The sequence below is a fragment of the Lactuca virosa genome, chromosome 2 (assembly GCF_052849685.1).
Source record: "Lactuca virosa cultivar CGN04683 chromosome 2, Lactuca_virosa_CGN04683_v6, whole genome shotgun sequence".
In the NCBI taxonomy this organism is placed as follows: Eukaryota; Viridiplantae; Streptophyta; class Magnoliopsida; order Asterales; family Asteraceae; genus Lactuca; species Lactuca virosa.
Genome location: NC_136427.1, coordinates 248,094,487 through 248,166,575, shown reverse-complemented (window position 1 = coordinate 248,166,575; position 72,089 = coordinate 248,094,487). Strand labels below are relative to the sequence as shown.

General features: G+C 37.1%; 3 protein-coding genes across 3 annotated transcripts; 1 reads left to right on the top strand and 2 right to left on the bottom strand.

Moving 5' to 3' along the window:
* Nucleotides 1-42,673: 42,673 nt before the first annotated feature.
* Nucleotides 42,674-46,336, top strand: LOC145160715 (P-loop NTPase domain-containing protein LPA1 homolog 2-like). Its single transcript, XM_079080005.1, has 8 exons — nt 42,674-43,011; nt 43,120-43,301; nt 43,712-44,046; nt 44,143-44,224; nt 44,304-44,735; nt 44,818-45,588; nt 45,669-45,779; nt 45,860-46,336. Exons 2-8 carry the CDS (start codon nt 43,146-43,148, stop codon nt 46,226-46,228), a joined length of 2,256 nt encoding a protein of 751 aa, XP_078936131.1. The 5' UTR covers nt 42,674-43,011; nt 43,120-43,145; the 3' UTR covers nt 46,229-46,336.
* Nucleotides 46,337-48,885: 2,549 nt separating this feature from the next.
* LOC145160714 (uncharacterized) lies at nt 48,886-52,058 on the bottom strand. Its single transcript, XM_079080004.1, has one exon. It carries the CDS (start codon nt 52,034-52,036, stop codon nt 49,307-49,309), a length of 2,730 nt encoding a protein of 909 aa, XP_078936130.1. The 5' UTR covers nt 52,037-52,058; the 3' UTR covers nt 48,886-49,306.
* Nucleotides 52,059-52,396: 338 nt separating this feature from the next.
* LOC145160713 (cell division cycle protein 48 homolog) lies at nt 52,397-56,403 on the bottom strand. The gene is made up of 9 exons (XM_079080003.1): nt 56,197-56,403; nt 55,901-56,075; nt 55,018-55,246; nt 54,172-54,938; nt 53,874-54,095; nt 53,722-53,793; nt 53,353-53,634; nt 52,902-53,261; nt 52,397-52,816 (listed from the first exon to the last, which is right to left on the bottom strand). Exons 1-9 carry the CDS (start codon nt 56,229-56,231, stop codon nt 52,526-52,528), a joined length of 2,433 nt encoding a protein of 810 aa, XP_078936129.1. The 5' UTR covers nt 56,232-56,403; the 3' UTR covers nt 52,397-52,525.
* Between the last annotated feature and the right edge of the window lie 15,686 nt (nt 56,404-72,089).

Here is a 72,089-nt window from a genome sequence, read left to right as displayed (position 1 = left end):
GTTCTGGATCCAAAGTGCTTCAAGCTTCCAAGATGTTTTCCTTTCCTTCTCCTTCCTCTAAGAACACCAAAACACACACTAATGGCTCAAAATGCTCACAAAATGGATTAGGGTTTGCAAGGTACGAAATGGGGCTGGAGGCTGATGAGGGAAGGAGTCTTGGGGAGTTAATGATGCTTAAATAGGGTCCAAATCCTAAAAATTAGGGTTTGGCCTTCGACCACGTACACCCAACGTACAAAGAGTACGTTACAAAGAGTACGCCCAACGTACAAGGCAAAGGCGTTTTTCCCACTTCAGGTTCCTTAGGGCCAAATTTGCTAACAAGTCCATATTAAGGGTCCAAATTATAAATACCTGAAAATCGAGGTGTTACAAGAAGGGTCATGTTTTGCTATTTACAAGCAAAATTTCACATCTCACTTTCACTTTTCTTCTGATCATTAACACTTTTCTCGAGTCTCATAATGAATCAATATTACTTATGAGGAATTTATAATGCAGAAGATCACACACAATGAGGATAGAAACACATACATTATCCTTAGCTATCTATACTTAGTCATAACTCTTCTATCACTTTCATTTTATTTACTACAAGTACTATTCACTTACTAATTTAAAATTGGCTATTTCCATTAGCCCTTCAGAACTATCACCTAGTACTCGACTTACAACGCATCCTCAAGTCACGATTATATCACCAACATCAATAAACAGACACCCATAATCACTTAATTAGGTATATCAATCACATTTTACTTACAATTATTAATTATCACCAATACCATTTTGGTGCATACAACATTCCCACATCTCATTACTTACATGAATTCATCACATCAAAATTCTTGAATTCGCCACATCCACTATGGTTTTCAACACCAATAATGTGGACTAGATACACAATAAATTCACCCATATAGGTATCATCTAATCATTCAATAGGTCAATCAAACACCTATTTTTGAATAACTTCACACCATGATATACCCCATTCTGGGAATATTTTCACATTACCCTAATTTTACACCTTGGTGTAATAAATTCTACACACACACTACTCAATACATGTGACATCCCCAATTTCTCGGCCAGAAAACACCGATTTAGTTTATGCTTTTAAAATAAAATCAGAGTAATCTCTCCAATAAAATATGAGGAATTTGTCCCAAAACAAAATATGATAAAAAAAATATTTATCAAAGCATTTCTTAAAGAAATGTATTTTCATTTCATTACAAAACTCGGTACGTCCACATCGATATACACCAAAAGTATAAACAGTACATTATAGGCATTACAACAGTTATTTACATCTACTAGCCTATAATCCAAAAATCCCTTGTCATCATCCAACTATGCTCTGCGTCCACTACCTGTAATATAGAAAGCTGGGTGGGTCAAACTTGGCAGCCTGGTGAGCATATAGGGTTTTCAACCCACAAATAATAATAAATTTATTAATTTTATCAACCAATAATAAATTTATTAATTTCATCAACCAACAATAACCCTGATTACCCGTTCCCGTTATCCTCACTTTATGTCCCTAAACACCTATCATAAGGGACCTAGTCTAAGGATTTTCATCGGGGTGACAACACTGCTTTAGGGATTCCTCAACAATTTATGTCAAATAAGGCAACCATGAGGGGGATGGAGTACACCAGCGAACATATAGTTCACCAACACCTACAGGTTGCGAGCCTACTAGCGTTCCACTGGACTGTCTAGAAAGGTCCGTGGTCGTCATCTATACTCCGCTAGATGACTACAACAACAACAACAACAACAACATAGAGGCCTCTCATCATTTTATCACACATCAACTATTTCATCTACCGATATTTTACCCAACATATTTGTAGATAAAAATACATATACAGTTTAAAACTTGTATAAAACATCTATTCAACACCCATCTCAAATAAACAAACAATATAATTACACATAGCACGTATTTTATAATAAATACTTCATATCTATGTGTAAGATGAAAATGACTATACACTCACTTGATAGGACGGCGGTTGGACAACACTTCGTCCCTTAAAACAATCTTTTTCGATGAAACGGGGATGTTTTCTTAAAAACCGGGCTTCACGCGGGCAGAGTTTCGTCTCGAAAAACTCTTTTCTCGGGATCTTCGGTGCGCCAGGACTTGCTTCGGGTGTTGGGGTAGTTACCTAGGCTTTAAGGGGTGTTAGGGTAGCTTGAAAGGAAGTAGATGGTGTGAAAAGGTAAAATTTTCTAAACAAAACCGGGCAGCCTTGCATCCTATTTATAGGGGACCGAAGCTCCTCATTACGCTGGGCGTAATTCTTCGGTACGCGGGGCGTACTGTCTCGGAAGGCTATTTGTTGGGCATAACTTCGTACGTTGGGCGTACGAAGTGGATCAGCTCGGACGCGTCAAGGCTATGACACGTGTCCCTCATGCGAAGGAGCAGGGAGGGTGACAGACTTCGGATCACTTACACGAGTACGATGGGCGTACTCCTTCGGTCCAGCCTCGAAGTTTGTGCCCAGAACTTCCAAAATTCGTAACTTTCACATACGAACTCCGTTTTTGACGTTCTTTATATCCACGCGTAGGTGAAATTATGCTCTCCAACTTTAGTTTAGACTATGTTGGCTAGTTTTGACTTTATTTTTAAATTTATATTTTTAATAGGCCGGAACAGGAAAAGTTCGTTAAAAATTCATAACTTCTTCATCCGACGTCCGTTTTCGTCTGTCTTTTTACCGTTGAACTACTATCGACGAGATCTTCGATTCTCGTTTAGGTTGTTTCGGCTAAAAATCACTCGATCTAAAATTCGAGTTTTGGGTTGCATACTGTTATGCCAAATCTTAGAAAATTCATAACTTCCTCATACAAAGTCAAATTTGGACATTCTTTTTATGCACGCTCTCAGTTTAACGTATACTACGACTTTCATTTAGATCGCTAAAGCTAAAAAAGCACTTTATCGTAAATTCACTTTCTACGTCACATAGCGTCATGTCAGTTCTGTTGCGAAACATCGACAAGTCATAACTTCTTCGTTATAACTCGGATTTCGGTATTCTTTATATCTCCGGAATCCTTGTTTCAACCACTACAACTTTCTTCATAGATATTGGGTTTATCTAACATTTATTTTCGATGCTTATTTTTATCCTTAACTTATTAAAGCATAATAATTAAGTACAAAACACAAAATACTCAAATAATACATCTTATTATTTCAAAACAAATTACAAAGGTTGGCTTAGACTATTACATCATTTTTAATGCCTAGTCTAGAAATACGGGCGTTAGAATTCTCTCCCCCTTTCGATGATTTTGTTCCCGAAATCATACATCAGCAAACAAATGCGGATAGTAACTCATCATGTCACTCTCCGTTTCGCAGGTGAGATTTGGCCCATTCGTATGTTTCCATCGCACAAGCACTAAATTGACCATCTTGCGTCGCAACTTCTTAGTCTTACGGTCAATGATTGCCTCCGATTCTTCAATTAACCTCTTGCGTTCATCCAACCTTAATTCAGAAAGTGGAATTATATCGGGAACTTCTCCCGTGAACTTCCTCAAATAACACACGTGGAAAGTGTTATGAATACCATCTAGTTCTTCTGGTAGTTCTATCTTGTAAGCTTGGTACCCAATCCTCTGAATAACTTTAAACCGTCCAATAAACCTTGGACTCAACATTCCTCTTTTACCAAATATTATAAGTCCCTTCCACGGCGAGATTTTAAATAAAACCAAATCTCCAACTTCGAATGTTATCGGTTGTCTTTTCTTGTCAGCATAGCTCTTTTGACGATCCTGAGCTGCTAACATCCTTTCCCTAATCACTTTCAGTTTTTCAGCAGTCTGATGAACTATCTCGGGTCCCATAAACTACTTTTCTCCAGCTTCAAGCCAACATGACGGCATTCGACACTTTTGTCCATACAAAGCTTGATAAGATGCCATCTTGATGCTCGAGTGGAAACTATTATTGTAGGAAAATTCTACCAAAGGTAAATGTTCATCCCAGTTACCTTGGAATTGATGGGTTTTTAGCATTCTAACACTCCTATGGTGTACATGCAACCCTAGAAACCTTGGATTTATGTTTTACTAAGATACATGCAAATTTGTTTTTCCAAGGTTCTTAACCTAACTAGCATGGCATGGGGAACTTTAAAACACAATAAGCTAGTAGAGTTACATACCTTTTAGTAGTGGTTGATTACTTGGAGTTTGAGAGCCTAGCACCAATAATGTGGATGCCTCAAATGGAAGTCACAAATCACCATAAACCTTGGATACTTGAGAGAATAGTTAGAACACTTCTAGAAATTGCCACTCTTAGTTCTCACACACAACTAGTGCAAAATCAAGTGCCAAGGACTCCTTTATATAGTGTGGTGGATTAGGGTTACATCCATGTAAACCCTAATACCCATGACTTTTCATTTCCATGAGATCCATGGGTTAAAGCTCCATGGACTATCCACGGACTTATCATGCAAGCCTAGCCCATTCTAAATAAGCATTAGCCCACACTATATAAATACAAGAGTCCATATTTAATTAGTCACACTTTTGATCACCAAATTAATTCTAAATTAATTTTAGATCAGTACTAATTAAATAATATGATTTCATATTAATATATTAGAACTTATAATATATTAATAAATTATAACTTATACTATTCTCAAAAGATTATCCATATAAATTGTTCGGGTGAAGTGCAACCCAAATGGACCATGTCGGGTCGGGTCAAGTACATCTCAAATATAGTTATGGACTTAGACACCTTATCCAACAGGAATTCCAGGGTACATGCTCATAACATATCCTCCAATGTTTGAATCGTTCGTTCGCTCTGACCATCGGTTTGCCGATGGTAAGCTGTACTTAGACACAATTTCGTACCCAATTCCTCTTGTAGACTTCTCCAAAACCTCGACGTGAAACGACTATCATGATCTGATACAATCGTTAAAGGAACACCGTGAAGTCTCACTATCTCCTTCACATAGGCATTTGCAAGTTTATCCATGGACCATTTTTCATTGGCTGCTATGAAGTGTGCACTTTTAGTAAAACGATCAACGACCACCCAAATCATGTCGTGACCGTTCTTCATTCTGAGCAGTTTAGTCACAAAATCCATGGTGACGTCTTCCCATTTACCCATGGGTATAGGTAAAGGTTCTAAACTCCCATACGGTTTCTGATGTTGTTCCTTAACCCTCGCACATGTCACACACTTGGCCACATACTTCGCAACATCGAGCTTCATCGTCAGCCACCAGTAGTAGGGTTTTAGATCCCTATACATTTTTGTGCTGACGGGATGAATCGAGTACATGGTCTTGTGAGCTTCTTCCATCAGACGATCTCTTATTCCTCCCGTCTTAGGTACCCAAATCCTATCTTGGAATACTTTCAGTCCTTGACCGTTTGTATCGAACACTAACGTTTTTCCCAAACGTTCTTCCTTTCGGACATTTTTCTCTAAAGCTTCTTTCTGAGCTTTCTTGATACTTTCTACAGTCGTTGAGACAACTTTGATTCTTAATACCCTTGGCCTTTTCTTTTTAAGACTCACTTTTCGGCTTAAAGCATCAGCTACAACATTTGCTTTACCAGGGTGGTAAAGGATTTCACAATCGTAATCCTTAAGCAACTCTAGCCAGCGTCGTTGTCTCATGTTCAATTCCTTCTGATTAAAGAGATACTGAAGACTCTTATGATCAGTGAAAAGTTTGCATTTTTTGCCATAAAGATAATGCCTCCATATCTTTAGGGCAAATACTATCGCTGCCAACTCCAGATCATGAGTGGGGTAGTTCATTTCAGATTGTTTCAATTGTCTCGATGCATATACTATCACCTTATCCCTTTGGGTCAGAACACAACCTAACCCAACTCCAGATGCATCGCTATAAACTACAAAGTCTTCAACTCCTTCAGGTAAAGAAAGAATCGATGCTTCACACAATTTCTTCTTTAACTTCTCAAATGCTTCCTTATGCCTCTCACTCCAAGTATAAGTAGCTCCTTTGTGGGTCAAAGCTGTCAATGGAGCAGCTATCGAAGAAAAGCCTTGGATAAATCTTCGGTAATATCCGACTAATCCCAGAAAGCTTTGGATCTCCGTGGGACTTTTCGGTTGTTCCCACTTCATCACAGCTTCAATCTTTGTTGGGTCAACCATGATCCCTTCTTGGTTAACTACATGACCCAAAAATTGGACTTCTTGAATCCAAAAATCACATTTGGAAAACTTTGCATACAACTTCTCATTCACTTATCGCAGATGCTTGTCATGCTCCTGCTTGCTTTTTGAATAAATCAAACTATCATCTATGAACACTATCACAGATTTATCGAGGAATGGTTTACAAACTCTGTTCATCAAATCCATGAATGTTGCTGGAGCATTGGTTAGTCCAAATGACATAACCAAGAACTCATAGTGTCCATATCTTGTTCTGAATGCAGTCTTCTCAATATTCTGCTCTCTCACCTTTAGTTGATGATATCCTGACCTAAGATCGATCTTCGATAAATAGCTCGAACCTTGCAGCTGATCGAACAGGTCATCAATCCTTGGCAACGGGTACTTATTCTTTATTGTTGCCTTGTTCAGTTCTCTGTAATCTATGCACATTCTCATGCTCCCATCTTTCTTCTTTACGAATAACACCGTAGCTCCCCAGGGTGATGAACTAGGTCTAATGAAACCGTTGTCCAACAACTCCTGAAGTTGCGTTATAAGCTCATTCATCTCTGTCGGTGCTAATCAATATGGTGCTTTTGCTATTGGTGTTGTTCCTGGTAACAAGTCTATTCTAAACTCCACTTTTCTATCAGGAGGCAATCCAGGAAGATTTTTGGGAAAAACTTATGGATAGTCACACACCATTGGTATACTTTGCATATTCTTTTTCTCCTTCTTAGCATCAATTACGAATGCCAAGTATGAGGCGGATCCTTTAAACAAACATTTTCTGGCTTTCATTAGGGAAATGATTCCAGAATTCACTCCGCGCTTGTCTCCATATACCATAAATGTCTCTTTTCCAGACGGGTTTACCCTCACTATCTTTTTCTTGCACAGTATCTCGGCATCATTGGCGCTAAGCCAATCCATCCCCAGAACGATGTCGAAACCATTCAACTCAATGGGTAACAACTCCTCGAGGAATTCGTTTCCGTTCAGGTCGATGACAATATTTTTAATGCAATCGCTAACAGGTATGAAGTTGCCACTAGCAATTTGTACAATTAGGGCATTATCAAGTTTTTCTATAGGCAATGCTAGTCTTTCACCAAATTTATGTGATATAAAGGAGTAATTCGCTCCGGAACCAAACAATAAATTGGCAGGCAATCTATTTACAAGAAAGGTACCTGAAGTGACATCCGCTGCATCCTTTGCGGCTTCCAATGTCATCTGGAAAGGTCTGGCTTCTGGATTTGGTGGGAGATTGGGCTTCGCTGCCTCTTTCTTCTTCGGGCAGTCCTTCAAAATGTACCCCTCTTCATTGCACCCATAACAGACTTTCTTATTGTAGGTGCATTCATTGGCATAATGCCCAGGCTTTCCATATTTATAACAAGTGACCTCCTCGCCACATTTCCCAACATGTTTCTTCTTACACTTTTCACACAACTTCACTTCGGCTCCTCCTCCGAATTTCCTCGAACCAGACTTCGAGAACTTACTCTTCTTGTTGGAACCTGAAGTTCCTTCAAACTTTCTCTTTTCGCCAACTTCAACCTTGCTGGTGGCTCTTCCTTTAATCATATCTTCAATAGACTTGGCAGCCCAGATAGCTGCCTCCAGAGTAAGTGCCTGACGCACTGGCACTGCATACTCCCATGGAAGTCCCTTTGCGTACCTATTGATTTTTGTCAGCTTGTCTGGGACAATACGTAAAGCGAACTCCATTTTATCTGTGAAGTTATTAGTGTATTCATCGATAGACATGTTTCCCTTCTTCAACGTTAGAAATTGGTTCTCTACCTCAAGCAGATTTTGGGCCGAGCAGTACTTGCGCTTGAAATGCACCAAGAACTCTGCCCAAGTCAGTTGCAGTGGCTCATTAGGGCTTAGGGTCTTCCCCAGAGTGTTCCACCAGCGAACAGCACCACTTCTGAACTGACGTACTACAAATATAGTTTGTAACTTGCCTTGGCAACCACATGTCATGAAGGCTAATTCCATTTCTGAGATCCAATCCATTACTCCAACGGGATCTTCCTTTCCAGTGAAAGTTGACGGCTTGCAAGTCATAAAGCCTTTGTACTTGCAACCATTTCTCTCGACTCCATCCTCTTGGTTATTCCCCCTAACCACAAGCGGTTCAGTTTGACCAACAGATCTACTGTAATTCCCTTTCTCTGACTGACTTTCATTTAGTTCAAGTTGTTCAACAGGCATTGAAGGTTCATTCCTGTTGTTCAGAAATAGTTGTCTCATTTCCTCCCTTTGTTCAGCCATTATTGTCTGAATCATGGCTTGTACTCCAGCCATTGTGATGGGTTCTGGTGCAGCTTCTACTATAGGCACCTGTTCCATCACTTGGGGTTGAGGTTGCTGATTTCTATTTGCATTTCCAGCTCCACTTCGGGTTCTTGCCATTTTGATCTATACACCAAATAAGGCGAATTTAGATCTTTATTCACGATAGATTTTTAAATTCTCCTTATCACTCCGAAATGTTACATGTTAGTTCTAATATTGTAGTCGTACGCTTAGAATCCTAAACACATAAGGTTTCCAGATCTGGTCGGCAACAGACCATAGATCCGAATAAATAACATCATATATGTCAAACATATAGCATTTAGCACATAAAAGTATTTTAGGCATTTTTCCTAAAATATACTAGTGCTCGTGTCTAAAATATGATAGACACTCATCTCACGATCATCACTTAGCATTCTAAGTTTAAGTTTAAAATCCTACAAATTCCTAGTTCGCTTAAACTAATGCTCTGATACCAACTGTGACATCCCTAATTTCTTGGCCAGAAAACACTGATTTAGTTTATGCTTTTAAAATAAAATCAGAGTAATCTCTCCAATAAAATATGAGGAATTTGTCCCAAAACAAAATATGATAAAAAAAAATATTTATCAAAGCATTTCTTAAAGAAATGTATTTTCATTTCATTACAAAACTCGGGACGTCCACATCGATATAGACCAAAAGCATAAACAGTACATTATAGGCATTACAACAGTTATTTACATCTACTAGCCTATAATCCAAAAATCCCTCGTCATCATCCAACTATGCTCTGGGTCCACTACCTATAATATAGAAAGGTGCGTGGGTCAGACTTGGGAGCCTGGTGAGCATATAGAGTTTTCAACCTACAAATAATAATAAATTTATTAATTTCATCAACCAATAATAAATTTATTAATTTCATCAACCACCAATAACCCTGATTACCCGTTCCCGTTATCCTCACTTTACGTCCCTAAACACCTATCATAAGGGACCTAGTCTAAGGATTTTCATCGAGGTGACAGCACTGCTTTAGGGATTCCTCAGCAATTTATATCAAATAAGACAACCATGAGGGGGATGGAGTACACCAGCGAACATATAGTTCACCAACACCTACAGGTTGCGAGCCTGCTAGCGTTCCACTGGACTGTCTAGAAAGGTATGTGGTCGTCATATGTACTCCGCTAGATGAAAACAACAACAACAACATCGAGGCCTCTCATCATTTTATCACACATCAACTATTTCATCTACCCATGTTTTACCTAACATATTTGTAGATAAAAATACATATACAGTTTAAAACTTGTATAAAACATCTATTCAACACTCATCTCAAATAAACAAACAATATAATTACACATAGCATGTATTTTATAGAAAACACTTCATATCTATGTGTAAGATAAAAGTGACTATACACTCACTTGATAAGACAACGGTTGGACAGCACTTCGTCCCTTAAAACAATCTTTTTCGATAAAACCGTGATGTTTTCTTAAAAACCGGGCTTCACGCGGGCAGAGATTCGTCTCGAAAAACTCTTTTCTCGGGATCTTCGGTGCCCCGGGACTTGCTTCGGGTGTTGGGGTAGTTCCCTAGGCTTCGGGGGTGTTAGGGTAGCTTGAAAGGAAGTAGATGGTGTGAAAAGGTAAAATTTTCTAAACAAAACCGGGCAGCCTTGCATCCTATTTATAGGAGACCGAAGCTCCTCATTACGTTGGGCGTAGTTCTTCGGTACGCGGGGAGTACTGCCTCGGAAGGCTCTTCGCTGGGCGTAACTTCGTACATTGGGCGTACGAAGTGGATCAGCTCGGACGCGTCAAGGCTATGACAAGTTTCCCCCATGCGAAGGAGTAGGGAGGGTGACGGACTCCGGATCACTTACACGAGTACGTTGGGCGTACTCCTTCGGTCCAACCTCGAAGTTTGTGCCCAGAACTTCAAAAATTCGTAACTTTCGCATACGAACTCCGTTTTTGAAGTTCTTTATATCCACGCATAGGTGAAATTATGCTCTACAACTTTCATTTAGACTTGGTCGGCTAATTTTGACTTTATTTTTGAAGTTATATTTTTAATAGGCAGGGACAGGAAAAGTCCGTTAAAAATTCATAACTTCTTCATCTGACGTCCGTTTTCGTCTGTCTTTTTACCGTTGAACTACTATCGACGAGATATTCGATTCTCGTTTAGGCTGTTTCGGCTAAAAATCACTCGATCTAAAATTCGAGTTTCGGGCTGCATACTGTTATGCCAAATCTTAGAAAATTCATAACTTCCTCATACAAAGTCAAATTTGGACATTCTTTTTATGCACGCTCTCGGTTTAATGTATACTACGACTTTCATTTAGATCGCTAAGGCTAAAAAAGCACTTTATCGTAAATTCACTTTTTACGTCACACATCGTAATGTCGGTTCTGTCGCGAAACATCGACAGGTCATAACTTCTTCGTTATAACTCGGATTTCGGTATTCTTTATATCTCCGGAATCCTTGTTTCAACCACTACAACTTTCTTCATAGATATTGGGTTTATCTAACATTTATTTTCGATGCTTATTTTTATCCTTAACTTATTAAATCATAATAATGAAGTATAAAACACATAATACTCAAATAATTCATCTTATTATTTCAAAACAAATTACAAAGGTTGGCCTAGACTATTACATCATTTTTAATGCTTAGCCTAGAAACACGGGCGTTGCAATACAACACCTTATCGTTGCCCAATAATCAATATAAGGATGTCATTTCATTCTCTTCCATTTGACCTTTCAAAGTGTATTATATCCATCTAGCTTATGTCATGACACCAACCCACAACATATTATGCCAATCCAGGGCATTATTAGTTCATTCTTATTCTCGTGGTATCTCTATTACGAAGGTTACCATACACATACTATATATATATATATATATATATATATATATATATATATATATATATATCATTCTCGTGGTATCTCCAATCCGAGATTACCACCATATCGTTTCATTCTTGTGGTATCTCCAATCTGATACTACCACTATATCATTTTATTCCTATGGTATCTCCAATTCGAGACTACAACCATATCATTTCATTCTTGTGGTATCTCTAATCCAATACTACCACTATATCATTTCATTCACGTAGTATCTCCAATCCGATACAACCACTATATCATTTCATTCATGTCGTATCTCCAATCTGAGACTACCACCATATCATTTCATGTACATTCATTTGGTATCTCCAATATGATGTTACCACCATATATATATATATATATATATATATATATATATATATATATATATATATATATATATATATATATTCATTTTTGTGGTATCTCCAATCCGAGATTACCACTATAATTTCCTTCAAACCACATGATAACTCCAATATTGAGTTTATCATTGTATTTATTTCCGCATTTTTCATGACATTTCTGATACCACCAACTTTATCATATCATTGATACTTGGATATAATCTATAACAAGTACACGAATCTAGTTTTGTAAGTAAAACAAAGTTTACTCACATTCACTATTTACCCCAAAAGTATTACTTGCAACCACAATCAATATCTGAAATATCAGTTTCTCATGTTAGGGATCATACCCTTCCTGAAACTTTTCTCCTCACATCTCCCGAAATCGTCACAACCAATATCAAGTATCTTGCTTTCAACCTATATTGTGAAAAATTCCATCACATCAGGGTGACTTAAAACATATTATAGATACAACGTGCTACAGCCACGTTGTGGCCCCAATCTGCATCACAAATGCAATCAGCAGTTGTTAGTTCACACAGTTGAAAGATAGATACTAAACATCGATCAATCGTACAAGGTAACCCTATAGTCTATTTTCCAAAACTAACCATTTAACTGAAAGTCAACCCTGGTCAACATTAATTCTAGTTGACCTTCACGTTATGGTTAATCCAGGATCATTTCGTAACCATCATAATTCGTCACCTCGTGATCTCCTTCCTGTCACGTCGTGGTCTTACATCTGTCACGTCGTGATATGCATAGCACTCTACCTAATGACCACACCATGATCACACTATGTTCACGTCGTGATATCAAAGTATATTGTTATTCCTCAATCTAACTATATCGTGTATCTCTAATCACTGCGTCATATACCTCTAGTCGTCGTGCTTCGAATTCAGCTGTGAATTCTCGCAATAATACACTACAATGCACCATGTACACCGTGTCGTCCGTTGCACTACTGCCTATCTTTGCGTTCATGGTATCATTGATGGGATTTAGGTAAACAAACAAAAATAAAACCCTTAAGTTTGCATGCAACCTAAATAGGATCTATGTTTTCACTATTGAACTTATAACTAAGAACATCAAAAAGAACCCTAGAAACCCTAGGATATTTTCAAAAATGGAGGAGAGAATTTTTAGGGTTACATACCTTTTAGTTGTTATAGCAAACAACTAGAAATTCCCTTTGAACATCTCTTGGAAGCTAGCACCACAAATGTCATGCCTATAATGGAATTACACCCAAGCTAACAAGAGGATAACTTAAGAGATAGGAGAAGGGAGAAGAAATTTTCGTCCAAGGCTTATAGAGGGGAGGAGTGGACGAAATCAAGGGGCTAGGGGTTCCTTATATAGTTGAAGATACTTGGGGTTAAAGCTAGGGGTTTAAGGGATAAGCCCTAGATTCCCTTGATTGGTGACCAAGCAGCCCAATCCCTTTATCCAATGGGCATTGGATGAAATCTTCTAGGCATTACCCTAGATGATTTTTTTCCTATCTCATTCTGTGAGGTTATAGAGCCTTCCTTCCACAACTATCAATAATTAACCAAACAGTCCTTGTACTTTTAATTAATCCAATTACTCCCAAAATTAATTCCAATTAATTTATGATTAATTATTAATTAAATAATATGATTTCTAATTAATATATTATTTTCATAATACATTAATAAACTATTTTTTTAATTTATTATTCACAAAATAAATTAATCTCTCTCTCTCTCTCTCTCTCTCTCTGAAAGTCATCCTGTCGAATTGCTAGGTTCGAGGACAACCCAAAAATATTGTGCTACTATCAATTCAAGTATATACCAATTTTAGTTATGTGCTTAGACACCTAATCTGTGACATCCCCAAATTCATCGTCATTTTAAAAATGTTATTTATATTTATTTAAAAATCAGAGTATCCTTTTTGAAAAGTAGTATTGTGGAATTTGTTCCCAGAAAACATGATAATGATGTTATCAAATCATTTCCGAAGAAATGTACTGTTATTTAAAACATCGGGATGTCATCGTCAATACAGAAACATAAGAATAAATAGACCTTACATTCATTTACACTAATGATTTACATCTCCTTTAATCTCTCAGTGTAATGTATCTTCGCATCGATACATGTGATTCAAATAAATTGAGTGGGTCAAGTTGGGAAACCTGGTGAGTACATAGGGATTTCAATCCCACAATGTTATCACAATATATACAATTTCACCTCATATAAGCAATTTTACCCCACCCCGTCGAGCCTCACAACGACACGATCCATACTTCGGATCTAAAATTAACAGCTTTACCTAATCCATACTCCCGGATCGCGTGTGTCTAATCCATGCTCTCGGATTAATGACAAATGACTATGCCCACTCCATACTCTCGAACAAGGGACGAATGACTATGTCTAATCCATGCTCTCGGATCAATGACAATTTTAAAGTTCGACCCTCCGTGTATATCTCACTTGTACTCATAAGGAGATACTACCCAATATTCATCTCAATAATTTAGGTTTATACTGTACCCTAAATTATCATATATTATCAGATATGCTCTTAACACGTATTTCAGGCAATAACAAATATTTCACTCACAAACATATATTTAATACTTTAATCAATACTTGTATTAAAATCATCTTCATGAAAGGGACTATGCACTCATTTGTTAAAGTGATGACTCCAAACTCGGGCAGTGCTTCGCTTCTAACAATTTTATTTTCCTTCGACGAAACCTAGTATCATTACCACTAGATTTTAGTCTAATATTTATTGCGACTGATTATTAGTCTAGATTTACGAACGATATTGTTTTATAAGTGTTAAATAATACTTTTCAACTACTATGTACAGACAGAGTCCAGACATGAAACACCGGAGGGCAGGATCATTTTGGCATTTAAGCTGTTCTGAAATCCAACAACCCTATGCGGCCCTTCAAACCAGATTCCCCGTACCCTGAGCAGTTAAAAGGTATTATAACAACACTTTGTATAATTTATAATGCTTAGCACATATATTGTTTATATGTTCATAATAACAATAATGAACTTAAACATAAGTTATACTTAAAGTAGGGTAAGCATAACTTACTTACAAGGGGGTTTTAGCTAGGATCCGGGCTCTGCAGGGGCAGAACTTCGTCTCTGAATCTTTCTAAGAAAGATTCTTGCAGCGCTTCAACGCTCACCCTACTATACTAAAACTACAAAAAGAAAAGTCGAACCACGAGGGACCGAAATGTTGGGGGATAAGAAGAGAAAGACTCTTGAATCAAGAGAATGGTGCAAGAAATATGAGAGCCTAGAGGCTCTTATTTATAGTAACTGAATTCTCAAAAACTATCCTCTATAGTTACTTAATGACCTTATAGTTATTTAAACGACTAAACACCCCTTTATAATACTATTTTAAATAGATTTAACGATATTTGTACTAAACTAATGTCGAAAGTATTCAACACTAGTCTTATAACGACCGCATCGTCAATACCTTTCTAATGATATATACATATGTGTGTGTGTGTATATATATATATATATATATATATATATATATATATATATATGTATACGTATATATGATTTATACTTTATTTTAATATGAAAAAATGCTATTATAAATTATAACTCGTTCATACGAACTCTGTTTTTGACGTTCTTTATATCCACGCGTAGCTATCGACGAGATCTACAACTTTCGTTTAGACTCCATGGGATAATTTTGACTTTATTTTTTTGTCCATATTTTTATAAAATTAAATGATTTTGCTAAAATCATAACTCTCACGTACGGACTCCATTTTGACATTCTTTTTCTCAAAATGATTATTTTAAAGAGTACTACGATTTTATTTTCGGTGGCTTTAGCTAAGAGTCAATCATTACCTTCGTAGCTTTTTACGTCAAACATTCGTTGTGCGCGGCTGACTTTTATATCTTATAAAAATCATATCTAATTCATACGGAGTCGAATTTCTACGAAATTTATATTTTCGGGATCGCGAAGACGTATACTTTCTAAATATAACACACACACACACACACACACACACATACATATATATATATATATATATATATATATATATATATATATATGCTTTGGCGCATTTATTTTTACGATTTACGGATGATTCGGCTGATTTTTCCTATTTTATTATATCATAATAATCATGAAACACATAATATTTATATAATTCTTCTTTATTAAGTCAAATAGGTTACAATTGTTGACCCTAACTATTACTTTGGTTAAGATTATTTATCCTAGATAATCTTCTATAAAAAAATCATTTTTTAACGTTTGTTATATCATAATTGACTAGCCCGAATCTGCTGGTGTTACATAATCCAACAGTCTCCCACTTGGATAAGTCTATAACTATAATTGTCAGTATAACTTCTGAATCGATCAGCAAATTATAGCTTCCAAAAGTCGCTGTCGAACTCTGACCCAGTCAGTTACGTGTCCTAAGATAAGTGATCATATAATCCTCCATTCTGCAAGATATCATTCGAACACGAGACATGTAATAGAATCAATCTCATTGTCCAAGACTTTGTTTCCCGATTTTTGATTTGTAATGACATAGAACTTCTAATTGAACACATCAATTTAGTCCTGGTCGGGCCCGACATTATAAGTCAATACCAAATCACCGAGGGCCCAAAGATATCTCTTTTCCCGTTATGGAAAAAGGAACGAATAAACTTTGACTTATATGCTTTCACCATTTACTCATCAAATCATGCATGACAATACGATTTATAACATCAAGTTACTGATGCTTTTACGTATTATCAATGCACAACCGACTTGTAAACTACAACTCATATATATCCATTTTAATATTATAAGATATTATCTTCTCAAAATTACTCGTGATAAATTCGATGAAGTAATTCTATGAGTGTGGTTTTATCCAATACTTAATTCTCCATTTCTAAGTACTCATGAACATTGTAGCAATGCTATTTCTATGTCTAAAACTCTTTAGACAATCTACAATTCAATTCATGACAGTCTTGATTCACTACTTACTTCCAAAAGTACGAACGACTGTGGAGTTTGAATAATCAAATTATTTGAGAAGTAAAACATGCAAATTGAAACACATAAATAAATAATTGACAAAGAAGTAAACAAACTCATAAATAATTCTCTATTATTTAATCACCAAAATCAATTACATTTAATCTCTTTCAAGTTTCAAACAAAAATTAACTAACTACTAAAACTAATATCATCTCTCAGACATATGTTGTTGGCATGCTGAATGTGTTTAGCCCTACTCAGACCCTTTGTGAGTGGATCTGCAGGATTCTCTTCAGATGATATTCTCTTCACAATGAGGTAACCTTCTTCTACTCTATGTCTGATGAAATGTTACTTTCTATCGATATGTATTTTTCTTCCATGATCTCTTGGTTCCGTTGTTGAGGCAACCACTCCTTCATTATCATAGAAAAGTTCCATCGAGTCCTTAATGGTTGGAACAACTCCAAGATCTTCGATGAAGTTCTTCAACCAAATTGATTCCTTCAATGTTCACTTGCCGTTATGTACTCTGATTCTAAGGTAGAATCAGCCTATGTCTCTTGCTTGGAACTTTTCCAAGTAACTGCTCCTCCATTTAAAGTAAACACCCAGCCAAATTGAGAACGGAAGTTGTCTCTATCTGTTTGAAAGTTGGCGTCACTATACCCAGTTTCTCTCAATGTATCACTCCCACCAAGTACTAGGACCCAATCCTTAGTCCTTCACAGATACTGGAGAATATTCTTAATGGCTATCCAATGATCTTTACCTGGATTTCCCAGATAACGACTGACCATGCTCAAAGCAAAGGACACGTCAGGGCGATTACATGTCATAGAATACACGATTGATCCAATAGCGGAAGCGTATGGAATCCGACTCATTTCTGCTATCTTTGCATCGGTACTCAGACTCTGAGTCTTACTCAGTTTGGTATTACTCTGGATGTGCAGTTCTCCTTTCTTGGAATTTTCCATACTAAAATGTTTTAGCACCTTTTCCAAGTATGTACTTTGACTAATTCCAGTTAGTCTTTTACTCTTATCCCTTAGAACTCTTATCCTCAGAATATAGGCAGCCTCACCTAGGTCCTTCATAGTGAAACACTTTCCAAGCCAAGATTTAACCTCTTGCAAAGTTGGAATGTCGTTTCCTATAAGAAGTATGTCATCAACATACAATACCAGTAAGGTTACTATACTCCCACTAGCTTTGACATATGCACAAGACTCATATTCACTTCTAGAGAAACCAAACTCCTTGACTTTCTCGTCGAAGCAAAGATTCCATCTGCGAGATGCTTGTTTCAATCCAGAGATTGATTTCTCAAGCTTACACACTCTATTAGGAAAATTTGCATCAACAAAACCCTCCGACTGACTCATGTAAACATCCTAAGCAAACTTCCCACTAAGGAAAGCGGTTTGACATCCATCTGTCAAATTTCATAGTCATAAAATGCAGCTATGGCTAGCATTATCCTAATAGATTTTATCTTATCCACCGGTGATAAGGTCTCATCATAGTCAACCCCTGGATTTGAGTAAATACATTTGCAACCAGTCGTGCTTTGAATGTGTACACATTACCATCCTGATGGTTTGTGAGCATACAAACAATCCTATGTGTGCATGCAACCCTATATAATTGGATCTAGGTTTTCTCGATTAGACATACAAGCATTGAACACAAAAACTAGAAACCCTATGAGGCATGTACAATTTTTTGAAATTAACATAGAATTAGGGATTAGATACATACATTTATTGTTATGTAGTAATAACAATAATTCATTTGAAGATCTTGACTTTGAGAACAAGTGCCTCAAATGTAACACCTTTAATGGCTCACAAGCACACCAAGGCAAGAGGATGATTATGAGAGCGAGAGAGAGGAGAAAGGAGCGAGTTGCTCAAAATTTTGGCTCTTCTTGGGTTTCCTAGGATAGCCGAAATTCTAAAGGGGTGATGCTCCTTTTATAGTCTAGGTTGCTTAGTCCCAAAGCTAGGGTTTTCAGGTGTAAACCCTAATCTCCAGGTTAAGGCCTAAGCAGCCCATGGATCCCCTTCCAAAGGCCATGGACGAAAATCTTTAGGGCCTCCCTAATATTTTCAGCCAACCCTCCTTAGGGTGATCCAAGATCCCAAACCATAACTATTAATTAATTACAAAACAGCCCCTAAACATTTAATTAATTCCTTTAATCCCAAAATTAATTCCAAATTAATTTCTAATTAAATATTAACTAATAATACGACTTCTAATTAATATATTATTTCCATAATATATTAATAAATCATTTATTTCAATTTATTAATCAAATTAATAAATTCTTCCTCTTCCTCAATTAATCATCCAACAGTCTCCCACTTGGATAAGTCCAATATCTATAACTGCAAGTATAACTTCAAAATTGACCAGCAAATTGTAGCTCTCAAAGCTGTTGTCGAACTCTGACCTAGACAGTTACGTGTCCTAAGATAAGGGATCATATAATCCTCCGTTATGCAAGATATCATGTGTAAAAATGACATGGAACAAAATCATTCTCATTGTCCAACAGTTTGTTTCCCGATTTCTGATTTGTAATGACAAATAACTACAATTGAACACATCAATTCAGTCCTGACTGGGCCCGGCACACAAGTCAACACCAAATCATCGAGGGGCCCAAGATATCGCTTTTCCCGTTAGGGAAAAGGAACAAATAAACTTTGACTTATATGCTTGCACTATTTACTCATCAAATCACGCACAACAATACGTTTTATAACACCAAGCTACTGATGCGTTTACGCATTACCAATGCACAACCAACTCGTAAACAATAACTCATATATCTTCATATAAAGATTATACGGTATTATCGTCTCAGAATTACTCGTGATAAATTTCATGAAGTAATTCACTGAGCATGGGTTTAATCCAATACTTAAATCCCTATTTCAAAAGTACTCATAATATTGCAGCAAACCTTTGATATGTCTAATCCAATTCATGACAGTCTTAATTCACTACTTACTTCCAAAGTCTGATCGACTGTGGATATTAGAATAATCTAATTAATCGGGAAGTAAAACATGCAAAATGAAACACAATGATCAACAATTGACAAAAGATAGTAAACGATACTCATAGATAAATCTCCATTATTTAATCATCAAATTTCAATTACATTTATTTGTTACAAGTTTCTAAATATCTATCTAATCACTAAAACTAATATCATCCTTCAGACCAATGCTCCTTTCATGCTGAACGTGCTTAACCCTACTCAGACCCTTTGTGGGGGGATCTGTTGGATTCTCTTCAGATGATACCCTCTTTACGACAAGGTGTCCTTCTTCTACTCGATGTCTGATAAAGTGATATTTTCTATCGATATGCCTAGATATCCCATGACCTCTTGGTTCCTTGGTCCAGGAAACCGCTCCTTCATTATCGCAGAAAATATCCATCGGATCCTTAATGGATGGCACAACTCCAAGGTTTCCAATGAATTTCTTCAACCTTATAGCCTCCTTTGATGCTCCGCTCGCAACTATATACTCTCATTCACATGTAGAATCAGCTACGGTCTCCTGCTTGGAACTTTTCCAAGTCACAACTCCTCCATTAAGGGTAAACACCCAGCCTGACTGCGAACGGAAGTTGTCTCTGTCTGTCTGAAAGCTGGCGTCGCTATACCCAGTTACTCTCAAGTCATCACTGCCACCAAGCACAAGGATCCAGTCCTTAGTTCTTCATAGATACTTAAGAATGTTCTTTACCGCTATCCAAGGAGCTTTACCCGGATTTCCCTGATATCGACTAACCATGCTTAAAGCAAAAGACACGTCAGGGCGAGTACATGTCATAACATACATGATCAATCCAAAGGCAGACGCATATGGAACTCGACTCATTTCCGCTATCTCTGCATCGGTACTCGGACTCTGAGTCTTACTCAGCTTGGTATTACTATGGATAGGCAACTCTCCTTTCTTTGAATTTTCCATGCTAAAACGCTTTAACACCTTATCCAAATACGTACTCTGACTAAGTTCAATTAGTCTTCTACTCCTATTTCCGAAAATCCTTATTCCCAGAATATAAGCATCCTCTCCCAGATCCTTCACAGCGAAACACTTTCCAAGCCAAGACTTAACCTCTTGCAAAGTTGGAACATTGTTTCCTATGAGTAGTATGTCATCAACATACAATACCATAAAGGTGACTATACTCCCACTAGCTTTGACATATACACAAGATTCATCCTCACTTCGAGAGAAGCCAAACTCTTTAACCTTCTTGTCAAATCAAAGATTCCATATGCGAGAAGCTTGTTTCAATCCATACATTGATTTCTCAAGATTACACACTCTATTGGGGTACTTAGCATCCACAAAACCTTCTGGCTGACTCATGTAAACATCCTCAGCCAGCTTTCCATTAAAGAAAGCGGTTTTGACATCCATCTGCCAGATTTCATGATCATAAAACGCAGCTATGGCTAGCATAACCCTAATAGATTTAATCTTAGCCACTAGCGAGAAGGTCTCATCATAGTCAACGCCTGGGGTTTAAGTAAAGCCCTTTACAACCAGTCGTGCCTTGAAAGTGTGTACCTTTCCGTCCATGTCGGTCTTCTTCTTGAAGATCCATTTGCACCCAACTGTCTTACGACCTGGTACATTGTCAACAAAATTCCAAACTTGGTTGTCATACATGGACTTGATCTCACTGTCCATTGCCTCTTTCCACTTGGCAGACTCAGGGCCCGCCATGGCTTCCTTGTAGTTAGAAGGCTCATCCAAATTTATCAGTGTATTATCACTGATAAACGTATTACCATCTGTAGTAATATGGAATCCATAAAACTCTGGTGTCATTCTAACTCTATTGGAACGTCTAAGAGTTAACGACTCGTCAATTGGTTCAACAAGAATTTGTTCCTCGGGTTGAGTGCTAGTGTTAGAGGTTCCTTGATCGCTTGACTCTTGAATTTCTTCAAGATCAATTGTGCTCCCACTGTCCTCTTTGCATATGAGCTCTCTCTCGCGAAAGACTCCCCGTCATGTTACGAAGACCACGTTTTCACTAGGTCTGTAGAACAAATATCCAAAGGACTTTTGTGGGTAGCCGATGAAAATACATCGCTCAATTCAAGGTTCAATCTTGTCGTGAGTCTCTCGTCTAACGAAAGCTTCACAACCCCAAACCTTGATATGTGCCAACGAGGGAACCTTCCTTGTCCACATCTCGTGAGGTGTTTTGTCAACCTTCTTTGTTGGGACTAGATTAAGAATATGTGCGGCAGTCTCCAAGGCATACCCCTAGAATGAGATTGGAAGTGAAGCTCGACTCATCATGAAACGAACCATGTCCAACAAGGTTCGATTACGCCTCTCAGCCACACCATTAAGTTGTGGTGTCCTAGGAGGTGTCAATTGTGAAACAATTCCACATTCCTTAAGATAGTCGTGGAAATCAATACTAAGATACTCACCACCTCTATCAGATCTGAGCATCTTGATCTTCCTACCCAATTGATTCTCGACTTCATGTTTGAATTCTTTGAACTTTTCAAAGGTTTATGATTATGCTTGATTAAGTAGATATATCCATATATGCTATAATCATCAGAAAAGGTCACATAGAATCAATTTGCATCCCTTGTAGTGGATCTGAAGGGCCCACACACATCCGTGTGTATGAGATCCAACAATCCTTCACCTCTTTCACTAGAACCAGTGAATGGTTATTTAGTCATCTTTCCAAGCAATCAAGATTTTCATGTATCATTTGACCTTAAGTCAAATGATTCCAACACTCTATCCTTTTGGAGTTGCGCAATGTGTTTCTTGTTGACATGTCCAAGACGACAACGCCACAAGCATGCTTTTTCTAAACCATTAGACGAATCAATATGCAAAACACTATTACCTAAATTGTCTATAACCATCACGGTTTCATACACGCCATCACAAGGTAATGCTTCAAAATAAAATACACCATTATAATAAGCATAAATAGAACCATTCTCATTATTAAAAGAATATCTAAAACCTTATCTGTACAAACCATGAAAATAAATAATATTCCTCGTCATTTCTGACGAATAGCAATAATTGTTTAAATCTAAACTCAAACCACTATTAAGCACTAAAGAATAAACACCTATCTTGGTAACAGGCGACGATTTCCTATTGCCCATAATCAAGTTCATCTTCCATGCTCCACATCCTCACTTCTTCTTAGACATTTCAAGTCAGAACAAATGTGAAAACCACATCATGTATCAAAGACCTAAGAATTCGAATGTGATGAGTTTTTAGATAGAATAGTGTAAATACCTGTCGAGGTTGGCTTAACCTTGCCATCCTTTATATCTTGCAAGTACTTGGGGCAACTTCGTTTCCAATTCCCCTTGTCACGGCAGTAAAAACAATTAGCCTCTTTGGCGTCAGAGGCGGGAGGAGCTTCAGAACTAGACTTGCCTTTAGGGCCATTACTTGATGGCCCGACTTGAGACTTTCCCTTCCAGTTTTGTTTTGAGGGAGCTTTCATCTTCTTGCCCTTTCCTTGCCCAATGGCCAAGACGGGAGCAGTAGCATTAGGAGTAAAGGCAATAATCTTTCCCTTCATTCCACTTTTGGCGGTTCTCAGCAAGCGTTGGAGTTGACTCAATGTGGTTTCCTCCTTGTTCAGATGATAAGTAATAACGAACCGATCACAAAAGCTAGGCAATGAGTGCAAGACTATGTCAATAGCCAATTCCTCATCAAATTTCACATTGAGCTTCAACAAATGATTCATATAACGTTGCATGCGTTGCAAGTGGGTCGTGACATACTCTTCGTCCTTCATCTTGCTAGTTATGAGGGACTTGACTATCTCGTATCTTTCTTGACGATCTCGTTGATGGTACTTTTCCATCAAGTCCTTGTTCATATCATACGACCAATAGTCCTCATAGAACTGTTGTAGCTCAGGAGTCATAGTGGCAACCATGGTGCATGACATTTTGGTCGCATCGTTGCACTTTCGCCTATACTCAGTTATTTCTTCAGGAGTAGCTTTAGTTTCATCGATCTCGTTTAACTCTTTTTCGAGAACATATTCCTTGTCCTCGAATATCAAAGCCATCTTGATGTTGCATATCTAATTATTATAATTGGTACCATCGAAAGTGACTTTTGAGCAGATGCTCAAGAACCATAAGTGGTTGGAGTTGTCGTTGGAGGAACCAGAAGCGTTGTTAGAAGTTGACATCCACAAAGGAAGAAAGACAAGTTTTGATTAGATAATAAACAATGCTCTGATACCAATCTGTCACACCCCCAAACCAGAACGGCGGAAACGTCCGGGGGCAGATGATGTCATGTACAGTATCATAACAATGCACAATAGTAAAACAAGCAACAACATCCATTGCATTAATAATATAGTTAATACATGTGTGTTCTTTGTATACTTGTATGACACCAAAAATGTATAGCAAAATAAAAGACGAGTCTTGAACATGCTCCGTCTTCTCAAAATCTATGCTAGTGTACCTGTCTACTGGTTTCCTGAGAATACAAGTTATTTTGAAAGAGAGTATCAAAATTTAAGTTGGTGAGTTCATAAGTATTTAGTGTCAAATGTTTGTGTTTGTTTCATGAAAATGTTAGTATACTTCCAGAAAATCCTATATTTTCTACTTAAAATGAAAAGTAGCCTTTTACCTAAGACCCAACTGTTTGTATGTTTTGTTCTCTTGAAATAGTGTAAAATGTATGTTTGTACTTGAAATAGTATAAATGTATGCTTTCCATATTTGTAAACTATCTTTACTAGAAAAATAGTATGCATTGTTCATGTGTGAACATCACTGTATGTATGTAATGGAAAATGAAGATTTACAGTAGTGTTGTTTAAAATAACACCACTGCAGAAATATCTGACTTGTAACCAAAGTGGTTAGTTAAAGTTATAATGTGATTTAGGTTATAACCATACTTAATTGACTAGTATAAAACATGACGTTCTTCAGGCGTCGAAAAAGATATGACATTTGTCACCCGTAGACATGCCGGTCCCAACTGTAGTAACAACAAGGTGTGGGATTGTCATTCCCGTATAGATCTATACACAAACTCACGCTCTCCCTCCAGGAGACTCTGGTTATAAAACATGACTTAGCAAGAATGTTGCTAAGTACAATGAAGTAGTATTTCACATTCTAGTTAACTAGTTTACATATAGTATGTATATGTTTCTTGTTCTTGTAAATGAGCAGTGTACTTTGTAGTGAAAAGTAATAGTATGTATGTATTGATTCATGTATTGTTCCTCTGATCTAGAAAATAGTATGAACTGATCTCTAAACTATACCTATTATAGTTTACTAGTATCTTTGTTTGAACTGTAGATGATTTGTAGAAAAGACTCATTTTCCCAGCATGTGCAATTGAGTTAAGTATGTTCTTTGAGAATGAGATTTAATATTCATGTATATATTTAGCATGTATAATTATGATTTAACCGATAGTCGTACAAGTGATCCTACCCTAAGCCCACAACCAAACAAGGAACAGGAGTCAAGGTATTTAGCAATAGTTCTAAGTCCGTTAAAGCATGATTATACATAAATATATAAATAAACATGATTTTGATAATAAACAACAATCTAAAATAGTTTAAAAGAGTTCAAAAATGATTTTAACAATATTAATAAGCATAAGAAATCCTTTGTTTGTTTGTTTTCACATGTAAGAATTAACACAATTCAATTGTGTTCAACTTGTATCCCCCCCCCACCAAAAAAAAACATTGAAAAGGGTAAATTATAGGGGTATGAACTCACCTTATATGAGTGATTCGATTGAAGGTTCGATATAGGAAGTTTTTCCACAAGTTAGATCCCGAGACAAAAACGAGTCCTAAAAGCATTTCACGTAATATATATGTATACAATTAGTGAATATAATCACAAGTACGATAAGGAATTGGACTAATTTGTAAGTTTCACTTATAAATAAGAGTGTTTGAAGTGATTTAGGAAGGCTGAAATGAGTTTTCGGCCAGCCTCTTGGGTTTTCGCCCCAATGAAGATCTTGGTGTTCTTGGTGAAACCAAGGAGATTCAAGAGTTTTCGGCTAAGGATCTTGATGAAATGAAGAACACTTGGTGTTCTAAGCAAGATCCGAAGGAGAAATGAATCGATTTCGGATGATAGTTGAGAGAGAATTAGGGGTTTTTGGTTGGAGTTCTTGAGAGAGAAAGGTGTGTTTTCGGCTGGAAGTGTAGAAGTGAGGAAGTGTTTTCGGTTTGGTCTCCATATAGGGTCAAAACTGATGGGACATATACGTTGGTTCTCGCACCAAGTGGATAGGACCGAAGTTTGCGGTCAGAAGGGAGTTCTCGGCCGCGAACCGAAGGTTTGCGGCCGAACACGGTTTTCGACTGCGAACTGTTTGCGGTCCGAAGGCTTTAAGCCTTGCGAGGGTTTTCGGATCTAAGCAATTTACATCCAAATTTTGTAACACTTCTAAGAAAAGGTTTTAAACACATAAAGGTTATTAATCTAACCTTAATAAGCAATTCAAAACAACAATTTGACTTTAGTTGACCCAAGTTTGACTTTGGTTGACTTTTATAATATCTTGTCACATATGCATCATTCAAGTGTTCAAGGGGAAATGCTTTTCACAAAGAAACTTATATACAAATATAGAAATCGAATAAATAAGAAAATTTCTACAGTTTTCCTAAATATCACCGATGTTCATGATCATGTTTCAGGCCCCAACAACCGATCAATTTAGCAATGGAAAAAAATTAGAAAAGAAATAGAATTTTAGATTCTTTTGCCTACAAAAATTAAATCAATTTACAAAGAACAAATATATGAGAGTTATGATCAAAGAAACAGAGTTTCAGAATAAGGGAAAAACATGAAGGATAGCTTCATTTTGGCATCTCACCAAACACCTAATACGCACATGCTTGATTTCTACCAGATCATACAGATAAATCCACATTTATCCCATTTAAAACACATTTATTCCTATCATCTTCTATAATCACTTAATCAAAATAAAATTTGAAATGGGTTCAAAGAAGAAAAATACATAAAGGTTTTCTACTTGCTTAAGGAAACATGGGGAACTTCACGTAATCTCCATGCTGAAATAAAGAACTACTTAAATGAGGCTTTAAATCGATGTTACCTGAATAAATATCTTGAGATCTCTTGGTTTCTAAAACTCTGTTCCATGGTTCTTCAACCTATATTGTTCCATGGTTCTTCAACCTATGCTCCAGTAATTCCATCTTCAAAATACTAAAAGAGAAAAAAAATGGAAGTTAAAACAACCATCAAAGAAAGTAAAAATCAAATCGAAAAATACATGTTTTGAATCTTGAATAATACCTACATGTTGATCTCTTTAACAAAATTGAACCCATATTGTTCCCAGGACCATCGATGTCGATTGAGAGAGAGTTGGAGAGATGTCACTGGATTCGATTAGGGTTCGAGGGAGATGAAAAACTGATATACTAACGTAAAATTAGCCCTTGTATAATGAAAAAAGCAATAGAATTATAGCTTGATTATGTTCCTAATTTCTTGCCTAGTCAATATTCAAATTTTAAATTTGGTAATCAGTATTGTAATTTGAAATTTGGTAATCAATATTGTAATTTGAAATCGAAAAACGCAGTAAATGTCTCACATGAGGACACGTGAAAGAACCCCTTTCTAAACTTTCGTATTTCTGAAAGACCCAAACTTTCATACTTCACATTATTGTTACTCCAAAACATGCTACATGCATATTTATAAATAATATTTTACATTGATAGTGTGATTACAAAAGACTGGATACAAACCGACTAAGTTTTAGTATATTACAAAGTGTTATATTTATTACATAACTACCCAGGATATTATAGTTTTATACATACGTAAACCCAAGTACAAAGGTAATAGTATAAACTATTCTAAATCTTCCAACAATATATGACTATACTGATTGCTTATTTCCTGCAATTGTTAAACACTGAGAGGGGTAACCGGTGACGCTTAGTGAGTTCAATAATAGATACAATATAACGTTATGCCATATATATACTTAAATATGGCAGAAGGAAAGGGAACAAGGAACAACAAAAGTATATGTGAATCATGCGACAGGCTTTCCATATCAATCAATGACTTGATTCAAAGATATACAATCAATGAGACATAACAATTTCAATACTTGATATACATCAACAAAACTTCGGCCCAAATGGCACAGAAGACATACAATTGCTGATTAAACATTTTGGTAGATTTCAGGCTTTCAGCCCTATCTAACCTTCTGCCAATGCCATAGGGGTAGAAGTCATTCTCTTGCGAGACATGCTCTACACGGCCAAAGGCTACATACCAATATCACTGTGAATCTAAGTCCTTTCACTGATCATATGGCCAAAGGTACAACTTTGCTATCAAAATAGCAGAAATAATAACACAAGATGATAACACGGAAAAACACAAAGCACATATAACACATAACATATAATTGTTCCTATATATTAAACTCACCGTGAAATAATCGGATGTTGCGATGAAATTACCCCTAAAGAGCATTTTTGCCGGTAGAATGTGACTAAACACTGTCAGCAGCTAGCGATCGTCGGCTCGGGAAAATAGCTCAAAATCATAAATACGAGAGAGAGGGTTGTGTTTTTGCGTAAACGGAAGTAAGAGGGTTGGCCCTCTATTTATAGGTCAAAATTTGAGGTTCACGTCGTGAGTTTGATCCCGGTCATACCCTAGGCTTGCCGTGTGTCTTCTAGGCTTGAGAGGTGTCGTTCAAGTAGTTCAAGTCGTGAACCATGCTTGTTCACGCCGTGAACGCAGTCAGGTCTCGAAGTTTGTGCTCTGAACTTCAAAAATCCATATCTTTCGCATACGAGCTCCATTTTTTACGTTCTTTATATCCACGCGTAGGTGAAATTATGCTCTACAACTTTTGTTTAGACTCCGTCTGCTAATTTTGACTTTATTTTTAATATTATATTTTTAACGGGCCGAGACAGGAAAAGTCCGTTAAAAATTCATAACTTCTTCATCTGACGTTCGTTTTCGTCTGTCTTTTTACCGTTGTACTACTATTGACGAGACCTTCGATTCTCATTTAGGTTGTGCCGGCTAAAACTCACTCGATCTTTATTTCGAGTTTTTTAGCTGTATACTGCTATATCGAAACTTAGAAAAATCATAACTTCCTCATACGAAGTCAGATTTGGACGTTCTTTTTATGAAAAGTCTCGGTTTAATGAATACTACGACTTTCATTTAGATCACTAATTCTAAAAAGTAGTTTATCAAAAACTCATTTTTTACGTCTTATGGCGTTGTGTCGGTTCTGTCGCGAAACTTTAAGAAGTCATAACTTCTTCGTTATAACTCGGATTTCGACGAGGTTTTCGCCTAAACGTTTCTAACGAGATTCTTTACAACTTTTAATAATATAATTTTACTTATTTTCAACTTTATATTTGCGTTAATTTCAATAGTTAACTTTTGATCGGAATCTCATAAGACTTCCCATCACTTTCTGAACGATTCTAAACATAGTTTTACATCAAATCTCATAAAAACTATCTTGTTAGAACTCAACGCTTAATATCATATAATATTTCTTAATATTATTCACTTTTTAAACTAACAAAACACGATAACTAAATGTGTATGTTACAACACGTGGCATATGATGAGGTGGGATGCTACAGAAGTGACAAGTGGATTTCAGGAACTATTGTTTTATTGTAAGGATAGAGGTAGATTCGTTCCTCGTGACAATTTGATATTAGTCATAGATTACTATTACTATTACTCTATTATCACCTTCTAATCTTGGTAGCATGTATAGTATACTTTAATGGATCATCTCATTTGTTATTACACTTTATATTTCTCATTTCACTTACTAAAGTAATTCAACTTTCCAAATCAAGTTGTGATGTGGAACTTCTGTGAAGTCATTTTAACCAATGTTTTAAAAACCGATTTTTTAGTTGAACCGATATGGTGATCGATTCCCGGTTCAACCGATTTAACCGTTAATTCAACCGATTTCTATAATTTTAAAATTTTTTCTATTTTCATCCACACACATAGACATCCACAAGTTTAAACATTAAAACAGATAAATACAATTTGAAAATCAATCCAAATATATTAAAAACACATAACCGTAAGTTCTACATCAATCCACATATATCAAAAATACTATAATAACTTATAATACAGAAACAAAATATAGTTTTAAATAAATACAAACACATTAAATTTTTTTATAACATTTACCATGTGTTTTTATTCAAAGAAATCTAAATAAATATGAAAAGAAAAAATTAAAGTTTGTTATGAAAATGATTCATTTCCATGTATTTTTATTTAATTTAACCGGTTTAACAGGTTTAACTTAACCGGTTTAACCGAATTTTTGTAAAAACCGACCGATTCATTCCGGTTCAAAAATAAACATAAAACTGACGCTAGTTGAGCCGCTTATTTCTCCGGTTTCCAGTTCGACCGGCCGGTTCAAACCGGTTTTTAAAACATTAATTTTAACTTTATAAAAGTTTATAAAACTTTTTTTTATTCGAGTTTTTTCTTAAAAAATCAAAATAATAAAAGTTTATAAAAACTTTAAAAAACTCGCTGCCGAACAAGCCCCAAACTATATTGCAAAACTTCATTTATAATTAAAAATACAATAAAATCACTGTTTTAAAAACCGAACCAGACTGGCTAGTTCGACCAGTTGAATCGGGAACCGGCCTGCTTACCGGTTTTTTAGACCCCGAAAACAGCTTGTATGTCAAACTGTTTAAAACCGCCGGTTTTCTACGAACCGCGGTTCAACCGTTTCGATCGAACCCTCCTTAAAACCGGTTTCATAAGTTTTTAACTCGGGGTCCAACCCATTTAACAGAACAACCTACCTGATTGGTTAATGTCTGCTTTGGTTGACCCATCATTATATAGAGGATTAAGTTGGCAAATGTTTCTTGTAAGAGATGTAGCTGGTAAATAAAATAATACTTGTCAATAATAAGTTTCGAACTATGGAAATGGTTCAACAAATGCCAACCAAGTTAACCATCTATCCAAGATGCTACTTGGGATATAATACGGATGAATATTTTATGACAACTTCACATAAGAATCAACAATTTCTAAATTAGTATATTAATTGTTTACACTAATAGTTATTTTTAATGTTATATATATATATATATATATATATATATATATATATATATATATATATATATATTCCGGTTTTTTCGGTTTTTGGACCGGTCGGACCAGTTGAACCATTAAACCGGTAAGAACACCGGTTCGATGTCTAGTCCGGTTTTCAAAACATTGAATAAAATATAAAAAAAAAATGTAATTATCAAATAACAATTAGTACTAAAATAACAAAAAAAACAACAACCTCTAACTTTGCTAAATAATTACCTTTTTTCTTAGACGAGTAACATTCTATATTTTAATAAGAAAAATAACTATTTTAAGGACAAAAAAGAAAACCGTATATACTTTTCAACAAAATACAGCCAAATTAAGTAAATATTGATGATTTTGAAGTAGATATTATCAAATCACAGTTTAATATATTTTTATTTAAATATTAAATATAAGGAAATTGATATTTATTTTGATTTTGTCTTTTTATATGTCAAAAACCTTCCAATTTTGCAGAGAATGGGGCCAGGCTTTGAGGTAATTGACGGGGCAAAAACCACTTTTCATTAATTGGGGTTTTCGAAATTCGCGGCAACCAAATTGGCCCTACCTCAGGCCAGCGGCTCCAGCCATTGCTATCAAATCAATATATCATGCAAAATTACCGTAGGTTTTGGACATTTGTATATTTACTGATTTTTCCGAGACTACGATTTTCGGATATTTGTAGTTTCTGAAAATTTTGAATTATTTTATCTAAACATAGTTCTAAAATACAGAGAAAAATAATAAAAAATTAAAATGGTTGGTAACTTTATTTGGAAATTTCATTTTCGAACTATTTTATTTTAAAGATAATGTTATATTATTTATTTAGATAGTTAAACCTAAATTGAAATCGAAAATATTTTCAAAGTATTTAAATTGAAACTATAAGAAAATACAACCGTTACTTAGAACTTAGAACTGATACGTATGAACATTAGCTGCTTATTTTTTATTCTTTTGAACTCTGGACACTTATACGAGAATTTTGCTTTCTTTTTTCTTCCCGTAGAATACGGAAAACAGAGTCTTGAAAATTAGTGTGTCATTTGGATTTGGCTAACTATTTTTTCGTACGACTTATTCTTTGTTTTCTTAAGCCGTGTGTTCTTCTCTACAATTTCTTCAAGAATATTGTCTCGGTCTCTTTCATAATATGTTTCTCGAGTTTGGACAATACTCTTTATCTTTTCGGACATCCTCTAGTATTTGGGGAGCGAATTTGAAAGTTATGTGAGATTTATGGACATTGATGAGTAATAAGAAAAGTGATATGGGATATGTAATGATATTTAACATGTTTATATAATGATGGTAAAGAGCGGTAGGTGTATGGTAGATGGAATATTTAACAGAGATATTAGAAATTGTAACGTTTAGCTTACTAAATCTAAGTAGGTATGTAATATTTACCTTTTTATATCTAAGTATGTATATAATATTTACCTTTTTATATTTAAGTATGTACATAATATTTTATTGTCACTGTAGCCCAACGATGTTTAATATATTGGTTTAAAAGGCCCCTCGTGATTTTTTTTTGCCTTTTAGGGGTACGCACTTAAGGGTATGCACGTGTTTTTACCGTTTTAAAAGGTCATTATCAAAAATATGAAGGGGTCACCCGTGAACCCCTTCCTAATCACCAGTTTTGATATGTCATGTGGTATTTGGTCAACTGATGGTCCATGTGGCGCCCATATGTCATCCACGTGGATTTTTCCTATTAAAACTAACCCTTTAAAACTCTTTATCTTTCACCAAAATTCAAAAATCTTTCTCTTTCACCTAAGTTAAATTAAGGATCAACAAACCCTATAAACACTTCAAGAACCTCTACTTTTTTTTTCTCTGTCGGCAATAGAATCGAACTCCAAGCTTTACTATGTCGGTGGTGAACAGTCTGAAAGCCATTGTTCTCTCTCGTTGCTTCCTTGATAGCATCTTCATACTATCTTCGTTCTCCCCTAAAATCAACAAATCGAACACCAAATTCACCCGAAACAAAACCAGATTTGCAACCATGGCTCTCAATAGGCTTTCTAGTCAAGTCTTCTTCATCACCATCATTATCTGGTAAAGGAGCATCTGATAAAGGAGCAGGCTCTCGATTCTTCTCAACGTCCTTGAAGGTAGCCTCGAAGGCAGCTTTAGCCGTTGTGTCTTTCTGAGCTTCGCTCTTTATTTTTGCCTCTTCTGATTGCTTCATCCATATTGGCTTCAACACAGCCAAGTTACGATCAACCATATATACCCAAACCATGAATCACGATCTTGCTATCAGAATCAACGAATCGATCAATAACAACCAATAACGAGTCCAGATATAGAATCGACAAAATCAAACATATCCTAAAGTCCTAAATCAAACCAAAATATAGAATCGACAAAATCAAACATATCCTAAAGTCTTAAATCAAACCAAAATCATATTCTGTTACAAGAAATTATTGATTGAAGTTCACCATGTTGAAACACTTGAGCGATTTCTTTGAACGAGAGATAAGGGGCAAAGAGCTAAGGCAGAGTCATGGCGGGGACTGTCAGAGCCGGAGCGGAGAACGTGGAGTAATGGAGGTAACGTGTCGAGAACGCCGAGTGCGATTTGGTCATCTAGAGCAGAGTTAGCGACATGATCTTGTGTCTCTGGGAATCTGCCTCTGAAAATGTGGATATCGATTTTAGAGGATTGAGAAGATGAATAACAAAATAGACCAGTGCCCGACAATAGGTGAGGAGTAGTGGAACACGAATCGACGACATCGATTACCATAGAATCCTCCGATGTTGACGATCCATCTGGAGATAATATGAATAATGATAATGATAATGGAAGAGGAAGTGCCAGGATAATGATCTTCAAACAACGTGGGAAACAAGCCCTAAAATGGGCCAGGCCAGTAAAAAAAGCCACAGAAGAAGGTAAAAGAAAAAAAGCCACATAGATTATCCTTTAAAATTTTAGTTTTTAAAAAGAAAAAAAAAAAGCCAAATAAGTTTATTGTAACTGGTAAACTGGTTTAAAATGTAATCAATCCTTTTATTAGTAGGTAAAACACAAGTACGTAGCCCTAAAAGGCAAAAAAAATCACGAGGGATCTTTTAAACTAATATACTAAACATCGTTGGGCTACAATGACAATAAGGTGGTGTTTGTTTTTTTTTTCGCAAATCTTCCTGGCCTCTTCTGTCTGCGCGGCGCAGACCACACACAGACATTAGCCTTTACAGACTGTTTGTTTTTTTGAAGACTGCATACCTAAAAATGTCTGTGCGCCCTCTTCTTGGCGCAGAGCGGACCAGAGTCTTCTAACATTTTCAGACATCTTCTAGCCTAAAAAAAACACATATACTTTATTTATTTTTTAGTTTTTTTGAATTTATCTTTATTCCAACTTTATTAATGATAAACAATTTGAAAAAAAAAGTTACAATGCTTAAAAAAATAGTTCGACGACACAAACATGATATTTTTGACAAATTTATAAATAAAACTTTATTACAATAATGGTCGTTGAAGTTGTTTATATAAATATATAAAATATATATATTCTTATATTTTTTGTGCAAATTTTATAAAACATTATTTAATAAAACATCGTCAATTTCTTAGAAAAAATATTTATGACACGTTTTTAATTGATCTAATTGAAAAAAGTCGAAGATTATTTCCATTCATTTATATATCAAATTCTTTGATTCCTAATTCTAATGTTTAGACATAACTTTGCGACCAAAATTGTTGGTTTTTATCAAATATATACGTTAATTTGTACCATTTTTATTTTCACTTTTTATACAATAATACATAAAAGTTGATTTAGATTTGTTAATTATTTATAACAATGTCATAAATATATTAAAAAATCACTTTGTAGTTTAAAAAAATCAGTTTATTTAGATTTTAGTTTATTTTAGTAGTCTGCAGATGTTAAAAAAACAAACAGTCTTCTTTTTTCAGACCGCAGACGTTTGGTCCACCTCTTCTGCTGCAGAGGTCTACAGATGTGGTCCGCAGACTGCAGACATTTTGCCTCAGAAAAAACAAACAACACATAACTCTTACCTTTTTATATCTAAGTACTTATTTTGGTTTCATACATCAAGAAACATACAATATAACATACCATAAACTAGATATTAATTACAAGGGTTTATCCATTATATATACAATATTGTTTTGTTTTAGCCCTAACTTTATTTTTCGTTCCTCGTTTGTTTTGTTTTTGGGTCCTTGACCGGTCACCAACATGTCATGATGATGTGTCGGTTTCATATTTTTCTTAGTTTGAATTTAGCCCAACATTTATGTATGAGTTTACATTTATCCCCAATATTTACGTATGAGTTTGCATTTAGCCCCAACATTTTTTTGTTCCTCATTTGCCATTATTTTTTAGAAAAAATTTCATTTTAGCAATTGGCCAGTCACGAATAGGTATTTTAAAAGGTAATAACTTAAAATTAAAAAAGAAAAAAACGAAGGCAAGAGTCGAAACTATGACTTCTCTTTAAGTGTGGGCGTGTTAGCTAGCAAGCCAATGACTCTCTTTTTTGTATTATCAATGTTTGTTGTATTTAATGTATACATGTATTTTAAAATTAAGGAAAAAGACCTATTGTAAGTCTCAAATTCGAGACATCTAATAAACGATGTGACATGTTAACTTTTTAGCCAATAAAAATTGTCATTTCTTTAGTTCCTCAATTAATATGTCATTAGAAATATTTAGTTTCTCAACAAATATGTCATCATAAATATTTGATTTCTTACACTAGGTCTTTTTCCTTCATTTTAAAATACATGTGTACATTAAATACAAAAATCACTGATAATACAAAAAAAGAGTCATTAACTTATTAGCTAACACACCCCACCCATCCTGTCTCAGTTTTGACTTTTTAGAAGTATTTGGTTTCTCAACAAATATGTTATTATAAATATCCAATTGTTTTTTAGATGAGTTATGAATGAATTAACAATTTTGATTGACTCAAAGATTAACGTGTCATATTGTTTATTAGATGTTACAAATTCATGACTTACACTAGGTCTTTTCCATCATTTTAAAATGCATTCGTACATTAAATAAAACAAACACTGATAATACAGAAAAGAGAGCCATTGACTTAGGTTGTGTTTGATACCCGTGGGATGAGTTAGCGATTTCGGCTAACTCGGTCAGACGGAAGTTGTTTGATATTGCTGATTTGGTCAACATGTCTGGCCGAAATTGTTGAATTGGTCAGCTTGCAAGGCCCATCTGATTGGGAAAAAGACTTCCCCTACCCCCGATCTCTTTTCCCTCCTCGTGACCTAAAAGAAAAACGACAGCCTCCATTCGACAACTCCCCTTCGACAGGTCCCAATCACCGCAGATCGCCATCGTATTCCTTCAGTCGCCGTCTTCTTCCTTCAGTCGGACGTCTGCCCTCCTTCCGTCCGAGCTCCGTCCGTCTTCTCCGGCCAGAATCGTCAAGACAAGTAAGGATACTCTCTGAAATACGAAAAGCTCTGAAAATGTTTAGGCAATCAGAAATGTTTGTGTATAATCTCTGAAATTCGAATCCTTTTTGCCCTAATGTTATGAAATCTGAAATTGTGTATGTATAAGTTATGAAATCAGAAAAAAAAATTATGTATAATCTTTGAAATCAGATATCTTGTTTCTTCTAATGCTCTAATGTTATGAAATCCCAAATTATGTATGTATAAGTTATGAAATTAGAATTTTTTTCTGTGTATAATCTATGAAATAAGCTTTTTATTTTTGTATAATCTATGCTCTAATGTTATGAAATCATAATTTTTTTTGTGTATAATTTATGCTCTAATGTTATGAAATCAGATTTTTGTGTGTATAATATATGCTCTAATGTTATGAAATCTCAAATTGTGTATGTATAAGATATGAAATCAGATTTTTTTTTTGTGTGTATAAGCTATGAAATTAGAAATCTTGTTTGTTCTAATGCTATGAAATCAGAAATCTTGTTTGGGTATATGGTTTTATTGGTAGAAAACTGTTAACCTTGATTGTGCTATTGTTATATAGGATTATGTTTATCTCATTGGTAGAAAATTGTTTTATGTTTAGATATTTATGTTAGCTTGTTATTTATGTTTTAGGATGTTGGTTTGGGAGTGTGAGGATAAAACATTTCTTGATGCATGTATCCATGAACTAACCACTAATGATCGTGAGGGTTCTGGGTTTAAGGAAAGTTCATGGAAGAAAATACACGAAAAATTGATAAACGAACACGGTAAAGATGTTGATCAGAAGCAAATGAGAAGCCACTTTGACTACTACAAATCAAAGTATGTTGCTTCGGTGAAACTGAAAAACAAAACCGGAAATATATATGATCCTATAAAAAATAAATTTAATCTAACCGATGAACAATGGAAGGAATAAGGGAAGGTAATATTTTTTTATAACAAATACTAGTATGATTGTTTTTATAACAAATACTAATATTTATAAAAATTGTAAACAGTTGAACAAGTTCGTGCTGTCATTGAAAACTAAGCCCCCGATATTCCCTGATCCTTGCACCCAACTATTTGAAGGGTTGACCTCGACTGGATTTCAAAGTTGGGGGTCATCTTCGACACTCCCTCGTCATGTAGAAGAGTTTAGTGCCCATGATTTTGATGATGATGTTCCAATGGAAACCGCAACAGAACATGTAGGTGCAAGTGAAGAATCTTCAGGGCATTCAAAAAATAAGGAAGTTGGTGGAAAAAGGATGCAAGGGCGCTAGAAGTTGAGGAGAAGATTGTCAAGCTTGCAAGGTCGTTGGTGGAAAAAATGAAAGAATTGAAAAAAGTGAAATGGATAGGGATGTTGATGCATGTATGGATAAATTGAAGAAATGGAATGGGGAGAAGAAGATGAAAGACACAATACCGCTTTTTTGCTATTTGGTGAAAGTGCCAATGTTCGTAAAGTTTGGTTACGACTTTCGCCTGCTAGTTGTGAGTCGTGGGTGATGGGTGCGGGTAGGAAGTTTGGTTACCTTTGATGATTTTTACTAGTTTTTTGTTGCATGACTTTTGTTATTTGCATGACTTTTGGATGCTATGTTTGATGACTTTTTAGATATTACTTTGGATGATTTCTACTAGTTTTTTGTTGGACAACTTTTGTTACTTTGGATGTTATGTTATTGGATATTGAAGATGATTTTTTTTATTTACTAGTTTTTTGGTGCATGATTTTTATTTTATTTTAACGTGTTATCAGTAATTTTTTATAAAAGGTCAAGTATGGTTTCTGATGGTGAAGTTGTAGCTTTTCTTTTACTTGTGTTTTATTGGTTAAGGTCAAACCGGCGAAGGCTAAACAAAATTCATAGAATAAGAGATAACGGTTCAAGCGGGTATACGTATACGCAAGATTTGATACACGGAGACCCTACACAATGTTACGATATGATGCGTCTTACACAAGGGGCATTTGCATTATTATGCTACCATTTTACCGAAAAAAATTGGATGCAATCTAGTAGGACAATAAGCATTGTAGAGAAGATGGTTATGTTCTTACATGTTATAGGACATAACGAACGTTTTCGCGCGGTTAAGGGAAGATTTCACCACTCCACACAAACGATTCATCAATGTTTTAATGAGGTCCTAACTGCAATGATGTGTTTTGCAAAAGAAATTATAGCACTAACAACTCCTAATCCAACAAGACATAACTCTCAATGACATAGACGGTTAAAAGAGATTTTTTCCGGAGCAATAGGTGCATTAGATGGAACTCTTGTACATACGGTTGTGCCCGTTGATCAACAAACTCATTATAGGGGAAGAGGAAAAGGTGAATGTTTTCAAAATGTAATAGGAATTTGTGATTTTGATATGGTATTCACCTTTGTTTGGGCTGGATGGGAGGGTATAGCACATGATTCAAGAGTTTTGAAAGAAGTTGCATTCAATCCGACTTCTGGATTTCCATTTCCTCCACCAGGTTTGTAATCTTTACATAACTTTTATTATCTATCTTCTTTATAATCTTTGTGACGCCGCATATACAAACATTCGCGGGTTTATGGCTCTGTACCGCAATACTAGGTATTGGTTAGCCGATTTTCGAAGAAGCAGACCTTTAACTAGAGAAGAAAAGTTCAATCATGCTCATGCACAACTTAGAAATGTTATTGAGTGTGCTTATGGTGTATTGAATGCGAGATTCCCAATCTTAAAACAAATGACTCCTTATCCTTTTACAGTGCAAAGAGACATAGTCATTGCTTGTGTCGCGGTCCATAATTTTATAAGGAAATACAATATACAAGATGACTTGTTTTCAAATTTTGAGAAGAACACTATGGTTACTCCTGACGTCCAAGGTGGAGGAATTGATAGAGAAAACATACAAGACATAGAATGGGGTCTAGAAGCCGTTCAATATATGCATGTTTTGTGTGATCATATTGCAAATCAACTACTTTCACCTACTTTACATTAAATTATTATGTTATTTTAAATTTCATTATGTTTTTATTTAGATATTAAATTACTTATGTTTAATTTACATTTAATTTTTATTTGGATTTTTAAATGATTTGTGTGTAATTTACATTTTGTATGACAATATGTATGTTTTATAATTATTTAGCAACTTTATCCATCACTATATAGAGCAACAGGGTAAAATGATTATTTTTCATAAGTCAGCACATTCAGTCAGATGTACAATCAAACAACATTGTTTCTTACTCAGTCAGGAATTCTTACCCAAACAGATATTTTCCAGTCAGCAACTATCAAACGGGGCCTTAGTAACTAACACGCCATACCACTCAAGGAGAAGTCACAGTTTCGACTCTTGACTTCGTATTTTCCTTTTTTCCATTTTAAGTTATTATATTTTAAAATAGGGTGAATGTCATTATAGCCCTATCAACTATCATCATTTATCCGATTTGGTCACTAAAGTATTTTTTTGCGCAATAGGTCATTAAACTTACAACTTACATGTCTATTAAATCACTTTCGTTAGTTTTAACATATCCTCCGTTAACCAATTATTATAAATTACACGAATGGTCCCTATGATTTCAATTTCTTTCGTTGGTGGTCCCACACCAACACAGTTCATCACCGACATCACCAACGTTCAATTCCGGCAACCACCACCATTCACCTCGGGCAACCCCGTTAACCATTATTCTTACATACGATCACTCACAAAAAAATCTCAATTGATTTTAATTTTTATAAAAAAATATAATTTCAGCGAGTTTCAATTTTAAAGAATGCAATTTTTTTTTTATCATAATCAACATTGAATAAAAATGTAACAATGTCTATTTGCTAAATAAGAAATTAATTACCAACAAAATATTCATGAGTTAACTTTTTCTTACAGATAATGCATCAATACTCATTACCTTCACAAAGTATATACATGGCATGTATATTTGAATTGGATTCTCCGAATGAAATCGTTACACCATGCAACACTAAATGCAGTTCACTACCAACATATACATTTTTATTTGCGATAAGAACCCCATATTAAAAACTGATCATTTTTAATGCAACTATTTCACCAAATAATATTTAATGCAGTTTGCAAACCTCTAAGATGACCCTTTTTAGTGATCTAGCATATTTTTGGTCGATTTAAAGGATTTAATTGGTTGGAGTTTCTTCCAAATGTATCATATTTTTACTTAAAATCGACCGGTAAACTAAACTCTAAATTAAAAATTGTGGGGTTGCTCGAGGTGAACGTTGGTGGGTGCCGAAAGTGAACGGTGGCGGTGAAGGTGATGAGCGATGCTAGTAAAGGACCAAACACAAAAGAAATTGAAACCATAGGGACCATTCTTGTAAATTATAATATCTGGTTAACGGAGGATCTGTTAAAAACTAACGAAAGTGACTTAATAGACATGTAAGTTGTAAGTTTAATGACCTATCGAGCAAAAAAAAAAACTTTAGTGATCAAATCGGATAAATGACGATAGTTGATTGGGCTATAGTGACATTTACTCTTTAAAATATCTATTTGTGACTGACCAATAGCTAAAATGAAAAAAATTCTAAAAAAAAAATAACAAATGGGGAACAAAAAAATGTTGGGGCTAAATACAAACTCATACATAAATGTTGTGGTTAAATGAAAACTCATACATAAATATTTGGACTAAATACAAACTGAAAAAAATACGAAACCGACACGTCATCATGACCTGTTGGTGACCGACCAAGGGCCTAAAAAATTAAACGTTTTCCAAAATATAATGGCAAATGAAGAACAAAAAAAAACTATAGCTAAACCAAGACAAGATTGCATATATAATGGTTTTTGTGGAATAAATCCTAATTACAAAATAACAAATATTCAAAATAATATCAGTTGTACACTCTAAACATAATTTGGGGGGCACCAGCCACAGGGATCTCAAAAAAGAAAAAAAAAATCACCATACATGCGGCTTCCATGGTGCCCATTGTTACCAATGGATAATCAGAAACTAACTCAATGTTATTATAAATAAAAAATAAAAACGTATTTAATTTTTTTTGCCATTCAACTTACATTGCAAGATAACAATTTAATTCGAACTGGAATGCAAGTGGACAACCAATTGCGCTCTTAATCCTTTTTGGATAACAAAATTTATTCTTTTAAAAATGACATCTACAAATATTAGGTACATAACATCACTATGTATAATCATTTGGACTTTATTGCTCCACAACCTCTTGTGCAATGATACTAAATGCATCAAACGTGAATAATATAAACACATGTTGATTTTCCATACATGTTTTCTTGTGTTTTCCTGCTTTGCATGCAACAACTTTTAAAACTGTTTACGCCAAGTTTTTAATTGAAGTTTTGAAAACTTTAAAAAGATTAATACTATTGAGAACTATATGAATAAAACTAATTTATAAATATAAACATAGATCGTTCCATTAATGAAAAATTGCATCCATTTTCCATGTAATAAATTCAATGAGAAGGAATAGAATGTTCCATTATATTTCTTATGACAATCAAACAATATTTATTCCGTCTTTCTATCTGATTACCACATACCAAATGCTATGTAATAATTATGATTTCATTATGTATAACAATAAAGATTTTCTATTCGATTAACGCATACCAAATGCTATGTAATAAATATGATTTCATTATGTGTAACAATAAAGATAGGTAAGAATAACCATTTGGGTTGTGGTGACTTGGTAAACATGTGGAGGATATGGTGGATAACTTATTGACTCATATTCAAATCTTGACACTACTCAACCATTGTGGTCATGGAGGTTCGCCTACAGTGGCTCTAACATAGCCTTATGTTTGCAGCTGGGATTAATCGGTGAATGAAAACTGGTCTGGAACCTCATTAGGAAGTTCTTTATTAAAAAAAAAAAAAAAAAAAAAAAAAGGTAGGAAAGAAAGATGTATAAATAGTTTCGGAGATTAGGGAGAAAGGCAAGGAAGGACCTACACAATATAAAATAAAAGTCACTCGTAATCGTGTTCTCATAATATAATAAATACTAAATAGGGTTTCTTGTTTCTTTCTGTTTGAAAGGTTCAGCCCAAATTCGTCAAACAATTTCCGACAAAAAAATTTAACAAAGAGAGAGAAAGAGAAAGTGGAGGGGGAGACGACTCGTGGAGTGTTGAAGACGCTGATGCGTGGATGCAGGTGCCAGACACACCAACAATGACCACATCGCTCTGGAACCCCCCTTCTTCTTCTTCTTCTTCTTGTTATTCCACTACTGATCATCATCGTTATAATAACAAGGTTCCCTTGTTCAAATGCCGATTCCCTACCCCTTCCAAACAACCCATTGCATTGATCTGTGATTTTTGATTCAACTATATCACACGATCTTCCTTTTCTCACGTAAGGAAGCTTTGCACTTGTTCTACATTTGTTTCCTTTTTCGAATCCGCATTGCGATGTTTCGATCCGACTTGATTTTTTTTTGCTTTTTTATTTGCAAATTGACAGAGGAAACGGAGAAATTTGCGTAGAAGATGGAGGTGGCGAAATTGTTGTACATAGTGGTGGAGGATGATTTTGGTGGCGATGAGGAAAGGGAAGGAAATGAAGAATTGACATTTAGGTACACACGTCATGTTCTTCAGAGCACTTTGCAGTTGATGGGTTGTAAAGCACGTCACGCCTTCAAGGTTCGCCAATTTCATCCGTTCTTTTTATGTTGGAACTTGCTGCTTTTATTTTTATTTCTTCTTTCTTATGAAATTGAATGAAAGTTCATAGACTTAAGATAGCCTGTTAACCACTTATGTAGGAAAAGTCAATTATTGCAACAAAAAAGTGCAAGCTTGTACACATTTTCTAATGCTTTTCGTAAGAGAAGATTGGATCTTTATGAATTTTTAGTATTATGATCCATGGATCTCATGCTAAACCTTAAGCTTTTGATACCATCCAACATATTCACTTCTTAGATCAAAAGCTATACTTCTGATGCATTCTACTCCTGTTGCATGTATAATTTTGTTTCTATTTCTCCATTAAACAACTTCATGCAATAACCTATACACCTGCACTGAATACAATCTGCTTCTTTTACCAGATTAGCCAAAGGGTCTTTGAAATCATGAGAACTGAATGCTTAGGGGACACTTTAGCTGCCATGGGTGTCATCAAAACAGGAAAAGATTTCTTAAAAGTTCTCCCTGGTAAAGAAAACAGCCGTGTGACTGATAGCCGATCAGACAAGGAAGGAGAAAGCAGCAACACGGTTTCAAAGAATGATGATAAAATAAGAAGCATACCTTTTGAATCTTACAAAAAGCGTACTACAGTTGTTGTCAAAAGGAGGAGGTTCATAGATGTTGTTTGTGATGCTCTTGCTGAATACAAGTATGTTGGTCCCAATCAGAGGGCTGATTTGGTTTTAGCTTGCAGGTATGTATGTCTTTAAATATATAATGTATGTTATCCAAATCCAATCATGAATACATAGCCTCTTACCTTCTTCTTCTTCTTCTTCTTCTTTTACAGAATCAGAGAAAGAAAGGAATCTGTGACAGTGCTACTCTGTGGTACCAGTGGATGTGGCAAATCTACATTGTCTGCTTTGTTGGTAATTTCAAGATTCTTGATTTGTTATTACAGTTTGAAGTATGTAGATGTTGACCCATGAAATGAAATGAAATGTGTAGGCTAGCAGATTAGGGATCACAACAGTTGTATCTACAGACTCGATTAGACACATGATGAGGAGCTTTGTTGATGAAAAGCAAAATCCACTCCTATGGTCATCTACTTACCATGCAGGAGAACATCTAGATCCAGTAGCTGTTTCAGAAGCCAAAGCCAAAAGAAAAGCAAAAAAACAAGGAAGTTCTTCAACTTCCCCTCAATCACAATTCAAGACTACAGGTCCTTCTGATGCTTCAACATCACTACCTCCTCTACCTAAAGAAGGTGGTTCTACTACAATTGACTTAATTAGCCCTAAACAAATGGCAATTGAAGGCTTTAAAGCACAAAGTGAGATGGTCATTGATAGTCTTGATAGACTCATCACAGCATGGGAAGAAAGGAAAGAATCAGTCGTTGTTGAGGGTGTTCACTTGAGCCTTAACTTTGTGGTATGATAAAAAAGTTTGAATCTTTTTCCACTTTGGAAATCTAACTTACGTTCTTGATGCCAAGTTTTTATGAAAAATGCAGATGGGGTTAATGAAGAAACATCCATCCATCATCCCATTCATGATATACATTACAAATGAGGACAAACACATGGAAAGATTTGCAGTTCGTGCAAAGTACATGACTTTAGACCCTGCAAAAAACAAATATGTAAAGTACATAAGAAACATCAGAACAATCCAAGAGTACCTTTGCAATCGAGCAGACAAACATCTAGTTCCAAAAGTAAATAACACCAATGTTGATAAAAGTGTTGCAGCTATACACGCGACAGTTTTCAGCTGTTTAAGAAGACGTGAAGCTGGAGAACAGCTTTATGATTCTACCACTAACACGGTTTTTGTAATTGATGAGGAATATAGGAATCAATGTGTCGCTAACTCACTCAGCTCAAAGGGAATGTTTCAGTTGATCCAAAGGCAAGGCTCTTCAAGGAATTTAATGGCCCTGTTAAATGATGATGGATCTGTTGCAAAAGCATGGCCTGTTTGTTCTGTAGATGCGGATGGGAAGCCGGTTTTAGGACATCAAACTGACGAGAGTAATGGAATAGGAATAGGAAACGGAATAGGAATTGGGATTCCGATGTATGGACCATTACAGATTGGAAAAGCGGAACCTGTGAATCTCCAATTTGGTAACTTTGGAATCAGTGCTTGGCCTAGTGACCTTGGGTGCACTAGTCATGCAAGTAGTGTTGATGAGTCAAGAGGCGAGCTTACTGACAATGGTAGTAGATACCATTCTTCATGTTGCAGCTCGCCTAAGGCCTCTGATGGACCTTCTAAAGAGGTAATCAAACAAGACCAAAATACCCTTTTTCTCTCTCTTTCACTTGATTATGTTTTCTGATTGATATATACTGGTTTTAGTTGAAGGAAGAGCAATCGGTGTTTGGAAGCGATGAAGAGGTTGATGATCAACTAGATGTAGATAGTGATGAAGATCTTAGTGATGATGCTAAAGAACATATGCATGAAGAGGTACACATATTACATAACACATGCATTTACATATTGTTTTTGGTTGTTGATGACATAATGTTGATGGATTTGTTTTACAGATGGAAGGTTCAGTGGATGAAGAGTCGACTAAATCAGATGAGGAGTATGATGACCTGGCAATGCAAGATATTCAAGAAAATGGTTACTTTACTGATGATGAGCTAAAGCAACATAATGCGGTTAATAGCAACCATTATGGGGACAAGTATAGTCAAAATCTTGACCGGTTTTTGAGAGCCAAAAGTGAGCCAAGCCCTGATTCAGGACACCCAAACCCTAGTTATGCGATCAAGGAGAAAAGGCTCTTGTATTCTGGAAGCTTTAAGGTGAAGAGAAGATCGCATAGTATTTCGTGCTTTGGTAAGGATGGGCCATTGAGCCCAACATTGTCCAGGATTACTGCTACATTATCGCCTGATCATCCTTAACTTTAGTTTTGTGGGTTGTTGTCTTTGTTAACTTGGAATTTAAGAATGTAACTTTGTGTTTGTATTTTGTAGTAGGAAGGATATATGGTTAGTTGAGACCTCGTCAAATATATGTTTAGTGCTTCCATGAAATTAAAGATTGCATAAGTCCACATAGTATGAATATGGTATAAAGTCATGGCGATACAAAACACATTCACATGGTTACAAATAATAAAATTTGTCCTTCATTCTAATAAATGTTCTGACAATATTCAGTAGATCAAGACAAAATGCAACATAATGTGAAAGATGCAACCACAATTGATATGAATAAAAAATAGTCATAGTAATTTCATAGCATATTATAAGCCAGGCTATTTCCACTGAACTAGTATTGTTCGAAAAACTGATAACGACATTATTATCAAAGTATAACTTGATGGAGTTAATGAATTTTAGTCCACCCATAACGTTCCTCTAAGATATTGGCCCTCGTGATGGCATGAATATGTACACTCAAGTTGATTTCTTGTTATGTATTCATTTCGCAAAATTAGAGTCCGGAATAACCAACTTCAAGGGTATTTGTTGCCTATAAGTCGATAGGTACTCATTTGTCCATTGTAAGTATAATACCTTCATGGTTGCTTTCCAATGGTCTAAACCAGGGTTAGATTGGTATCATGTCTATGTTGCATTGATGGTTTTGGAGTCTACTGAATGAGAGAGCCGAATTTTTCTTAAGTGGGGAGTTGTTTACATGTTTCCAAGTTTCCTAGTTCTATGTCATTATTTTCTTTTATTTAGGAGTTTTAGGGTCTTTAGAATTCTTTATATGAGACTATAGATAAAGTCTTTATAATCATGTTTTAGTTTTAGTTAGTTAATTCTTTTCTTCTTCCTATATTATCGACTTATGCCTTGTAAATTTCCTCTTTCACTGCGAGTTTATTGATATACCAAACTCTTCCACCGTTACTACACGGGCAGCAGTAGGGGAATAGATTTGCATGATGTATTTATTGAGAAACAGATTAATATAATTCTTCTGAGAAATATCAAGAAAAAATAAGGATCTCCACATGTCGTTCATTGACCTTGAAAAGGCATATGATAGTGTCTCGATGAGCTATGTTAGGGCTATACGAGATATGTATTGTCGATCTACAACATGCGTCCGGGCTGCAATTGGTGACACAGAGCCTCGGTTGAAATTGAGCTTCATCAAGGATCGGCTCTTAGCCCGTACTTATTTGCTTTGATTATGGACGCTATCTATTGTGAGACCCAAGAAGGGACCCCAATCCCCATGGTGGATGCTTTTTGATGATGACATGGTTCTCATGGCAGAGTCTAGGGTTGAGTTGAATGCTAGGTTGGATACCTGGAAGACATCATTTGAAGAAAAGGGGTTTCGTATCAACACTACTAAGACAATATAGTTTGTGTAATTTTAGTGGGGAGCAGAACGTTGAAAGAATCAAAGTTTGTATTGATGAGCATGTTTTTCACCCAAAATAGAGTTTCAAGTACCTGGGGTCTATTATCCATAAGGAAGGGAATGTTGAGGATGATATTAGATACCACATAAAGGCGGAATGGTTAAAATGGAGGGCAACAACGAGAATTTTGTGTGGCAAGAAGGTGCTCTTAAAAATAAAAAAAGGAAATTTTATAGGGTAGCGATTAGCAAACTTTGTTGTATGAATATGAATGTTGGTCAATTAAAAAAAACATGAGAGGAAGATGGAGGTCGCAGAAATGTGAATGTTGTGGTTGTCATGTGGTAGAACGTTGTTGGACAAGATACCAAACACGGCAGTTATGAATGAGTTGGGAGTGACGTCGATCATTGACATTAAGGGAATGAAGATTGTGTTGGTTTGGACATGTCCATAGAAGACAACCATCGGTCGTTGTTAGGCAAGTGGAGACGATCACACTCGAGGGTGCAAAGAGTAGAGGTCAACCAAAAAGGAAGTGGAAGATAGTGTGATGTTAGACTTGAAAGAGTTAACTCTTACCAAGGACACGACCTATGATAAAAGAGAGTGGAGACTTAAAATTAAGATACCAGAGTAGTGTTATAATTCAGGGTCTAACTTATTTTTCTTTGTTGACTAATAAATTTTCACGTACCTACTCCTGGTTCCTATAAATTCAGCGTATGCTCTTAGTATCTACTTCCGACTCATTTTAACTATCTACTATAATTATTTGTGTGTCCATTCAAGTTTGACTTGTTTTTAATCATCTATTCGTAGATTGATTTCCTCTAGTAGTTCTTTCCTCAAACACACATCATTGTTTCTTCATCATTAGTTGATATTTTTACTTATAGTAATATTATGCAGGGATTTTTTTAGTGTGGACGCATGTGTATAAATTATCTATTTATTTATTTATTTATTATTATTATTATATTATTATTTTTTGACAGAGGTCTTCTACGAAAGCAGTCTCTCTATCCAATGATAGGGGTTGCCGATCATCCTACCTCCGCTCACCCTATTTGTATGGGACCAGGGTTATTAACTTCTCAATAAGTCCTTTTTGGGTGTATCTCATGCCAATAACATAAGAGGCTTCATTGAGATCTTACATGTCAAAATTTCTTGGTGAGAAACTATGTCTCACATAGCATATACTTATTATTACTTGTTATAGGAATGTCATCAATAAAAATCATAATGAAATGTGTTGAATAATACATCTAACAACAGATACTCAATCTACAATGAACCATCAGAAATACAAAGCAACCAGAAACCTCAAAACTTCACCATTAAATCAAAGAAGCAAGCCTTGGTGCATACCATGGGTCATGAGCTTGGGTGAAAGGCTTTTTGCTAGTGTTTGATGCAACTTGCAGGAAGCACACATCTTTTAAATGTCTGCATGCACTGAGCTCTAGTTCAAAATCATGCGATTTGAGCTTCTTGTATTGGTTGTCCAGAGGAATCGGCATCACTCATTCCACAATCTTTACTTACCCTTCTGGATTCATGGCATGTGGTGAGCCTATTTCACATGGCTCAATTCCAATGTGTATAAGACCATGGTTCAATCAAAAGCATACAATACTTTTTTTAAGTTTTAACCATTTGCCAAAAACTGGATAAAACTTGTTTCAGGGGTTGCTCCACATTTCACCACAATGCTCAAAAGTCTGCTTGCTTCTTCAACACGATCCAACTCACATAAACCAACAATGACCATGTTATACAAACGCGCATCACCAAACAATCCTTTCTTTTCCATCATTGAAAGCAGTCCAACTGCATCATCAAGCATCCCTTTTTTACAGCACCCATTGATCAAATCATCAAAAACATCATGCCCCAACTCGATCTCCTTCCTTTGCATCTTATTTGCCAACTTCTTTGCAGCTTCCATTTCCCCAATCCCACATATCCCACTAACCATGATACGGAATGTCTCTGCATTAGGCACAACGCCTCTCTGAAGCATTTTATCAAACACTTGGAATGCACTTTCCATTCTCCCTAATTTACAATACTTGAAAATGATTGAATTCCATAAATAGATCTCCACACTCAAATCTTTATCATGCATTTTCATGATTGTTCTTTCAGCATCCCCAAGCTTCCCACTGCTTAAATACCCGTCTACTAAAAACTTGTGGGTTTCTAAATTAAGCTCCACCCCTGTCTTCTCCATCAAAAACAATACCAAATCAAGCTCTTTAAAATTCCATCTTTTGCAACATGCATCCACTAATGTATTGAAAGTAATCACATTAGGTTCAATGTTCTTGCACATAGCCTCGATTAATTCTCTAGCCTTTTTGATCTCACCATTTTTACACAATCTGTCTACCACAATTGTCAAAGAATAAACCGAAACATCGATACCAGATTCCACCATTTTGTAAAAGAAAACTAACCCTGACACTAAATGTTCACATCTCAGGAGGGCAATCAAGTAAATAAAACAAGTCCTCTCATCAATTGCAATTCCGTTGTTTCTCATATAACTGAAAGTCTCATAAGCTGCAACGAATTTCCCACTATCCGTATAGACTTTTAGAATCAAATTGAACATTTTTGACAAAATTCTAGGATCAAGACATTGACTTTCAGCAAAAGAAACTACATTTGAAAATGGGTACCTGAGATTCCCCTCATTGGCTAATGAATTTATAAGAGTCTCTGCATCTTCAAACTTAAATGACTTTATCGTCCTGCAAATTAGTGTTAAATAGTGTTCTGTTTCGATCTTGAATGGGAGTAGAGATTGATTTTCTAAGATGATGTTGAAGAATGATAGGCATCTTCCAGTCTTGATTCGCCGATTTGAGAGGACCAATCTGACAATGTTGGGAGTAAGGGTGGAGAGAATGGCGGCGGTGGTTTTAGTGGCAGTGGATATTTGGGTGGCAGAGGAGATGATGACATCAGCAATTTTCAGGTAAGCTACTTGGGTGGTGGATGGAAGGTTGTCAATTTTCTTTTCCATTGTTGAAAGCAGGTCAATAACATCATCAAGCTTCTCCTTTTTACAACACCCATTGATCAAATCACTGAAAATATCATGGTCCAACTCAATCTCATTCCTCACCATCTTCTTTTCTAACTCCTTTGCAGCCTCCATTTTCTCAATCCCACAAATCCCACTAACCATGATATGAAATGTATGTGCATTAGGAGCAACACCTCTGTGAAGCATTTCATCGAACACTTGGAATGCACTCTCCATCCTACCTGATTTACAGTACTTGTGAATGATTGAATTCCACAGATAGATCCCCACGTGGAAATCTTTGTCATGCATCTCCGCAATCATCCTTTCAGCACCCCCCAGATTCCCAAAGCTCAAAAACCCATCTATTATAAGCTTGTATGTTTCCAAATTACGCTCCACCCCTTCCTTCTCCATCAACAGTAATACCAAATCCAACTCTTTAAGATTCTTTCTTTCCCAGCATGCATTGACTAAAGTATTGAAAGTAATCACATTAGGTTCAACACTCCTGCACACCGCCTCAACTAATTGTCTAGCCCTTCTGATCTCCCCATTTTGACACAATCCGTCAATCACAATCGAAACATCCATACCAGATTCCACCATTTTGTAAAAGAAAACTAAACCTAATCCTAAATGTTCACATCTCAGGAGTGCAGTCAAGTAAATACCACACGTCATCTCATCAATTGTAATCCCGTTGTTTCTCATATAATTGAAAGTCTCAAAAGCCGCAAAGAACTTCCCACTATCCGAATAAACTTTTAGCATCAAGTTAAAAAATGTTGACAAAATCCTAGAATCAAAACCTTGGCTCTCAGCAAGGGAAACTACATCTGAAAATGGGTACCTGAGATTTCCATCATTTGCTAATGAATTTATAAGAGTCTCGGCATCTTCAAACTTCCTTGAGTTTATCGCCCTGTGAATTAGTGTCACGTAGTGTTCTATTTCGATCGTGAACGGGATTAAAGATCGGTTTTCTGAGATGACGTTAAAGAACGATAGGCATTCGCGAGTCTTTATACGCCTGTCTGAGAGAACCAATCTGACTATGTCGGAAGTAAGGGTGGAGAGAACGGCAGCAGGGGTTTCAGTGGTTGCGGTTGTTTTGGAGGCGTAGGAGATGACGACCTCGGCAACTTTCCGGTGGGTGTTGGTAGGAAGGTTGCCATACTTCTTGATATCGGCAACTTTCCGGTGGGTGTTGGTAGGAAGGTTGCCATACTTCTTGATACATTTGAGGTTTTGGAGGGTTTTTTGGATCGACATCTTGTTTGGCGAGTGGTTGCCATACTTCTTGATACATTTGAGGTTTTGGAGGGTTTTTTGGATCGACATCTTGTTTGGCGAGTTTTGAAAAAGATTTCTTAAGTTGTTAAGTTCGAAGATTTCTGAGTTGGCCCTATCACGGTATTTAATTTAATATTATTACTTACCTTTATTCTTTTCCCAACATTTACATATTTTATTATTTTATATACATGAACACATGTAATTTCGAAATATATTACATGAAAATCGTATCATCATGTACAAATATTGTAAATATCCTCATAATATTCACATGCTTTGAAAAATTATACTGTAATTGTGATTATAAAGTATAAACTAATGAACTGTATATTGTAAATTGTATTTGCATACTATAAATATACTTCGATTATGCCTCATACTGTCATACATAACCAAAATAGAAGATGAAACAAGAGACGCAAATATTTCCAACCAAAGAAAGGGGGCAAGTTAACCATACATAAACTTATATGTTCAAATCTGACAATGCAGACGTAAATCCAGAAATCAGAAATCAGCTATAATAAATAAAACCTAACTATATAAATCATCATCCTCCGCTGCTGCTCCACCAGACGCACCAAACGGATCAGCCGCAGCACCGCCAGATGTCGCTTCGGAAAACCTAAACTCGGACCCAAATCCCCTCGACTGCTGCAACGTCTGAGCAAAAGCCTGATACTTTCTTATATCCGCATCACTCACACTTCTGCGTGCGTACTTCATGGACTCCTCAAAATGAGCCGCCTTAATCTCCGCAACCTCATCCTCATCTTCATCCATGGAGTCGGGATTCTCGCTTCTCTTCCTCTCCCTCTCTATATCCTACAATTCCATCATTATATTTTAGCAACCAACCTTCCAAACATTATATTATATAAATAATATAAAAAAAAAATTAAAATATTACTTTCTCGATGTTCTCTCGGATGGCGTACTTGCACGCGCGTTGACATATCTCTGTAATGTCGGCCCCACTGAAGCCTTGAGTGTATTTAGCAAGAGCTCGCAGATCAACATCTTTTGAAACAGGTGATTTTCTCATAGCAGCCTTGAAGATTTGGTGACGGGAGTCTTCATCTGGTAATGGAATATAAATCAATTGATCCAGACGACCCGGACGTAGTAACGCCGGGTCGATGATGTCGGGTCGGTTAGTTGCCCCGATTATGAAAACGGTTTTCTTTGCAGACATTCCGTCCATTTCGGTCAGTAACTGATTCAGAACTCGGTCAGCAGCACCCCCAGCATCTCCAGAACTGCTCCCCCTCTGTAATCATTAAAGTTACAAGTTACAACAGGTTAAACTACAGGGACTAAACTTGTAATTTACTCTTTATTATTTGAGGAAAAAAGTTCACCTGAGTTGCAATTGAGTCAAGTTCATCGAAGAAGAGGACACAGGGCGCGGATCCACGAGCCTTATCGAAAATTTCACGAACATTGGCTTCACTTTCACCAAACCACATTGTTAGTAGTTCGGGTCCTTTGATGCTGATAAAGTTTGCTTGACATTCATTTGCTATAGCCTTGGCTAAAAGTGTCTTTCCACATCCAGGTGGACCATAGAACAGAACTCCTTTCGATGGTGACATACCAAACTTCTCAAATTTCTCCGGATGCTCCACTGGGTATTGAACCGTCTGAAATTTTTTTTAAAAAAATGTTTAGAAAAAACCAAAAGGGCAAAACGGTAATTTCTCAATTTCATAATTTCAGAGTTTCGTTACCTCTTGAAGCTCACGCTTGACATTCTCAAGGCCTCCGATGTCATCCCAGCTACAATTTGGAACCTCAACAACCTGTTTTTAAACCAATAATGAATGATGAATAATTACATGATGTTATGAACTAAAAATAAAAAGTCAAAAGGTCAACATACAGTTTCACGAAGAGCAGAAGGATTGCTTGTGCCAAGGGCAGTTTGGAAATGTTCATTAGAGACAGCCATGGAGTTGAGAATCTCAGCATCGATAGATTCATCTTCCAAGTCAATAACATCCATTTTTTCTCTAATGCATTGAAGTGCAGCTTCAGTGCAAAGAGCAGCCAGGTCAGCACCCACATACCCATGTGTTTCTTTACCTATCCTTTCCAAATCCACCTGTTTAAGATTATAAAACTTGTTAGCACTTGATTAGTGATCGAATAAATTTTAGGGGAAAAAATATATATCTTACATCATCAGAAAGTTTCATGTTCTTTGTGTGAATTCGAAGAACCTCAAGACGCCCTATTTCATCAGGGACACCAATGTCAATTTCCCTATCAAACCTACCAAATCTCCTAAGAGCAGGGTCGATACTATTTGGGCGATTAGTGGCCCCCATTACAATGACATGAGCACGCGATTTCAATCCATCCATAAGTGTCAAAAGCTGTGACACAATCCTTCTTTCAACTTCACCATTTGTCTTTTCTCTCTTTGGAGCTATTGAATCTATCTCATCAATGAAAATGATCGAAGGGGCATTCTTTTCAGCCTCTTCAAAAGCCTTCCTGAGATTGCTTTCACTCTCTCCAGCCAACTTTGACATGATTTCTGGTCCATTGATGCAGAAAAAGAAAGCTCCTGTTTCATTAGCAACAGCTCTGGCTATAAGTGTCTTTCCTGAACCAGGGGGTCCATAGAGTAAGATTCCTTTAGGGGGTTTCACTCCAATAGACTTGAAAAGTTGTGGGTGTCTTAATGGTAATTCCACCAGTTCACGAATTTGTGCCATTTGTTTTCTGACACCACCTACATCATCATACCCAACTTCATCCAATCTGTCCTCATCATCCCTCTTGATGGGCTCACCCTCACAAAAGATTTCAGTATCAGGGGCAACAACACAATACTCCCCTGGATCTGTTTCAATTACCTTAAATTCTACACTTCTCATTCCTCCTCTAACAAGAAAATGGTCTCCTTTCCTTACGGGTCTGTATGCCTCCAAGAAGTAGGCTGCAAGAATGCCATTTAGACCAGTTAGAGAGCAGTTATGATAGAAACACATAATCAAATGTTGTGTGAGTAGACTTACGTTTCAGATATGCATCAAACATGTCTCCTGTGACACCTTCAATGGTGTCATCAAGTGGAAGGACATGGATGCGCTTTCCATACTTGACATCTGGACATTGGTGAACAGACACAACATCACCAAGGCGAATCCTTAGGTTTGTCCTGATGACCTTGTTCATTCTGATCTTTGGCTCATCACATGTTTCATCAGCAAGGGCTATGCAGACTGTGTCTCTCCTTTTCTTGCCCTGTAAACAACAATTTAAATTAGGACATCAAAAACTAGCCAGCATAAAGGTTAGTGGGGATTAGATGAAGAGTATTCAAGAGCTTAAGACACAGAAGTCAAACGATTAAAGAAGAGTACTACATCCAAGCAAAACCAGCTCAATTTTCAGTTCTTCGCAGGCATTCTATATGAACTTTTTAATCGTTTGTTGTCAGTAAATACAACCAATGAACCAAATCACTTAACTTTTTGAATTAAAAATTTTACACTTACAGGTTACTGTCACGCACTAACTAGAATCACTGTTTAAAAAAAAAAAAAAAAACAGAACTGCATTATGGATCTCAAGCATTACTATTGTTTGCAACTTCAGCAAATATCTAAAACTTCGCTTGAAATAATATTATAACGCTGGAGTTAATTTCATAATGAACGCGTGTAAGGCATTCAATTGCATAGTACTAGATTTGATTTTGGGAAGGGGTAGCAATTGGTTCTCATAATATTTATGTTCTATTATCCTTAGGTTTGAGGATCATAGGTAATGATCGCAGATCAATATGTTAACCACATGTATCAGAATTTCTATCAATAATCACCGTCGTAGTATACAAAATATCAACAAAACTGTAGGTTTCTAATGTCAACTTTTAATACTGAAGAAGGAAAAAACCTTGATCAGTATGGTATCACCACGGAAAAGCTGCAGTTTTTCCATTGTAGTAGGGTGCATAGCGACGACTGAGTTATCGTCATTGACAGCTTCATCAACAACAAGCCGATTTGGAGACTTCTTGCGCTCCAAGATAGCAGTTGAAAAGTCCTTTTTCGCCGGCAGCGTACCTTTCCTGTAAAAAAAATTCAATTGATAACACAATAATCAGAGTCCGATTGAAGCAAATCTCAGAGACAAAAGCGTAAAACAGCATCAGATCAGACGTATCGATTGATTAGTAAGCAATAACATACGGCTCGGAAGAAGAAGATTCCGGTTGGTTGCTCATGGCGAACGACGGTGGATTGGATACTCCGATTTTGAGAAGAAACCGGAAGTTGTGATGGAGGACGACGAGACGATGAAGGATCCGAGAGTGTCTTGGGTAACAATTTATGGAGAAGCAACCTACCCACCTACCGTGTGAAACTGGGTTTCCTACTTTCCTTCTCCTGACTAAACGGGTTTTTTGTTTGTTTTCAAATTGGAATTAGGAAATATTGGGACTTGGGATTAAGTCCTTAGAGGTGCACAAAAGGCCGCCGGCCCACAAGCCCATAAACCAGGCCCAATCAACACCTAATCAATTCTAAGCCGGTGAAGGCCCAGTCTGCGGCACCCTTAAAAACTTAGAATGGTATCTTGGGCCTAAAAGCTCCGCGCTTTTAGTTTTTTTTTTTTCGTCTACTATTATATATATACATTAGTTTATAACAATATTAGTTTATAACAATAGTTACAAAATTAATTAAACTTTAATAATAAAAATGTAAAATTATTAATCATTTATTTTAAATAAATTATTAATTAAGAGAATTTTTTTTAATTATATAAAATTATAATAATTGATTTAAATAAATATGTAAAATTATATCACTTTATAATTTGTGTTAATTTTATTTTAATTTTTATTCTAATGTTATTAATTTAATGTAATTAGAGTGGGAAATTTAAAATTTAAAATTTAAAATGAAAAATCAATAGTTGACAAGTGGCATGCATTAATTAGGAGACATAATAGAGTGATACGTGGTAAAAAAAATATATGCATTAATTATGAGGCCTAATATGGTGACACGTGTCAAAAGGAGAATAAAACTATTCTTTTATTAGAAGAGGGAGATTAAATCTATACATGTCTTATGAACGCTTACTTTTGCTGATTTAGATTTTAGCCATATTATTTTCTAAGTATTAGAAATTTGGTCCCTGATTTTCCTTGTTGTCCATTGCCTCCTATGAAATGCAAACAGCTATTCCACCGCCTTCATCATTGTAGCTTTTAACTTCTTTCTCTCTTCCGATAAAAAATCCCTAAAACCTCCCCACTGCCATTAAATCTTCTTCCCCTTTCTTTTCCTCCTGGAGGTTTCGACATCACAAATTTGCTTCACCAGTCCATTAAGCCTCACCAATATACGCTGACGACGCTTACACCTGATATCGGCGACGCGTACAGCAGGAGTTGACGCCCACACATCATACGTCGTTGAAAACGTGTATCGTGTAAAGTAATTAATTCCCAAAATTCTCTCATGCTTCGATATTTTCATCTTTGTGCTTCTTGAACCCTAAAATATATTCAAATATAATGCAGGATACAAAAGTAAGAACTATATTTACTTGGTATCAGTTGTTTTGATTCAGCATCAGTCGGTCTATGGTTACTCTAAATCAACCTAATATTCTTGAAATTCGCATTAAATTGTAGCTATGCTTCAACCTTTGAGATTAAATAGGCTAATTTGCATCTAAACGAGGGGTTGGATTCGTACCATGTCTTTGTATTCTATTGAAGAACGCAAGGAATATATGGACGAAACTAGAGGCAAATTAGGCGCTTGAAGTTAGTGATTTTGAAAAGTTCGATTTCTTTCTGACTAGGTTTGTTCCTTTTTCTGTGAAATTTTCTACCATTTAAATATATTTTGCATTATTTATGGCCTAGTAAATCATTTTTCCATTATATATTCATCTCCATCTTTGTGTTGGTTGGAGTTGACCATTGTTTCTGACTTTCTCACTTTCTGTAATACACGTGACTTGATTTTGTTCAAGATCTAAAAATGGACAGCTTTTAAGAAAAGCTTATGGAATGCTTGACAATAGGTTAACCTGAATATTAATTATACTTTTTCTGGTATTGTAACATTCGAGATTTGGTATGTTTCCCTTTTAACCCCTTAATGCAAAATTTCTATCTTTTTCGTCCCTAGCTAGTACGCGGGGCGTACTCTATGAGTACGCTTTGCGTACTAGCTCGTTTCAGGATTGCGGGTTCACCCACGTACGTTGGGCGTACATGGGAGTATGCAGGACGTACGCTAAGCAGGGGCAAACCCTAACTCTTAGGGTTTGTGCCCTATTTAAGCAACTTATGTTACCTTGGTTGTATCTTTTGGTCAGCCTCCAATCCCCTATAACCTAAGATTGAAACCCTATCCTCCCATAGTGTGTTCTTGAGCTTTGGAAGTAATTTTGTGGTGTTTTGTGTGCATTGAAGAAGGTAGTGCTTAATGGCCAAGCTTTAGTGTAACATCCCGACTCCCAAGTATAATATTTAATTATATTATATTCATTTTTTAGGGCAACTTGACGAGTTGGAGGCCCCAACTCGCCGAGTAGAGATGGAGATGCCCGCGTGATTTTTAGAGTCTACTCGACGAGTTGGAGGACCCCAACTCGACGAGTAGGTGCTGAGTAAGAAAACCCTAATTTTCAGGGTTTGTACCGTATATAAAGGACCTTAAGCCTTCATTTTCGCCTCCCTTATCACTTTAACACCCTGAGAGAAACCCTAAACGATCTGGTATCATCTGAGAGAGAGAGAGAGAGAGAGAGAGAGAGAGGCTAAAAGTGTGAGATTTGGTGCATTCTTGGAAGGAGATAGAGGAGCAAAAGTTTTGGAACGAGAAAAAGGCCTTGGATCCAATGTTCCTTCAGTACTAGCTGCTAAATGGAGGTAAAAAGCTATCACCTTGATCATTGTTTGGTTAGATCTCTTCTTTAGGAAGTTTGTGGCCATTTCCATCTTCCTTTTTGAGCCTTTGAGTCATTGAGCATGACATGAAGTTGAAACTTCAGATCTGGACTGTATGAGGTCCCTTAAGCATAACGATCCAAGCTTTATCAAGCTATTGTCCAAGTTCCAAACATTAAACCTTCTATAGAGCTTTGTTTTGGCATTTTGAGCCCTAGGTGTCATGCATGGACGTTAAGCTTGCAGCTTTACGTGGTATTTCAGCCTTGGGAGGCTAGATCTAGAGTTATGGACTTTATTTCTGCTTAGAATCGTCTTAATGAGAATTGGACTAGAGGGACTCGACGAGTGCATGGGCCGACTCGACGAGTCGGTTAGGGTTTACCCCAATAGTCTGGACACGTGAAAACTCGACGAGTTGATGAGACAACTCGGCGAGTTGAGTTGAGTTTTTCCGATTTTCTTAGAACAGGAGGAACTCGACGAGTCGCATAGGTGCACTCGACGAGTTGGGTCAACATGGACTGTTGACTCGAGTGTTTACTTCCGTTGACTTTTAGGGTTTAGTCAAGTGATGGATATGGAGACCATAGAGGGGTAAAATGGTCTTTTCACCCTTTACAAGAGTTGGTAAAGGGGTTAACTTAATATCTTTAGAGTGGTTATCACAAAGTGTTAATTAGAGATGATTATGACATGTAGGCGGAGTCGAGACCAATCGTTGAGTACGAGACATATTTGCTTTGCTTACGAGGTGAGTCTTCTCACTATACTTACCTGAGTGGTAATATTGAGTGACCGGAGGGTCTTATCTGAGTATCGACCATAGGGTCTATTTGAGTTACTGACCGGAGGGTCTTATGTGCTTATACTGAGTTATGTGATATCATGCATTTTGTCTTTGTGATTTATGTTGTATATTATTTTTGTGCTTTATTAAGTTAGGACCAGAGGGTCCAAACCAAGTTGTGAGACCGGAGGGTCTTCATTGAGATACCGGACTGGAGGGACCGACCCGAGCTGTGAGACACATGACCGGAGGGTCCTTATTGAGATTTAGCCATGAGAGGCTAATTATTTGTGCATGGTATTTTGGGGAACTCACTAACCTTCGTGCTTATAGTGTTGTGTGATATGTGTTTCAGGTACTTCTCAGGATCGCGGGAAGGCGCCGACTTGATTGTACACACGAGTTGGAGTTTATGTTTTTTAGGATTCTGGGATATTATCAAACAATTGTTGACTTGTGTTTTGATAACTTATACATTTGTGGTTTTTGAGAAATGTGATATTGGGTTTTATGTGATTTTAAAAATGAAAATTTTGTTTGAAAATTTAGAGCGTTACAAGTTGGTATCAGAGCGTTGGTTTGAGGGATTCGGATGTACTCTCGGGTATGTCTGGACTCAAACTGAGGATTTGAGAAAATTTTCTAAAAAGAAATGATTTTTCTAAAAACGAGTAAGAGCTTTTAAGAGAAAACGAGATGGAGCAGTGTGTACAATCAACTAGAGCCCGGTGATTTCCCAAAATACCATTATTTGTTTATATTATGAGATACTTATGAGATATTAGAGTTGCATGCTAGAGGATAGGCTAGGTATTTCAGGGATTTAGGGCTAGAGTTGCCTGATTCATGATGCCTTAGCCTAGGAAATACTATTGATTGATATTATCTGCTATTTGCTCTGTATGTGTGCTGAGTAGGGATACATATCATGAATCTTTTAGAGAGAGTTTTGAGTAATCTAGGAGATATACCTAGATGAGCATTGAGGAATCTACCGAGAGAGTAGTTTGAGATCCGTGAGGGATAGAGTACTTGTGAATTAGGATCCTAGGAGGAGGACTTGGGACAACTACAGGTTGGTGTGGAAGGTAGTATTGGGACCGTACTACTGAAAGCACCGAATCTATATGCGACCCAAGTAAGAACCTTAGGATACTAAGGAGCATGTAGGGGTGGGTAATGGCGTGAGTGCTTGAGAATGTATCTGATGATTTTCGTGTTTGTGTTTCAGAGGCACTATGGTGATTACCCGCAACAACCCCGGGAGCAGTGGTACCAGTGAAGAGGAGATCCGCAGGATCATTTATTAGGAGGTTGTCGCAGCTATCAGAGAGGCTATACCAGAGATGTTCGGGTCTATTAAGACCATGTTGATTGAGACGTTTGATGAGTGATACGCTACTGTCACGGAGGCTGCTGCTGCTGCAGCCACCGCAGCCGTAGCTGCTGCGAGGCCACAGGGAGGTGACTCGTTGTTGTTCCGAGAGTTCAGCAACACGAAGCCACCAAAGTTTGATGGGACCCAGGACCCGATTGCTGCCATGAGATGGATCTTCGACATTGAGGGGTGTTTCTATACGTGTTCGTTCCCGGAGCACTTGAGAGTTCGGTTTGCACTGAACCAACTTCGCTTGGGAGCGAAGGACTGGTGGAAGTTTGTGACGACTGATTTTACCCCTGCAGATCATGTTGTAGTGACTTGGGAGATGTTTAATAAGTTGTTCGGAGATGAGTATGTTCCCCAGATGGAGAGGGAACGTTTAGCACAGGAGTTTTTGTCTCTCAAGCAGAAGACAGAGTCAGTGACAAAGATTACGAGGATGTTCCATGAGAGGGCGTTGTTCTTCCTTGAGCACGTGTCTACTGAGCAGACACGTGTGAGCCGGTATTTGAGCATCTTGAGGAGAGATATACGAGAGTTCGTGGCGAACTCGTCATATCGGACATTGGTTGATTTGCATACCAATGCCAGGAGGAGAGAGATTGAGCTGGAGATTCAGACCAGAGAGGAGGGAGAGTAGCAAGAGAGAAATAGGAGACCAGTGCAGTCGCAGCCGGCGAAAAAGCGGGCTAAGCCCGCTGATTCGAGAGCAGGAGGCCAGAAGGGCCGCACTTGTGGCAAGTGCGGCAAGATCCATGAGGGATCTTGTCGAGCATGGATTTGATACAAATGTGGCAATGAGGGGCACATGGAGAGGGACTGCCCCAAGGGATTTTCGGTTTGCCTTCATTGCAACTAGACTGGCCACCGGAAGGCCGAGTATCCTCAGCTCACTCAGGGATCAGCCCACGCTTCTGCTCATGCTGCTTTACGTGTTACTGATGGTCGGCCGGGGAAGGCCGAGGCTCCGAGAGCTCGTGGGATAGCATTCCAGCTGACTGCGGAGGAGGTCTACGCAGCACCTGATGTTTTTGTTGGTACGTATCTCCTTATTTATGTTATTTTGAGATTTGTTTATGCTTATATTGTGCTGCATATAGGTACTTTTCTTGTGAGTTTTGTGCCTGCCTTGGTGTTATTTGACTCGGGTGCGAGTCGATCTTTCGTGTCTTTATCCTTTAGTCGTCACGTTAGTATTAGACGCGAGGCATTGAGTCAACCACTGAGGGTTTCTATAGCCGATGAGCATGCGGTTTTTGCCACTGATGTATTATGAGGATGTGTTTTAGAGATCTTTGGTGTTGAGTTCCCGATAGATCTGGTGCCGATAGCGATGGGTGATGTTTGTGTCATAGTGGGCATAGATTGGTTGAGCCGGTTAGGAGCCGTGATTGACTGTGAGCGTCATATGGTGACCATACGAGACCCTAGTGGGGGATTACTTACTGTGTATGGCGAGGAAACTAGATCGGGATCAGCTTTCTGCTCTGCCGCTAGGGCGAGGCAGAGTTTGCAGCAGGGATGCATGGGGTTTTTAGCGTATGTGATGGATAGCCGAGTTGCCACTGAGAGGCCGTTCCATTTCCGATGTTCCGGTAGTGTGTGAGTTCACGGATGTTTTTTCCCAAGGAATTATCGGGTGTGCCTCCTAAGAGGCAGGTGGAGTTCCGGATCGATCTGATTCCGGGTGCGACGCCTATTGTCAAGGCACCTTATCGCCTTGCGCCGCCTGAGATGTAGGAGTTGTCCTCGCAGCTCCAGGAGCTGATGGGGAAGGGTTTTATTAGACCGAGTAGCTCACCGTGGGGAGCGCCGATCCTTTTTGTCAAGAAAAAGGATGGTTCACACCGGATGTGCATCGATTACCGGGAGTTGAACAAGTTGACGGTCAAGAACCGTTATCCACTACCGAGGATCGACGACTTGTTTGATCAGTTGCAGGGGGCGTATTGGTTTTCCAAGATTGATTTGAGATCTGGGTATCATCAGATGAGGGTATGTGAGGAAGATATTCAGAAGACAACTTTTCGAACTCGTTATAGGCATTATGAGTTTGTGGTGATGCCTTTCGGGCTCACCAATACACCTGCAGCGTTCATGGACCTCATGAACCGGGTGTGCAGGCCCATGTTGGATAGGTCGGTGACTGTGTTTATCGACGACATTTTGGTGTACTCGAGGTCTAATGAACAACATGAGGAGCACCTGCGGGAGATTCTTGGAGTATTGAGGATGGAGAGGCTTTATGCCAAATTCTCCAAGTGTGATTTCTGGTTACGAGAGGTCCAGTTATTGGGACACCTCGTTAATCAGAATGGGATTTTGGTCGACCCGACCAAGATTAAGGCAGTTATGCGATGGGAGGTGCCGAGATCCCCATCCGAGATAAGGAGTTTTCTGGGTTTGGCAGGTTACTATCGGAGGTTTATCAGAGATTTCTCAAGATTGTCGTTCCTCTCACCAGGTTGACCAGGAAGGGTGTTACTTTTGTCTGGGGGCCCGAGCAGCAGGCCTCATTTGAGACTCTTCGCCAGAGATTGTGCGAAGCTCCAGTGTTAGCCCTTTCGGAGGGAGTAGAGGACTTTGTAGTCTACTGTGATGCATCCATTTCCGGGTTGGGTGCCATGTTGATGCAGAGGGGGCACGTGATAGCATATGCATTGAGGCAACTGAAGCCTCACGAGACGAGATATCTCACCCATGATTTGGAGTTGGGGGCGGTGGTGTTCGCCCTCAAGATTTCGTGCCACTATCTTTATGGTGTCCGATGTACCATATAAACAGACCATAAGAGCCTAAAGCACCTCATGGATCAACCCAACCTGAATAACAGATAGAGGAGGTGGTTGGATGTAGTGAAAGACTATGACTGTGAGATCTTGTATCATCCTGGCAAGGCTAATGTGGTAGCCGATGGCCTGAGTCGTAGAGCAGCGAGTGTTCCGATCCGAAACGTGTGTATGAGGATAACGATGATGACTCCGGTCTTAGATACCATCCGATAGGCCCAAGTGGTGGCCATAAGACCAGAGAACCGCAAGAGAGAACAGGTGATTTGGAAGATTTCTGAGTTTGAGACGGATGGACGTGGGCTTATGACCTATCATGGGCAGATATGGGTGCCATATTCCGGTGGAGCTCGACAGACTTTGATGGAGGAGGCCCATAAGTCGAGGTTTTCTATTCACTTCGGGGCCACTAAGATGTATTTAGACTTGAGAAGGGATTATTGGTGGCCCTGTATGAAGAGAGATGTGGCATGGGTAGTCGAGAGATGTTTGACCTGTCGCCAGGTCAAGGCAGAGCACCAGCGTCCTCATGGCAAGTTGCAGCCATTGGAGGTTCCTCTATGGAAGTGGGAGCAGATTTCCATGGATTTTATTACCAAGTTACCGAGGACTGCATGAGGTGTTGATGCGAAATGGGTGATTGTAGATCGGTTGACGAAGAGTGCTCACTTCCTGGCTATAAGTGAGAGCTCTTCTATAGAGAAATTAGTTGAGATCTATGTACGAGAGGTGGTGGCACGGCATGGGGTGCCCACATCGATAGTGTCAGATCGGGATGTGCAATTCACTTCCAGGTTCTGGAAGAAATTTCACGAGGAGTTGGGTACCCGGTTGCATTTCAACACCGCTTACCACCCACAGACCGACGGGCAGAGCGAGCGGACGATTCAGACGCTCGACGACATGCTACACGCATGTGTTATGGACTTCGGTGGAAGTTGGGACACTTACTTGCCCTTGGCTGAGTTTTCATACAACAACAACCATCACTCCAGTATCGATATGCCTCCCTTTGAGCTTTTATACGGGAGGAGGTACCGGACTCCCATCTGTTGGGAAGAGGTAGGGCAGAGAGTTATGGGGAGCACGGAGATAGTGCTCAAGACGACAGAGCAGATCCAGCAGGTCAGACAGAGGTTTCTGACGGCCCAGAGTCGTCAGAAGAGTTATGCAGACCGGCGACGTTCAAAGCTAGAGTTCCAGGTTGGGGATTATGTCCTCCTGAAGGTATCCCCATGGAAAGGGGTGATCCGATTCAGGAATCGGGGCAAGTTGGGCCCTAGATACATCGGTCCTTTCAGAGTGATCGATCGAGTGGGTAAGGTAGCTTATCGGTTAGAGCTGCCTACAGAGTTGACTCATATTCATAACACCTTCCATGTGTCCCAGCTGAGGAAGTGTGTAGCCGATGAGACGGCAGTGGTCCCTTTAGAGGACATTCAGGTTGATGATCGCCTGAACTACATTGAGAAGCCGATAGCGATCTTGGATTGGAAGATGAAGGTCTTGAGGAATAAAGAAGTGCCCTTGGTTCAGATTCAGTGGCAGCATCAGAAGGGATCTGAGTGGACTTGGGAGCCGGAGTCCGAGATGCGTGAGCAGTACCCAGAGTTGTTTCCGGAGAATGACTTTGAGGGTGAAGTCTGATTCTAGTGGGGGAGAACTGTAACATCCCGACTCCCAGGTATAATATTTAATTATATTGTATTCATTTTGTTAGGGCAACTCGACGAGTTGGAGGCCCCAACTCGCCGAGTAGAGATAGAGATGCTCGTGTGGTTTTTAGAGTCTACTCGACGAGTTGGAGGACCCCAACTCGACGAGTAGGTGCTGAGTAAGAAAACCCTATTTTTCAGGGTTTGTACCGTATATAAAGGACCTTAAGCCTTCATTTCCGCCTCCCGTATCACTTTAATACCCTGAGAGAAACCCTAAATGATCTGGTATCATCCGTGAGAGAGAGAGAGAGAGGCTAAAAGTGTGAGATTTGGTTCATTCTTGGAAGGAGATAGAGGAGCAAAAGGTTTAGAACGAGAAGAAGGCCTTGGATCCAGTGTTCCTTCAGTACTTGCTGCTAATTGGAGGCAAAAAGCTATCACCTTGATCATTGTTTGCTTAGATCTCTTCTTTAGGAAGTTTGTGGCCATTTCCATCTTCCTTTTTGAGCCTTTGAGTCATTGAGCATGACATGAAATTGAAACTTCAGATCTGGATTGTATGAGGTCCCTTGAGCGTAAAGATCCAATCTTTATCAAGCTATTAGCTAAGTTCCAAACATTAAACCTTCTATAGAGCTTTGTTTTGGCATTTTGAGCCCTAGGTGCCATGCATGGACGTAAAGCTTGCAGCTTTACGTGGTAGTTTAGCCTTGGGAGGCTAGATCTAGAGTTAGGGACTTTATTTATGCTTAGAATCGTCTGAATGAGAATTAGACTATAGGGACTCGACGAGTGCATAAGCCGACTCAACGAGTTGGTTAGGGTTTTCCCCAATAGTCTGGACACGTGCAAACTCGATAAGTTGATGAGACAACTCGGCGAGTTGAGTTGGAGTTTTCCCAATTTTCTTAGAACAGGAGGAACTCGACGAGTCGCATAGGTGCACTCGACAAGTTGGGTCAACATGGACTGTTGACTCGAGTGTTGACTTTCGTTGACTTTTAGGGTTTAGTCAAGTGATGGATATGGAGACCATGGAGGGGTAAAATGGTCTTTTCACCCTTTCCAAGAGTTAGTAAAGGGGTTAGCTTAATATCTTTAGAGTGGTTATTACAAAGTATTAATTAGAGATGATTATGACATGTAGGCGGAGTCGAGACCGATCGTTGAGTACGAGACATATTTGCTTTGCTTTCGAGGTGAGTCTTCTCACTATACTTACCTGAGTGGTAATATTGAGTGACCGGAGGGTCTTATCTGAGTATCGACCGGAGGGTCTATTTGAGTTAATGACCGGATGGTCTTATGTGCTTATACTGAGTTATGTGATATCATGCATTTTGTCTTTGCGATTTATGTTGTATATTTTTTCTGTGCTTTATTAATTTAGGATTGGAGGGTCCAAACCGAGTTGTGAGACCGGAGGGTCTTCACTGAGATACCGGACTGGAGGGTCCGACCCGAGCTGTGAGACCGGAGGGTCCTCACTGAGACACATGACCGAAGGGTCCTTATTGAGATTTAGCCATGAGAGGCTAATTATTTGTGCATGGTATTTTGGGGAAATCACTAACCTTCGTGCTTACAATGTGTTGGGTTTTGGTATACTACAACATCCTATGGTGCACATACAACCCTAAATACCTTGGATCTATGTTTTCACTAATTATACATGCAAATGGTTTCCAAGGTATTAATCTTACAACTAGCATGCATTTAACATAAAATTATAATATACTAGTTAGCATGACATACCTTTTGATGGAGCTTGAATTCTTGGTGTATTTGGCCTTAAAGAGCTTAGCCCCAATAGTGTGGAAGCCTCAAATGGAATCACAACACACCATGGACAAAGGATGAACTTGAGAGAGAATTCCATGCACACAAAAGACACCATGAACTCTAAAAAGATACAAGTGGCGATTTTGGGCAATGAAGTATCTATTTATATGTGGGATTTCTAGGGTCATGGATATAACCCAAATCCATACCCATGGGTTTTATGATCCATGGTTCATGTGGCCCAACTCTTTATGTATCCATACATAAACTTGGTCCAACATGGATCATAAGCCCAACACATATAAATATAACTAATTATCATAATTAGTCCCCATAGATTTAATTAGTCTCTTTCGACCACTAAATTAATTCCAAATTAATTCTTGATCACTACTAATTAAAACATATGATTTCATATTAATATATTATTACTTATAATATATTAATAAACCATAAATAACCTTCTCTCAAAAGTCCATCCTAACAAATTGTCCTGATGATATGCAACCCAAATGGACCATGCTACTCTCGGGTCGAATACATACCAATAATAGTTATGGGCTTAGACACCTAATCCAACAGTCTCCCACTTGGATAAGTCTAAAACTATTATTCAAGTATGACTCCAAGATCCCGACTAGCAATCGTAGCTCTTAAAGCCGCTGTCAAACTCTGAACAAATCAAATGACATGTCCATTAGATAAGGGATCATATATTCCTCCATTCTAGATATCATATGGACTGAGACATGGATTATAATCATTCTCTCTGTCCATTTGTTGTTTCCCGATTTCCGATTTATGACGACTGACTAATTGAACAAATCAAATCAGTCCAGGCCCGGTCGAGCACTTACGTTTTTCATCACCAAATCATCGAGGGGCCCACAGATATCGCTTTTATCCCGAAGGTAAATGGAATGGATAAACTTCGACTCATATGGCTTGTTCTACTACTTGTTGAATCATACACAAAGGCACGTTTTATAACATCGAGTTACCAATGCGTTTTCGTGCAATCAATGTATAACCAACTCATAGTAACAACTCATATCTCTAGGTTTGAAGAATATAAGATATTATCGTCTCATGATCACTCGTGATAAAATCCATGAAGTGATTCCAATGAGCGTGGGTTGAATCCAATACTCATAACTTATGAGCACTCATGAGTGTTGTAGCCCTTTGTCCAACATCTTAGACCTCTACAAGCCAACCCATGACAGTCTTAATTCATATCTACTTCCAACATATGACCGACTGTGGATGGTTTGAATAACTTAGTCATCCAGAACAATGACCTAGTTTATTCTCGAAGTCAAAACATGCAAAATGAAACACAAGAATAATTGAATCGAATATGGTATCAAAACCTATGAACATAAATAAAACACCTTTTATTTATCACCATATGATTACACATTATTCATTGTATACTGTTTCAGCTATCAACTTTATTCTTGAATTTAAAACAATAGTTGTCCCATGCTCCAAGCATGTACACTATGTTTTCTAAACACTAGTCATGCCATACACCAAGTATGCATACTATGTTTGTCTATGATCTTTACTTTGTGAAATAGATCAATTGAACATAACTCCAATGATCCTCTTTTCATAGTCCCAAATCCTTACTGCAAATGCAAGAATTCCAAATTCATGCCATTTACTGAAATCTGTTAGATTCTAAACTTATATGCATTGATCCTCTTGTAATGATTATGCACAAAGTCAGATAGACTTGACAACAAACATTACAGAGCATTCCAAAGGAGATCAACTCCTTGGAAACATCCTTCTTGCATTAAGTTTCCTAATCTTACACAGATTGAATAATTTCTAACTTTGAAACATTTCCATATTCCATTTTGACTATCACTTCTGAACAAGAGTTTCCTCCTTACATATTATGTCAATATGGTCCTTCCAGAATTATCATTATACTTCCAACTGTCCTTGAGCAACCAATCTTTGGTAAACCTTAGATTGTCCTCGACAATTGTTTAATCCTTTTAGTCATATCCAATTCTAGACCTTTTCCCTTCTTAATGCCCCAGGCATTTGGAAAAATTTAGAAATGATGAATATAGCACATGCAATCGATCCTATATCCGAAGCATATGGGACACGATTCATGATGTATCACATAAAGACTAAACCAGTCTTTTGCTATAATATTTCCATTTCAATTTGCCAAGTTCTCATAATTCAGATTATGAAAAGGGATGTCGTAATCATAATCGAATTTTAGAACGCAAATAATGGACCCTATATTAGAATTTTCTTATGTTGAGCCATTCCAACATAACATTCATATATATACTTGACTAAATACGATTAAAACCTCAATCTAAGCTTTTATATTTGAGATGAAGTATAATTTCCTCTCCCTTAATTATAGCAAAACAACTTTTTCCCAATTGAAACCTTTTGTTTTCTATAATTAACATTGCTAACTTGCAACCTTTATCATAATTATCATGCTCCCACTAACATGATGATTATTGGCATAACACTTATGCTCCCACTAGCTTTGACATGTACTCAGAAATCAGTTGAACTTCTAGAAAAAACAATACTTTATTGACTTTCTTACCAAAGTTCAGATTTCTGATACTAGATTGCTTTGATAAAACTTTATCAATATCATACACCTTATCTTAGATAGCTCACAGGTGTGTCTAAACAATTTCAGAACTATGAAAAGGGATGTCGTAATCATAGTCTCAATTGTTTAGACCTTTGCCACTTCTCACAAGTCCATGTTAGTGTGTCGGTTAACCACACAGCTCCACTAACGACTTTGAGAATGCAAATATCACAATTGCTATCTACTTCAAATCTACTTGGTGGAAGTGTTTCCTCACCATCATTTTCATGAATCGGAGAGAAACCTTATGACCCTTAGATTTAATGGTGTATGTGTTCTTATCCATGTGAATTGTCAAAACCATAGTCACAAGACAAGGATAATGACAAATCCAAACTCATATGGACTGAACTCAATCTTTGTTTCTTGCCACCTGGCAGCTCAAGGGCCTGCCATTGCTTCCAAGTTGTTGTGCAACCAATTGAGAACTCTAAGAACTCATATGCAAAGCCAACTTTAACTGGAATGGGCACAGAATATGTCAACACGATAGGTTATAAACCTCAAGTCGTGTGCTAGTGAAGAACTTCAGGTTTTATTCTTGATTAGTTCTTGAGACTTTCAAGACCTTTAAGACTCCCACTGTCCTCTTGACATATAAGACTTTCTTGTCAGATATTCAAGAGATAGTGTGGATTCTAATCAAGACAAACACTTCACACAATTGGCCTTAGTTGGTCTTTGTTTTATCCAAAACATCACAACTTACCAATTTCAAATGTACAAGAGTAGAAAACTTTTACTCTTACATTTGATAAGTGTTTTAAACCTTCTTTAAGACATGTCACTCAAGTTACAATCTTAGAGTATAACTCTAAGAATTGTTTTTGGAACGAAGTATGAATCATCTTCTTGATTTAACCACTTCAATAATTCATAACTCCTCTTCTTAACTATTAGAATGCACTTAGAGGATGAATTGTGATAAGGTCTCAAAATCATTAAGATGGTCTTAAAACATGATACTAAAGTACTCTCCCATCTTTTCAGATTTGAGAAACTTTTATCTTTCTGCCTAAATTGATTCTTCTTATTCGCTCTGCCATACATTGGAACCTTTTCCAATGTCTCAGAATTACACTTAAGCTTGTAAGTATAACCATATTTACTGAGCTATAGTAAATTATGACGAATAGTCTTATCGATCTTTTGTGGTGGACTCTGACCAGTGCACAAGAATGTGTACCCGATCCCTTAGTCCTTCACTTGACTCACACACCCATGTGAACAAGTAGTTAGTCTTAATTTTTCCAATGCTCGAAAGTTCTCATTCATCATGCTATACAACTTGCATGATTCCAAGTTTCTATCCAACTGAAACTTGGGTGATGAGAATCTTTCCTTATTTGGTAAATTTAGACACTACCACAAATGAAAGAATCAAATTCATATTTCCACTCTTGCTCTTAATGGAATCTTATAAGCAACACAGATTTTCACAAATGTCATTGTAAGGATATTTTAAAATAAAAAAAATCAAAAGATTTACCTTTTATTTTAAAACTTTGCGGAAAAACTTATCCTTAGAATCCATATGAAAACTTGTTGTTATCTATTCCTAAGCAAAATATCATAACTCCTAAGAAGTAGCTCAAGAATCCGATCTTCAAACTATGCGATAGAAATCCATCTACGCGATCAGATTCAGCATATTCTTTCTTTAAGTTTCTTCACTTTTCTTTGATTCTTAAAATATCAACATGTGACCCAGTCACATCATGTATCAAGAATCATAGAATAGAAACTTAGCAGAGTTAGATAGTGGACTTTACCTGAAGTAGAGTCAAACTTATTGACTTTAACATCCTTAGGTAAATTTGGCAGCTTCGCAACCAATGCCCCTTTCTTTGGCAATATAAACATATGGACCCTTTGGTAATGGGACTATCTCAGACTTAGCTTTTCTCTTTACCATTTGGTCAACCGAGTTGACTATGGCCGATCCATTTCCATTGGGAAGAGAATGCTTTTTTGGATTCCCAGTGTCATCATTGTCAATGTCCATAAAGTTTTTAGGAAGTTGATCTTAGCAAATAGATAAGATCATTAAGGGTCTTGTCATAGTCTGTTTCATAGGTGTTCCAAAAGAACTCACTATGTGACTTAGAAAGTAGTTG

Bases quoted from the DNA above. Each gene is read 5' to 3' on its own strand.
- LOC145160715 (XM_079080005.1), top strand. From the start codon at position 43,146: ATGGAGGTGGCGAAATTGTTGTACATAGTGGTGGAGGATGATTTTGGT. The intron at 44,225-44,303 runs GTAATTTCAAGA...TGAAATGTGTAG, and splicing joins CTACATTGTCTGCTTTGTTG to GCTAGCAGATTAGGGATCAC. The intron at 44,736-44,817 runs GTATGATAAAAA...TGAAAAATGCAG, and splicing joins ACTTGAGCCTTAACTTTGTG to ATGGGGTTAATGAAGAAACA.
- LOC145160714 (XM_079080004.1), bottom strand. From the start codon at position 52,036: ATGTCGATCCAAAAAACCCTCCAAAACCTCAAATGTATCAAGAAGTAT.
- LOC145160713 (XM_079080003.1), bottom strand. From the start codon at position 56,231: ATGAGCAACCAACCGGAATCTTCTTCTTCCGAGCC. The intron at 56,076-56,196 runs GTATGTTATTGC...TTTTTTTTACAG, and splicing joins GAATCTTCTTCTTCCGAGCC to GAAAGGTACGCTGCCGGCGA. The intron at 54,096-54,171 runs GTAAGATATATA...AATCTTAAACAG, and splicing joins ACATGAAACTTTCTGATGAT to GTGGATTTGGAAAGGATAGG.